General features: G+C 47.2%; 5 protein-coding genes across 5 annotated transcripts; all 5 read left to right on the top strand.

Annotated features, from left to right (window-relative positions):
* The first annotated feature begins 8196 nt into the window (after nt 1-8196).
* LOC124690596 lies at nt 8197-10606 on the top strand. Its single transcript, XM_047223959.1, has 3 exons — nt 8197-9458; nt 9581-9747; nt 10064-10606. The coding sequence occupies exons 1-2, from the start codon at nt 8197-8199 to the stop codon at nt 9702-9704; spliced, it is 1386 nt and encodes a 461-aa protein (XP_047079915.1). The 3' UTR covers nt 9705-9747; nt 10064-10606.
* Nucleotides 10607-20347: 9741 nt separating this feature from the next.
* LOC124690597 lies at nt 20348-22541 on the top strand. The gene is made up of 3 exons (XM_047223960.1): nt 20348-21609; nt 21729-21895; nt 22218-22541. The coding sequence occupies exons 1-2, from the start codon at nt 20348-20350 to the stop codon at nt 21850-21852; spliced, it is 1386 nt and encodes a 461-aa protein (XP_047079916.1). The 3' UTR covers nt 21853-21895; nt 22218-22541.
* A 2253-nt stretch (nt 22542-24794) lies between these two features.
* Nucleotides 24795-28277, top strand: LOC124690598. Its single transcript, XM_047223961.1, has 5 exons — nt 24795-24822; nt 24911-24965; nt 26335-27570; nt 27693-27859; nt 28177-28277. The coding sequence occupies exons 1-4, from the start codon at nt 24795-24797 to the stop codon at nt 27814-27816; spliced, it is 1443 nt and encodes a 480-aa protein (XP_047079917.1). The 3' UTR covers nt 27817-27859; nt 28177-28277.
* An 8289-nt stretch (nt 28278-36566) lies between these two features.
* Nucleotides 36567-38949, top strand: LOC124690599. Its single transcript, XM_047223962.1, has 3 exons — nt 36567-37837; nt 37960-38126; nt 38442-38949. Exons 1-2 carry the CDS (start codon nt 36567-36569, stop codon nt 38081-38083), a joined length of 1395 nt encoding a protein of 464 aa, XP_047079918.1. The 3' UTR covers nt 38084-38126; nt 38442-38949.
* A 27844-nt stretch (nt 38950-66793) lies between these two features.
* Nucleotides 66794-68849, top strand: LOC124690600. The gene is made up of 3 exons (XM_047223963.1): nt 66794-68055; nt 68175-68341; nt 68664-68849. The coding sequence occupies exons 1-2, from the start codon at nt 66794-66796 to the stop codon at nt 68296-68298; spliced, it is 1386 nt and encodes a 461-aa protein (XP_047079919.1). The 3' UTR covers nt 68299-68341; nt 68664-68849.
* The last annotated feature ends 2226 nt before the right edge of the window (nt 68850-71075 follow it).

Here is a 71075-nt window from a genome sequence, read left to right on the forward strand (position 1 = left end):
TTTGGGAGGCGCGATCTTGAAATCTGACAATTTGGCGGGTCCTCTCTGGGGTAGCCCAAAACAGAGAGCCATGATCAAGGGAAAGGTTAACAAGAAGGTTTGTCCTAGTATTTACCCTTTCCTCTTCAGCCACGGTATCAGTAAAGGAGCCTATGAACACAAAGAAATAGAAAACTTCAAGAGACGAAGAATGAAGACGGAAGATAGTGAGAACGAAACAAACATACCCGACATATCTGCACTGGCCTCATTCAGTATTTCGAGCATGAAATTTTCTCGAGTAGTTGCTTTTTCAGCCTCGGAAGCAGCAACCTCCCTGGCAGCCATGGCCTCGTGAGCTTGTTGAAGTGCAACTTTTTCGGCTTCAGATGACTTGCGAGACTTTTCCATCATCACAAGTGTTTGCTTCTTCGCATACTGAAGTTGTTGCCGAAGTTCATCCAATTCTTGCGGTAAAGAATCTTCGGCAGGTGTAGTACCAGCAAAAGCTCTCGTTGAGTGAGAAGAAGGTGAGATATTGGAAGGACCAGGAGCTGGAGCTGGCGTATAATTGTCAAAAATCAACTGGAAAAAAGAAAATATTTCGACATCAATCACTGAGTAAAGATAGGTTTCCATTCATTCCATAATATATACATGTCTATTACAAAAGAAGGACCTCCTACAGACCTACGGAAGCAGTTATCGCCAAAGAACACTACGGCGACAACGCCAAAAGGAAGAAGTACGCTAAAAAGAAAAAGCAAAGAGGCATTCAACTAGACCTCCGGCCTTGATGAGCTAGGAGTCGAAGACGGCTTGATCCCGAGATAGGCCAGGATTTTCTTCGTATTGGGCTTAGCTGCCTTGATCAGCGACTTCCACTTCGATTGCTCTATCTGCTCAGTGTCGCCAACTTTTGCCCAGTCGATAGTTTGTTGGCTATCGGCAACCAAAGCAACAGTATTTTCAACGGCGACCTTCATATTCTCATGACGCAGCTTTAGCACAAGATCTTCTGGAGGATCAAAGCATTTGGCCAGATTAAGGAAAGTTGCGGGTTCCTCTTTCTTTGGGAAGAAATAGGGAAAAAGCCGCGACAGCCCTGCTTTAGCGCGATCAATGCCTTCGCGTGCTTCTGACCCATGAAACTCGAGAAAAGAAAGGGCGTCGAGAAGAGGATCATCGTCGGGATCTTCAAGTTCAAACTCTTGACCCGTTCTATCTGTCAAAAAAGAAACTTCTTGAGCAACAAACGAGTGCAAAAAAGAAAACACAAAGGATATGAAATGGTTCAGATACTTACTGAGAAAGCGGCGACTTTGTGTCTTTATACGCTTAAGGATCGCTTCCTCGCGAGCAGATTGTGCAGTTATATGCTCGCTCAGCGAAGTCTCGGCAGCGTGAAGCCTCTTCCTAAGATCTTCGACACTAGCAGCTTCAGTCTTGGCCTTGTCAGCTTCTGCTCTAGCATTAACAGCATCTAATTCGGCTTTCTTACGAGCCTCTTCACTTTGCTCTAGTTTTTGAGCAAGTGTGTTAGCACGCTCGTTAATAGCCGCCATTTTTTCTGCCAAGAGAGACAAAACTTCGTTCAAATATCGACAACAACGAAGTGACAGAGTAATGGTAAAAGCAGCAAGGCATCACCTTCAGTTTTGTTGGCATTATCACGATACCCAATGAATTGAGCACCGATGCGAAGAAGTTCTTTGATCATGGGCTGTTAAGAAGAGAGAGGGACAAAGCAAGAAAATTTCGGTATAAGAGAAATATAATGGCATTCAGAAGCTAGCAGCGGAAGTATAGACAGTGACAAAAGTATGAAGAACTTACATCATCCAAAAAAGGGTTAGAAGAGCTACTCAATTGGAGACTCGGCTCCGGAATCGCTTCAGTCCTTGCCCTTTTTGGCGAAGGGACAAGGGGGCTCGAAGGAGGAGTAGACACGCCGACGTTTTGTTGAGGAGGCGAGGATTCTTCTCCTTCAACTCGCGGCTCTGAAATAACTAGGGTACGTGACGTACTCGTTCGAGCAGCCACATCCAAAGTTGGTGTTTCTTCGTCATCATCACTGTAGAAAAAGAGGTGGCAGCATAAAAAGCAAGGCAAAGAAAATTCTTCGAACAGAAAAATAAAAAAGAAAAAGAAAAAGACAGGGAACTCACGAACTGATGAGACTCTCGAGATATGGGTCATATGCTGCCTTTCGCGGTGAAGGAGCAACTTCTTCGGGTTGGGAGGTCCCGGAATCTTCGACATTACTCCTTTTCCTTTTGTTCTTCGGAGAAACAGCAGGAGGAGGAGATTGTGCTGAAGTAGTACCTTCAGAAGCAGCATCCTTTTTAATAGATCCCGCAGATTTTCGAGAATCTGCGGGCTCATTCACAAAAGAGGGGGCCTCCTGGTTGTCATCGGTGACAACGGCCCTTTCCTCGACATCTCCACCTTCAGGAAGAGGAGGAAGAGAATCCATAGTAGGATGGTTCTGCAGAAATATAACGACAAAAGAAATATAAGATAGATATCAAAACAATGAAATGCAGGAAAAGTTCGGAACAAGATAAAAATTCGAGAAGACAAAATACCTTGGGGAGAGGATTGGTGGAGCTGTATGGTTCCACGCGGCAAGAGGACGGAATAGGATCCCTCTTGCTCAGCGAGGAAATTCTTCGAATAAGCTTTTCCAAGTCCTTCACAGACAAGATCTTTCGACAACCTATTGGCGTCATTTTCACCAAAGATACGTCCAAAGGGGATTTTTGCGAGCCCGAAGAGGCTGTACTCTAATCCGAAGAAAGTAGGCAGTGATTTGAACACCGTAAAGCTCTTTGCCTCGAGTATTTTGAAGCTCACGAATACGAGACATAAGCGCTTCGTCGCCTTTTCTCTTCTTCGGAAGCTTCAGCATCCCAAGAGCGGCGGCGTTGAATTTTGGCGTTTCCGTCAAAAGGGACTATGTTGTGCTCTACAGAGTTGGCACTTTCTTCGTGTATGTAGAGCCACCTTTTGCGCCATCCTTGGACAGAATCAGGAAATTTGACGTCGAAGTAATCAACGTCAGTTCGGACACAAATAACAACACCACCTATGTTATAAGTGGCGTTGTGGGAGCCATTGCGGCGGAGGCAGAAAATGCGTTTCCAAAGAACCCAATTTGGAGTGATTCCAAGGAAGCATTCGCACAGGGTGATGAAAATAGAAATATGAAGGATGGAATTGGGGGTCAGCTGGTGCAGCTGAATCCCGTAGACAAAGAGAAGGCCGCGGAGGAAATCGTGAATTGGGGGAGAAAGGCCGCGAATGAGATGATCAACAAAACTAACCCGGTACTCCATTGGAGGGTTGGGGTAGCTTTCTTCGCTGGGAAAACGAATGGCGTCTTCCTTCTTCATCAACCCAAGCCTCTTCAGCATGTTGACGTCTTGGTTGGAGATTTTAGATCTCTCCCACTCAAGATCTTCAGCGGCCATCTTGGATTCTGGAGTACTGTGACGAGTGAGTCGAGTGCGCGGTGGCATCAACAGCACTGGGAAAAGCAATGCTCGTGCGTGCGGAAGATCACACAGAGTTGGGCGCAAGGGAAGTTTTTGCAGAGGGGAGCAGATGTGCGGCGCAAGCGAAGGAGAGAACCGAGGTTGAAGAAAGGTTTATATAGGCTTCGGGAGAAGTAATGAACCGTTGGATGAAGAAATCATGTGGTGGAAAAAGATCTAGTAGATAGGAGGGTAAAAAGGTATTTTTACTAAGGTGGAACAGCACAGGCGTTACCGTACGTGCGCCAGGAAAAGCGGAGGACGTGTGTCCCCCACTTGCACGACGTGTCAACGTGGTGGGAACAATGGACCCACAAGGCAGAAAAATCCAGACTATTAATAGAGCTGAAGTGAATTTGACGAAGGAAAGTATGTCGACAAGAAAAATAAAAGGAGAATGGCGACAGGAGAAGTTATTTGAATACTTCGGGAGCCTTTGGTCAGAAACAAGTTTTTGCCCAAATGCTCGGGGGCTACTTTGATAAAAGTAAAATTTCGACTATGGCAATATAGAAATTGCGGGAGCCTACAACCAAGCACAAGTTCTTGGCTGTAGCCTCGGGGGCTACTCCCATCGGGAGCGCTGTTCGCGCACCCGAGAGAAAAAAAAAAGAGAAAAGAGAGAATATCGGGAAATAATGGCAATATAGCGACAAGGCGGACTAAAATGTTGAGCCTACAAGCAAGCACAAGTTCTTGGCTGTAGCCTCGGGGGCTACTCCCATCGGGAACGCTGTTCGCGTGCCCGATGAAATTTAAAAAGGAAAAGAAAGAAAGATAGAAAAGCAAGAGAGTATATTTCGAGTTATAATTAACTCTACATATACTCCCATCGGGAGATTAATATAAGTCATATTTGACTCGATAAAATGTGCCATTCCAACAGCCGGAAAAGCACTCGACAATATATTCTCGGAACGCCAAAGTTGCGATCAATTTCCGAATGCCGCAAATTTGCGAAGGTAAGACCCCAGATCCGTTCTGCTGGGCGTGGCATCGCCGAAGACTGCGCTCTGCTACTTTTATCCGTATCAACAGATACGAAGAAAAATCCTAACGGACGCGTTAGGTACTCGATAAAATTGACTGGGACTCGACAGAATGGTAAGACCTTAAGCGGCACCTGTCGAAGTTTGCACCAGTATCCCGAGATCATGTCCAGGGACGTGATCTTGAAGTAGGTTTTTGCGGATTGCCACTAGAGCAGTTAACTAGTACCTGATCCGTCAGATGAACTAGCCCCAACTACCAATATCCCTGTACAAAATAAGAAATTTATATAAAGAAATATAGAAAAGTTTAAATTGTCGAATAAAAATAAACAGTGGAGATTTTCCCTGACTCTACGATTCAAGCAAAATCTCGGGGGCTATTGACATAGGCATCCCAAATGGGCCTGCCAAAGATAGTACCCGGGGTTTAATGAAGGCCCACTACCCGAAGAATAAGAAGGTTCGAGAGCCCAAGATATATTAAGGAAAGTAGAGTTGTAATAGGAAGTGTTGTTTGTAATCCGGCGGGATGAGTTAGAAACCGTCCCGGACTCGTAACTTGTACAAAACGAAACCCTCGGCTCCACCTCTTATATAAAGGGGGAGTCGAGGGACGAGGAGATCATCGAATCATTGTTCACAAACCCTAGTTTTCATAATCGTCGAGTACTTTTCGGCTGAAACCTTCAAGATCTACTTGCCCTCTACTTCTAACTAAACCCTAGCCTATAACCCGTAGGCATTGACAAGTTGATACCTTGTCATAGCTCCCTAGTGAGATTGTCCCATTCAACCGTCTCGGCGAGGGAAAAAGGACGCCTAAACCGCAAGCGCCAACCCGGGCCATCCCTAGCCCCCAACACCGTAATGAACGGTGAGTCACAACAGCTGAAAAGCACCGGGTACCTGTCCCTGAGCGGAGCGGTGCCCAGCCACCAATCCAGCCAGAAGAACGTCTGTTTCCCATTACGAACGCAATGCTTCGCGCCAAGCTTAAAATACCACTTGACTCTCTGGATGGAGTTCCAGAATTGCGATCCCTTGGTAGGCACCAACGGCGAGAAGAGGTCATGCTCCCCGAGGTACTTAGCTCTAATCAGATCAGTCCAAAGCCCATCTGCATTGTGGTAGAGCTTCCAAACCCATTTGAGCATAAGCGCAATTTTCATATGCCTAGTGTTGAGGATACCCAAACCCCCAACCTCCTTAGGCCGGCACACCGTTGCACAATCAACCATGTGGTACTTACGCTTATCCCCCACCCCTTCCCAAAAGAAGCGGGAGCGAACCTTGTCAAAAGACGCATGCGTTGAGTCAAAGAGCATGAACAAGCTCATTGCAAACAACGGAAGGCTTGACAAGCAAGAATTCGTCAGCTCCAGACGCCCCGCTGAAGCCAAAAAGATACTCTGCCAAGGATCAACCCGTTTGGCCACTTTCGACGTCAGGAAATCCCAGTCCGAGGCGCGAAGCTTTTTGTTGCTCAAAGGCAAACCCAGGTACTTGATGGGGAATTTCCCCAAGCGGCAGTTAAGGAGCCGAGCCACCCGCTCCTGCTCCAGAGGCGTGGTCCCAACCACGACAACCTCACTTTTAGCAAGATTGATCTTAAGGCCGGACATCAGCTCAAAACTAATCAAAACGAGCTTTAGATTGGCAATACCCTCATCTGACGGCTCAATCATCACCATAGTGTCGTCTGCATACTGCAGGTGAGTGACTCCCCCAGGAATCAAGTGCCGCACCAGCCCCAAAATGTGTCCAGCCTCCTTAGCTCGCGACAGCATGGCCGCCAAGGCGTCGACCATGAAGTCAAAGAGGATGGGAGACAGCGGGTCTCCCTGCCTGACCCCTCGCGCGTTCTGGAAGAAAGGGCCGATTTCCCCATTGACGTTCACCGCCATTTGGCCACCCGAGACCAGCTGCATCAAGCGGTGAACCATAGTGGCGGAGAACCCTTTCCGACCTAGAACTTCGCGCAGAAAATCCCAGTCCACCCGGTCAAAAGCCTTCTCAAAATCAAGCTTCAGGAAGAGGCCCCCTAGCCTTTTAACCCGCAACTCGTGAGCAATCTCGTGCAACGCCAACACTCCCTCGTGAAGGGCCCTGCCCCTGATAAAAGCAGTCTGTGAGCGGTCAATCGTCCTATGTGCTAACGGCGGGCGAGACGCATAAGCCTTAGAGACAAACTTAAAAATAACATTAATAAGGGCGATCGGGCGGAATTGCTTAATAGAGTCAGCCCCTTTAACTTTGGGAATCAAGGACAGGATCTCAAAATTCAACCGTGAGATATCCACCCTACCTAGGGCAAAATCATTCAGAATCTGGAAAACAAGGGGTTGCAGGGTTCCTAGGCTAGTCATACTGACATCATCAGAGTTCGCTGGTCAGGGAGGCAACGATGATGATGATGGGCGACCAAGGCGGCAAGGGTGGCAGGGGCGGGAGCCTCTCGTGAAGAGGAGGAACGTCCGGGAGCGCCCCTTGCGCTGTGGCATAGGACATCGGCAACCTCTAGCGGGCTCGTGGCGTCATGGCAGGGCAAGCCAGTGATGTCACGGTGGTAGGGGCGGAGCGGAGCGGCGCGGGACGTGATGGCAGGGTGCACTGGTAGGGGATGTGGGCATCAACGACGAGAGGAGTGCGACGGCGGGAGGGTTAGGCAGGCGATGGAGATGTTCATGAGACTAAATCCCTAGGGGGAGAATAAGTGATTAAGGCTCATGTGATTTGGTGCAAGATCATGGCTAACGAGAGAAGGATATGGAAGATTTGGTGGCAAGATCAAAGCCAACAAGAAAGAAGAGCAATTAGTTGGTTGCATGCGGGAGAGAGGATATCTTTTCTAATAAATTTTGTATTGATTACGGGGATTGATGATTGATAGACTGCCATGATTAGCGCTAACACCAGGAGGGGTACTTACCGTGAAAACAGAAGGGTCCATTGTACGTCAAATGGAGACTCTTCGATTAGATGGAAGGATTCAGATCGTCCCAATCTTCACCATCGGCGGAAGATATTTTGCTCTGTCTTGATCGGAGGAAACAGAGATAGGGAGAATAGATTAGAGGGTCCGGATTGTTTTAATGACGACCACCAACTAAGTGCGTTAAGTGTCAAACGACCAACTCCCATTTAATAGTAAAGATTTGAGACGTGGTATATATGCAGCTGATAAGCTTTGATGCAATAAAGTATGTACTGCGGTGTGCGGAGGCTTCAGTTATCGCGAAGTATAGGAAAATGCATCCATTTTCCGTCAACGTCCTGCTGGCTGAGCTGGAAGGCGTCACGCCCAACTACGTCTTCTTCATTTCAAAACAAGAAAACACCGTCTTCTCCACTGTTCCACTTCCACCCGTGCACAGAAGGGCGAGTGGTCGGCGGCTTATCCGCGGCGGCCTGTGCTTCCATCTCCTCACCCAACTCCGGCGAAATCGTCAGTTTGTTCCCTGGTTCCCCCTAAATCTTAACCCTCTCCTCTCTCATTTTGCCTTTCGGATACACGGCGTGATTTGTAGTAGGAATCGGTGCCGATCTCAGGTTAGAGCAGGAGATTGATTTTCACCCAATCCGACCCGAGCTCAGGGTCCGAGCAGTGGCCTGTATAAAATAGCTTAGGGGCGGGACGGAAAAGAACCAATCAAGCCCAAGCTGTGATTTGAAGAAGGAATCCGCGAGCGATGGGGAAGAAACTGCCCACTTTTGCCCCGGCGGCGGGAAGGAAGAGAAAAGGTGCCACCTTGGCGGCGCTCACCGCGTGCAAGCGCCCTGTGCCGACGCGAGCAACCGGCGGCTGGGCGTCCCTGCCCACTGACATAGTTGGCCTCATCACCCGCCGGCTCCTGGCCGGCGACGGTGACGTGGTTGATTACATCTCCTTCCGCACCGTCTGCTCCGGCTGGCGCGCCTGCACGCCCACGCCCCGCGACCCTACTCTGCGGGATCCCCGCCTTCGCCCGCGAGGCTGGGTCGCGCTCTGTGGCGGCGACGCCGTCCGCCCAGACGATGCCGGCGAGATCGTCTTCTTCCATACGCGCACGGCCAGGCGCCTCCGAGTCCTCCTCCCGGACCTCCGGTGGCACAGGATCGTCGGCTTCACCGATGGCCTCGTCATCCTCATGGACAAGCGTACAACCGAGATCCGCGTGCTGCACCCGTTCACGCGCGTCGTGGTCGATCTCCCGCCCCTCCTCCCCTTGTACCACGAGGTGGTCAGGCAGAAGTCGTCTCTGCTTGACATGAACGCCGCGGTATGCAGCAGCGCATCCTCCGCGACCTCCATCGCCGTGGTGGTCTGGTTCCCCTACACAAACGTGGTGCTCGGTGCCGACCACCCAAATTCAGACTGGAAGGTCCTCCACCGAGGGCTTTATGTTTGGAACACCTTGCCCTTCCAAGGAAGGCTCTATGCCACCACCCTGTCGCGTTCAAGCAGGATCCTGCAGCTATACCCTCCTCCGGGAAATGAAGACTTCGAGAATTCTGTGGTGGTTGGTCATGTTCCATATTTTGCTGACCGCGTGTATTGCGATTTTCTACTCGTGGAGTCTGGTGGACGGATGCTGCTCGTCATCCGGCACCCAGCTCCTGGTACAAATGCGTTGGACTGGTCGCGACTAGTAGTCTTCAAGCTCTATGAAGTGGATGTGAACAGCCACCCCTGTAAGCTTATCCCGGTGAACAGCTTAGGTGACCGCTCGCTGTTTCTCAGCGGCGACCGATGCCTGTCTGTTTCAGCCAGGGACCTCCATTCCTTGAGCAGCAACTCCATCTACTTCAGTCTACCACATGACCCCATCGTGGTGCATTCGCTGGGGTCTGGTTTGTCCGAGCGGTTATCAGAGTCCTGCCAAATACATGACAGGAAGGATAGGATCCGCCCATCTGTGCGCCCCTTCACCGTTGCTGATCATCTTATCACCTACTGCAATCCTCGTGAGTGGTATGTTTTCCTTCTCAGTCCCCTCCCTCGCACAGTTGCACCTCATCAGTATCCACCGCAATGAAATGAATGTACTGCGTAATTCTAATTTCTAGTGTCCTTCTCTTCCTCAACATATGCAGGTCTAAAGGACTCATGTTCCACGAGTACCAATACATACCTGAATCGTTCAAGGAACTGATTGAGAACATCCGGGCACAAAACGCGCAGTTGAAGATTCGACGTGTCACTCTGCATTCGCGCTGAAGGAGCAAACGCCAAGCTTCACATTACCCAATGAGTGATGAAGGTACAAATGACGCCAGTAGAGAGACACAAAATTGCCAGTAGACAGACACAAAATTCTTACATCTGTCTCAGTTAGCATTTTTTTAGTCACACACTGTTTGCGATCTGATTTTATCATGTTGTTGCTTATTTGATTTGATTTGTGCAAATTGCAGTTAGCAGATTTCTTCCAAGCGCATTAGCAGTCTTATTTAAACATGCTACAGCTAAATATGTTAACACTAGTTGTTGCAAGCAATATATATATATGTTATCTTAGCGACTATATGAGTGAACCAATCTTATTAACCTTTTTTGTGAACACCAAATGTTTATAGGTTCTGAAAACATACAGAGAAGAAGAGAGGAGACAGGATTATGAAGAGACTTAGTTTGCTAGGCTTGCTGAGAACTTGGGGAACTATGTATCTGTCCAACTATATGATTATATTGGAAAAGGAAGATCCAACCTCAGTTTGTCACCTCATGTTAATTCCCGAATAGGTGTATTTTCTCTTGAATAACATGTTTCAGAGTTGTCTTCTAAACGAGAACCGCATTGAACTCTGACTATTGTTTGTATTTTGAGAAAGTATGGGCCTGAGGCCTTCATGTAACTGTTTATAGGTTCTGGAAAACATACGGAGAAGAAGAGTGGAGGCAGGAACATGAAGAGACTTAGTTTACTAGGCTTGCTGAGAACTTGGTGAACTATGTATCTGTCCAACTATATGATTATATAGGAAAAGGAAGATCCAACCTCAGTTTGTCACCTCATGTTAATCCCCGAATAGGTGTATTTTCTCATGTATAAAATATTTCATAGTTATCTTTTAAACGAGAACCGCAGTGAAACTCTGTCTATTTTTGTACTTTAAGAAAGTGTGCCCCTGAGGCCCTCATGTAACCGTTTTCGATAAATTACTCTCCCTATTGTATCCTGATAATGCTAACCTGGCTGGCATGTGGCATCCTTGCATCGAATTCACTGCATGACATCTTTTTCGCGAGGATTTTTATATTGTGTGTTCAGCCACTATCTTCTTATGCATTTGGTCGTAGCTCATCTTACAGATAATTTGGGATCTGCACATTGAACTTATAACAGACTCGTTTGTGAAAAAACTAAACTAAGTACTCCGTATATATTTCGCCCTCTAATGTTGGTGATTGTAGCAAGATTCCCCTGAACTCTTTTTTTGTATGATTTTAACCCTGACTTAGTCAATAATATTATTCCCTCTGATCCATAATAAGCATCATGGTTCTAGTTCATTTTTTGACAAATTTGAACTAAACCCAAGAAACTTATTATGGATCAGAGGGAGTAGTTAAATCCCCCTAAGCCAGCTATTGGGTGATTTTGGATTATATTTTTGGTGGTTTATGGCAGTTGGTTTCTGCAACGTGGCGCTGATGTGGAGCTGAAGAAGTGGAGAGAGTTACTAAAACTTCAGAACATAGTGAAGAGAAAGCAGAGGAAGATGGATTAGCAGAGTATGTAGAGGAAGTAGCATATGCAGGAAATGCAGATGACTGTGCATCATACAGTTGGCGGAGTCCTGCAAAATACATGACGTGAAGGATAGGATTCACCCATCTGTGCACCCCTTCACTGTTGCTGATCATCTTATCACCTACTGCAGTCCTCGTGAGTGGTATGCTTTCCTTTACAGTTCCCTTCCTAGCACAGTTGCACCTCATCAGTATCCATTGCAATGAATGAATCTATAATTCTAATTCTAGTTTCCTTCTCTTCCTCAACATATGTTGGTCTAAAGAACTCATGTTCCACGAGCACCAATACGTACCTGAATCTTTCAAGGAGCTGATTATGAACATCTGGGCACAAACCGCACAAATGAAGATTCCATGCCTCGCTCTGCATTTGTGCTGAAGGAACAAATGCCAGGTCCACATTACCCAGGGATTAATGAAGGTAAAAGAAAATTCAGTTGACAATAAAGGCACAAACTTCTTACAACTGTCCCAGTTGCACCTTTTTGTCACACTGTTTGTGATCTAATCTTATCATGTTGTTGCATATTTGACTTGACTGGTGTAATTTGACACTGAACAGCAGGAGCTCCGCTTTTGCATTATAGTAGGGGGAAAGATGTTCAGTTACAAGAAAGGATCCGATGCATCCAGGAACTCAAGGGGAGCTTAGACAGCTGCATGCTCAAAAGCTATCTCTAACAAATGCACATCACCTCTAATCAAATTATCTAGAAACTCGGTTTTCATACTGAAATACTGAAAGATGCGGCGCCCCCTTTCCTTCGAAAATATGCCAAATGGCATAAACAGTGAGAGTGGCCTCATGCTTCCTCTGCTCATCCTTGGTTCGATGACTGATTTTATTCCACCAAGCTTGAACAGTGGAAGAACTAGTGGCCACCTGAACAATTCTTGGGTGGGTTGAACCGCACCTCCTTTTGCCAAAGGACAATGCAACACAAGATGGCAGCATTTTCCAAAGTCTGATCGCACAAACAACATTTGTGGTCATCCTCTAGCCAGCAGCCGATACACAATCTAATTTCTACTCTGCAATATAAAGTAGGTGAAATTCTTGACCTTGCCTTCGACCCCAATGGTCCAAACTCTGTGAAGATCAGGCTAGAGGATCCTTATGAAGAATTCTTGCCATAAGCTGAGCTGGCTGAGTACTTCCCATCAGCCGTGAGCATCCACGTGATCTTGGCTTCTTTGCGCTGAAGGTTTTACCAACTAAATATGAGTCCGAAGTGTGATAAACTGATCCAGAAGTTGTTCGTTGCTAATTCCCTCAAGACCACACATCCACCTTCTCTTGGACAGTGGAAATTTTACCGTAATAGATTTTTGTCTGGTCAGAGAAAAGAGATCACATGTTGGTAATAGTCAGACGAACTTTGAAAAGTGTTTGCGGCTAAAAAAAAATTGATGCTTTGGAACAATCACATGTTGCCTATCCACGTTGACATCAAAATCAGATGCGAAGAAAGAGACTTTTCTGGTCAAATCTGGCACATGGGCTGACTCTTTGTGCCGTGGATTTATTGATTTGAATATAGCTGCACGTAAGTATCTTCACTTTGCTAATGATGATTTACCATTTTGGCCTTTTCATACCCACTAACTGAAATTTGTGCACCCATGTTAACAATGTCATAACATGTCTTCTTGTTGCAAATTAGTAAATGCAGAATGTGAGTTGTACATAGTTTCTTCCCCACAGCAACCCTTGACTTTTTCAGCCTGTTTTAGAAAATAACCAATGTAATATAGTACATGACAAGAACGTGTATGTCTTTTGCTTTTACATCATGTGCATGCTTTCTTAATTTTAACTCATGGTTGATCTACTGGTTTGTCTGCAGAAAAGAAGGTTGATCTTTGGGAGGCTGAGCGAACGTTCTGAGGTGGAAGGCCCAGCTGTTCCGTGGTACATGGAGGCGGCAATGGGCACCAGATCCGACCTTGGCAGGCCCGATTTCTCGACAGGAGTAGCTGGTGTAACCGGCTTTTTCCATCAGCAGCAGCATTTCGGAAACTTCAGGTAATCCTTGTTCATGGTATATTCTCCCTTACCATGAGTGGGCATGTTCACGCGATACTGATTGCACCTGTTCATGTTCTTCTAACATCTGAACCGACTATCCTATGCGGTGATTGATACATCTGTATCATTTGGCTTGGGCTTCTTCAGTTCTTAGGATTGTGTATGTGCCATGCATGTTCTGCTCTCCAGTTGTGTTTGTGAGTATCTGCTGTTCCATGTAGAACCAAGATCTTGGATTATTTTAGACAATTGTAATCAGACATTAAAGAGAGAAGGCCCAAGGCGGAGACGTTGTTAGAACTTTTCCTCCCGTCTCCTCTCAGCCGCCGCCTCAACCCTAGCCGCCTCTAGTTTATCCTCCTCCATAGATTGGTTCCCCCTCCTCCGGTCGGCTTCGCTGGCGTCGGGAGGAGTGGGGAACCCGATCTATGCGTAGTTTCGAATAAAAGTATTGTTTTCATTAGATTATGTTAGGATTTTGGTAGCCGCCTTCTTGTTGGTTTCCCCTCAATGGAGATGGCATCGTCTGCAATAAGTGATCTTCTTCCCGGCGTCGATGGTGGTGTTGAAGAATCACAATTTTTTAGGTATGGATCTTCAGATCTTGCTTCGCCAGATCGATTTTGGATCTTTTGTCGTTGTTGCCGCGAGGAGGATTATCCTCGCAGTTTTTGTCCCGGCTGCTACGTCCTCGACAATGGTGATTCGTACTCTCGGCTCTCCATCGACGACGACAAAGCTAGTCGGTTATTATTTCCTGATAAACTGGTGTTGGTACTCTTGCCGATGTTGTATGACTGCTTTAATGGTTGTGTGCGTGCACGCAGCCTTGGCATTGCGGCTCAAAAAATTATGGGAGAACTTTCGTCAGTATCTACAGGTATATGGTTCGTTATCTATCTTTGGCTGCCTTCGAAGAGTACAAGATTGTGTTCGGAAGAAGAAAGAAATTGAAGACCTCGAAGATTTTTTATTATCTTTTAGACTTTATTTTGTAATCGTTGGAGTCAGTTCATGTATCTCTACCATGTACTATTTGTTGCTATGAATATATGTGGTATTGATTGTCAAAAAAAAAAAGATCTTGGATTATTTTTCTCTGATAGTATGTCTGGAAGGCATGAAGATAGTACAAATTTAATTATTTTCAAGAGTATTTGCTAGCTTAGGAATACTTTTGAAGGACTTATAGCTGCTCAAATAAAAAATTCAAGACTGTTTAAAATGCGTGGTGTTTCCTTCATAAGAATTTTGTTGTTTTGGGATAACCATGATTATGTCTATTTTTGCAAGCATTGAGCTGACCCAGAGCACTGGTATTGTAAAGGCAAATCTTGCCTGCAAGATCATGCCTGCAGTTTCTTATTGAGTTTAGAACTTCAGTATTCTTCTTAAAATGATGTTTTGGCACATGGGAGCGTATGCTCCCTTTATTTTGAAATACATGTTAGACACATTTTAAAATGTCAAAAAATTTGAAACAAAAATTTCGCACGTACATCTTCATGTGCTACACGTTCACAAAGTCGTTTCATGAAAAATCGACATGTCATGTGGCGTGTGTAAAAAAGTCAAAATTCGGTGCTGAAACAAAGACTTATCACAAGTTAAATTTTCTCTTTTTCGCTCAGACTACAAAAAATATCATTTTTTCGTGAAACTTGACGAATACACATATATTATGGAGATGTACATGTAAATTTTTTTGTCAAATTTTTTTAACACTTGGAAATATGTTTTTATGGTAGAGGGATCATACGCACCCGGGAGCCGAATTGAGTTTCTGAAAGATCTTCATGTAAGTAGAATGACACTTTTACCGCTTCTGAAAAACTCAAATATGCCATCTCACTGGAGTTTTTGCTAGAGTTGTTCACAAGCGCTAGTAACACCATGATTTAGAGATCTTGGTTAGAAAGTTGTAGAAAAATAGCTCACACATCAGCCAACTAACAGAGCTTAATTCAATATGAAGATATTTTATGTCTCATCGTAGGTTTTGTAGTTCATGCATGTCTCCTAAAGCAACATCAAAAACTAGCATGAAACCAATTGGATTAGTTCTGTCCACGTAACAGCACTGTGCACCCTCGATTACAAAATCCGCTGAGTATACAGGCCTTTGCCAGACTATATGTGATGGGTTTAGCTTTGATTACTGTCATTAAATGAGGCTTTCTGGGTTGGACCTGGCCGCTGCTGGAAGAGGTCACCCCGGGGCTGGAGGCTGGCGGGGCGGACACATACGCGGTTGGAGGACGGCGCCGTGGCTGCAGCCGTGCCTGAGCTCGCCACAGCTGCTCGTCCTCGTTGCCACAAGCCAAGTGGTAACTGTCCGGCCACCAGCGCCATCCAACGGATCTCCCGTTCGTACCAACCTTCTTCTCAGATTTGGTGAGTTCTTTAATGGAGGCAATTCAATCCGTGGTTTCTCTGAATTTTGCATGCACAGAGCAACGACTATAAAAAGCAATGGACAGATATTTGACAAGCTCCGGCAAAAAAATTGCCTGGACAGAACAATGTCTGTTCATCTCCCCAGAATTGGCTCATATTTGAACAGTAGAGTCGTACCGGTGTTTTCCATTTTCTGTAATGGTTACAGATTTTTCTTACAAGTTTAATTTTTTTGCCAAGATTTGTATGCTTTGAAACTTTGGCGCTCGGGAGACTAAAAAGTGCTGCTGAAAGTTGGAAACACGAGTATTATGGTAAATACTGTAGTACACAGTCAAATACATGTATTTTTTGAATTGTTATTCTCTTAAATGAAGAAAATGGCATGAGTAGAGGTATGAAGAAGTTAGAGTGGCATATCTCCAAGTCTAGCTTTTGTAATGACATTTTTCCAGGAAAACTGCATTTGCATAAATCCAATTAACCCTATTTTTGTAAGGGCTTAGAGGATTAGTGGGAACTTGCATCCTACGTTCTGAGTGGCTGCTCGTGGGCCTACACGCATCAGTTCATAGCTGAGCTATAAGGATCTGCTATTTTTTTGCATTCCTGTTCACACACAATTAGTTGATTTGGACCTATTATATGATGGACTTCTATCTGTACGAATAGAGAAAGTAGATACAAGGGTTTTTATTATGATCAACGCTGCTATAGTTGTCTTGTAAATGAAGAAATATCATATTTTGTCGCTTTTGACATGTCATGTGTTGTCACCCCCTGTCTGATAGGTTAGATTGAGTATAAGATTGTTGAAGGTAAGGAAGTTCAATGTAGGCGTGGCCCGTGGAGGCGTAACGCAATGCAGCTTGTGCAAAGGACGGCGTCGAGGCCGCGGAAGGGGTCAGGAGTCTCCCACGCACGCACATATACCATGATGGTTGCATGCTATGGCCGTTGTATCGCCGGGAGCTGCCAACCGGTGGTGGCGACAATTATGGTTGTTAGAGATATAGAGACGGAGCACCGAAGTAGATGGTGCATCAAAAGTAGAGGGTGCACCAGAAGTAGTTGGTACATCAAGTGACTCGGGCACTACACGTGGACGGTGAGTATAGTGAAAAGGAAAAGGAGGATGAGAAGAAGAAGAAATAGGAGGAGATTGCGGCGAGGATGATGAAGACGAAGGACGCGTCGAAGAAATCGGAGGATATGGACTGACGGAGCCGGCGAAAGAGACGGAGGAGAAGAAGCCGTCGGTGATGTCGGAGGAGATGAGACAAGAGGAGAAGAAGGAGAAGATACATGCGGAACCAGGGGAGGAGAGTCGGGAAAACAAGAAAATAGATATCCTCCACAATACTGATCGAGGAGGTCGAACGTGGATGGAAAGGATGAGACTCGTCAAAAGTCACGCCCCGAGAAATGCGCATCCGATGAGCCACCAGATCCCAACAACGATAACCCTTATGGTCATCACTATATCCCAGAAAAAACACATTCAACAGACTGAGCGGAAAGTTTGATGCGTTCACGAGAAGTAAGAAGAACATAACAAACGCAAGCAAACAAATGAAGCACAGAGTAGTTAGGAGAGAAGATAGACAAGAAGAACCAGAAATCATATAAAAAGAAGCTTCAGAATCTAGAAGCCACGGGAAGTACCTGAGTGTGTAGAGGATGATGGTCGTGTAGTGCCAGAAGAATCAGTCACAGAACCAACAGACTTGTTGAGGGAGAACCTGAAGCGGCGATCAACCGCTTGGGCCACAACAATATCATGCTCAATGAAACCGACTGGAGAAGATCACAATGAGCCAGGAGGAGCACGCATCCCAGGAGAGGCACACGACCTCTGCTGACCTAGATCAAACTCCTTCGTGTAGCAGCGAGACTCGGTGTGACCATCCATGTCACAGTAGGTGCAGTGAGGGCGGGGGCGAGAGCCACAACCCTGGCCACCCTGACGACAACTCTGGCCCAAACCCTGAGGAGTGGGTAAAAGTGGTGGAGCAGCGGACCTCAAAGGAGTCGAAGAAGCATGCGACGATGGAGGGCCACGTGTAGCAAGTACGAAGGAACATTTAGCAACCCAACACCACGTAGGCGAGTCTCCTCAGCACGAAGCTCGGATAGGACCTCCGAGCGGGGAACACGACTGCGGGCAAGCAACCGAGCACGGCGGGGCTCAAACTCCGGCGGAGCCGAGACAAGAACTCGTAGACACACCGAAACTCCACATCAGCATACACAGTTTGACAACACACGCAAGTACCACGGACAACAACAAGTGCAAAGAGAGTCGAGCTGGCGTCATATTGCAACACTCTGCGTGCAACTGACCAATAGTAGAGTCCCCAGCCGAAGATTATGCTCCTCACGAACCACCAACAAACTTAGAGATAAACTGCGGTAGAACACTAGAGATGAGAACAGCCGCAGCTCGAGCATCCTTGTCCATCCCATGGGCGTAATCAATCAGATCAAGACGATATGTCTCAAGAGCGGTAGAATACTCATGGGTCTTCCGAGCATACGCGGCAACAACATCATCATCCTCAGACTTGGCGGCCTCCTTGTCAGCCTAAGTAGCAGTGGGCAGCAAGGACTGGTGGGGTCGGTGGAGTAGGAGCAAGAGGAGCAATGGGGCACGACGGACACAAGACCTCGGTGAGCACACCCCAGAGACGGAGACCACACATATGAATGAGAGAATTGCCACAATACCACTAGTGAAAACCAAAAGTTCCAAAATACCATTCTTAAAACCAATGTAGCCGAAATAGCACTACCGTTTAGGTTTTTTATGCCAAAATACCATCGCCGTGAGATGTCAAACGGTTCCCGTTAGTCAACTGCAGAATTGTTGTCAGGTTTAGTAGAACACCAAAACTACCCTCCTCTAAACCAATTATTACTCCAGTCTCCAGACCAAACCAACCAGTCAACCACCCGTCCCATCCCGCTTTCTCAGAGAGACAAGGCGGCGCGCCCGACCGCGGCATCGCCGCGCCGGCGGTGCGTCCTCCCGGCGGGCGTTTCCCTCCTCCGATTCTCTTGCTCCTCCGCTGCATGTCCCTGCTCGGCCGCCGCATCCCTGCCCAGCTCGCTCGGCCGCGACCCGCGTTTGCTCAGCCATCGCGTATCTGTCCATCGCTAGTAGCGGCGGTCCGAGTACGCGGAGCGGCGGCGGCTTAAGGGCGTGTGCTCTCGTCTGAGGGCGCGTGTGGTGGTCCGAGTGAGTGCTCAGGCGGTGCAGCTGCTCTCTGAGTCTTCCTCCCGATGTACATTGATCAGTTCAAGTCTGAGCAGGGAGCGAGGAAATTTCAAAGAAATAACACTTCATCTACTTGCTATGTCTAGTGCACTGAGTATCAGTATCCGTAGTCAATTCTGAATACATATACACGGGGATGAATTAATACAGTAGTACATGATATGGATTCCCAATTCTAACGGTGTCTTATGTACGCATGGCAGTATTACTACTATTTCTGTTAAGGTTGATGGATTCCTTAAATCTTGTCAAAATATTTCTAAAATCTAATTTAAATGTTGCTGAAATGAGATAGATGTGGTTTGTAAAGAGGCAAGGGTACAACAGTCATTTTGTTTGAGTGTTACTCTCAGTTAGTGCATAGTGGTACTTTGGCATGAAAAACTAGAACCTAGTGGTATTTTAGCAGGTTTGGTTTTTTGAGTGGTATTTTGGAACTGTCGGTTTCAACTAGTGGTATATTGGCCATTCTCTCCATATGAATGCGCATAAAGGCAACGAAATCATGATAGTTCGTGCCATCAAAGATCACCGGGCAGCGAGGGATCGCGACGTAGCTCAATGATGCAAACATTTTTTTTGGATTTTGTTTTGGACGGGACTTGTCAACCAGACCAGATCAAGAGATGCGCTCGGGAAACGGCAAGATCCAGCGATGGTGGTCCAGTGGCTCTCGGGAACCGGCAGGATCCGGCGACGGCGAGATCGGGCCACGGCGGACCTTCCTGTGGCGGCAGGGAGCAGTAGCAGCGGCGGCCGGAGAAACGGGGAGCAACAGCGGCGGCCGGCAAGACGAGGAGCTGCGACGGCCGGCTGGTGAGATGGCCGTGCGGGCCTAGAAATTAGGGGACAAGTTGCGCGTCCCAGAAAAGGTTCTGATACCATGTTAGAACAACAACTTGTATTTCACGGCGGCCAAATACCACTGAAAAAATACAATATACAAATAGCTCATATCGTCACGCTGTCGGGGAGAGAGTAATTTGCTCACCGGTTCTACGTATCATACAAGGCTCGAAGGCGTCACTCCCAACTCCGTCTTCTTCCCTCTTCTACCCTTGTAAATTGTAACCGTAGCCTGTGTTACAGAAGGGCGAGTACTCCGCGGCTGATCCGCGGCGGCGTGCTTCCATATGCTCACCCAGCATCAGCGGCCTGTCAGGTTGTCCCTATTTCCGTGAAAATCGTAATCCTCTTCTTTTTCTCATTTTCCTTTCCGGAGACACGGCGTGAGTTGAAGAAGGAACCATTTCCGACCTCAATTAGGAGCAGCAGATTGAGTTTCCCTCAATCCGAGCTGAGGTCAGGGTCAGAGCAGTAGCCTGTATAACATAGCTTGGGGGTGGGACGGAAAAGATCCAATCAAGTCCAGGCTGTGATTTGCAGAAGGAAACCCGAGCGATGGTGAGGAAACTGCCGACTTCTGCTCCGGCCAGGGCGGCGGCGGGAAGGAAGCGAAAAGGTGCCACCTTGGCAAAGCTCGCCGCGTGCAAGCGCCCTGCGTCGGCGCAAGCAATCGGCGGCTGGGCGTCCCTGCCCACGGACATAGTTGGCCTCATCTCCTGCCGTATCCTCGACCGCGACGTGGTAGATTACATCTCCTTCCGCGCCGTTTGTTCCGACTGGCGCGCCTGCACGCCCAGGCCGTGCGACCCTACTCTGCGGGATCCCCGCCTCCGCCCCCGCGACTGGGTCGCGCTCTGCGACGGCGACGCCGTCCGCCCAGACGATGCCGGCGAGATCGTCTTCTTCCATACGCGCACGGCCAGGCGCCTCCGCGTCCCCCTCCGGGAACTCCGGGGGCACAGGATCGTCGGCTTCACCGACGGCCTCGTCATCCTCATGCACAAGACCAAGACCGTGGTGCGCGTGCAAAATCCGTTCACGCGAGTTGTGGTTGATCTCCCGCCCCTCGCCCCCATCTACCATGAGGTGATCAGGATGAAGAAGTCTCTGCTCAACATGAATGCAGCGGTATGCAGCAGCGTGTCCTCGGAGAACTCCATCGCTGTGGTGGTCTGCTTCATGTGCTCAAATGTTGTGCTCGGCGCCAACCCAGGTTCAGATTGGGAGGTCCTCCACAGAGGGCTTCATGTTTTGAGAACCTTGCCCTTCCAAGGAGAACTCTATGCCACCACTTCGTGTTCAGACGAGATTGTGCGGCTATACCCTCCTCCTAGACAAGAGCCACTTGAGAATTCTGTGGTGGTTGCTCATGTTCCAAACATATTTGGTCCCCACATGTGTTGTGATTTTCTCTTGGTGGAGTCTGGTGGAAGGATGCTGCTCGTCGTCCAGCACCCGGTTCCTGAGGCAAATTCGTGGGACTGGTCACCAGGAGTAGCCTTCAGGCTCTATGCGGTGGATCTGAACAGCCAGCACCACAAGCTTATCCCGGTGAACAGCTTAGGTGACAATGTGCTGTTTCTCGGCGACGACCGATGCTTGTCTGTTTCGGCCAGGGACCTCCCTTCTTTGAGCAGTAACTCCATTTGTTTCAGTTTAGGTACGTTTCCCATCGTGATGCACTCACTGGGGACTGGTTTGTTCGAGCGTTTGGCCGAGTCTTGCCAAATACATGACGGGAAGGATAGGATCCGCCCATCTGTGCGCCCCTTCACCATTGCTGATCATCTTATCACCTACTGCAATCCTCGTGAGTGGTACGTTTTCCTTCTCAGTTCCCTCCCTAGCACAGTCGCACCTCACCAGTATCCACCGCAACGAATGAATGTATTGTGTAAATCTAATTTCTAGTGTCATTCTTCCTCAACATATGTAGGTCTAAAGGACTCATGTTCCACGAGTACCGATACATACCTGAATCGTTCACGGAACTGATTAAGAACATCCGGGCACAAAATGCGCAGTTGAAGATTCCACGTGTCAGTCTGCATTCGCGCTGAAGGAGCAAACACCAAGCTTCACATTACCCAATGAATGATGAAGGTACAAATGATGCCAGTAGACAGTAAAGACACAAATTTCTTACATTTGTCTCAGTTAGCATTTTTTATAGTCACACACTCTGTTTGTGATCTGATTTTATCATGTTGTTGCTTATTTGATTTGACTTGTGCAATTTGCAGTTAGTAGATTCCTGCCAAGCGCATTAGCCGTAGCTATATCGTTACCATTGCCATCTTATTTTAACATGCTACAGCTAAATATGTTAACAGTAGTTGTTACAAGCAATACATATATGTTACCTTAGTGACTATATGAGTGAACCAATCTTATTGTCCTTTTTGTGAACACCAATTGTTTATAGGTTCTGAAAACATACAGAGAAGAAGAGAGGAGGCAGGATTATGAAGAGAACTTGGGAAACTATGTGTCAGTCCAACTATATGATTATATTGGAAAAGGAAGATCCAACCTCAGTTTGTCACCTCATGTTAATTCCCGAATAACATGTTCCAGAGTTGTCTTCTAAACGAGAACCGCATTGAAACTCTGACTATTTTTGTATTTTGAGAAACTACGGGCCCGAGGCTTTCATGTAACTGTTTTTGATACATTACTTTCCCTCTTGAATCCTGATAATGCTAACTTGGTTGGCATGTGGTATCCTTGCATCGAAGTTACTGCATTACATCTTTTTCGCGAGGATTTTTATATTGTGTGTTCAGCCACTATCTGCTTGTGCATTTGGTCGCAGCTCATGTTACAGATTACTATTTGGGATCTGCACCTTACAGGCTCGAGTTGTTTGTGAAAAACTTAAACCTGGTCACGGGCATAGGTCTTTAAGGCCCAGAACATTCTAGAAACTCTCCGGAATGAAAGCCCAAAATGACTTGAGATTTTGTTTATTTATTGCACAGCGATTTTATTGTTGAAATAAAGATCCATAGTATATTTTCACCCATGCCTATATTAAATAGATTGATCTTGCAAATCTTCTTTACTATTAAACGGGGATGGGTGGTGTCCGTACGTAAAAAAGACGTTTTGGTACGTCATAAAAACCAGAGCGATCGGCAAAAAGCGTGAGTTAGATTTCCTCCACGACAAAAAAAAAAAAAAACCAACGTTGGGCGAGGTGGTACTAAAAGTCTGCCTCGTTTCTTCATCCCTAATTCTTGCATCATGCTGAAGTGGGCCTGCTGTTGCCTTTCCTCGATCGAGCCCATCCAATCAGCTCGATCGGGAGTCTCGTGCCACAATCCAACTCGAGTTGGAAGGCATGGATGGATACGGCAATAGCAGCTCCATGGATGGATACGGCAATAGCAGCTCCGCCAAATCCCTCCCGGACTCAGCCTCGAGTGTTGCTGGAGATGTCCAATCCAAACAAGCCGCGATCATTATCGAAGAAAAAAAATCAAGTCGCGATTTAAGTCCATGGATTAAAATCTCCATCGCGATTTGAATACGGATCGATCATCGTCGGAAGCTGGCCAGAGGATCGAGCTCGCTTTTGGCCGCCTATCAACTCCGATCTCTCACAGTTTGGTTCGTGTCAATGAGGATGAGTGGATGACGACGTCTAGGGCGTCCTTGACCGCTTGCCCATGCTCGTCCTCATCGCCAAGAAGGGATTGCTGGTCATCGCTGGAATATTTGATGATTGCAACTCAAGGACATGCCTAGGCGCGCTGGGCGTCGATTGATACGTCCGTCATGTCGCAAAACAGACGATCGACGTTCTGAGGGAAAAAAGGCATGTACAGAACATCCTGCCGTTCCTACGCAGTGCTAGGGCGACATCGACCTGGAGTATGAGTGGACGGGCGCCGGCGAAGTCCAACGTTTACGCCCTCAGCTCAACGCCGTGGTGCACGTCTCCTGCAGTGCTCGCCCAGGCCGTGGAGACAGGGCTGGAAGGAGATGGTAGTGGCGGTGCCTACTTCAGGGAGATTGTGGACGCGACAGCCAGAGAGTGACCGCTAGAGGAGGCACGGAAGGTCGCTAGCGCTATGGTGCGCCCAGAAGCGGCGCAAGGACCTGCCCGGGCTGCGCGAGCATGTTCTTCCGGCGCTGGAACGGACCAAGGACGTCGCCACGAGGGCCATTCTTGAGGAGGTAACAATGGATCATGTTGTCGACTCCGAATTCTGCTTCACATGATGCGACTCTATACGTGCACTTGGACTTGATACACATTGTTTTTAATCAAGACCGTCGTATAATTGCAACGATTAGAAATGCTAAGTTCACACTATTTTGTATGAAAGTGTTCAAGTATTCGAGATGATACTTCTTTTATTGTACTTATAGAAGGCTGTTGTGCCAAGCTGTCCGTTTTACTAATTAGATATTTTTTACATGGTTAAACCATGATTTTTTTAATACTTGAAAGCATAATCTCCTACCTACGACCCCCGCATCGCCCTCCTCTGGCGACACGAGGGAACCCTAGCCACCGCCGCACCTAGCGGCCTCCCACCACCCTCCCCCGCATCGCCGCCGCCGGATGGGTCGTCGGCAAGGCCGTGCGCGCCCCAGGGAAGGTGGCGGCGGGGCACCTCTCTCCTCCCGGCGCAAGGGAGCTCTCCAGGCGGTGTAGCTTGCGTTTCAGCAGTGGGCAGGCGCAGCCGCTGCAGGCGGCGGGCGGCGCGTTGCAGCGGTGCTGGTCCAGGTGGGCGCGGTGGCAAGGTCGGCGTCTGGTGGTGCGAGGCGGCGTGCGGCTGGAGGTGCGTGCCGACGCGGTTGGGCTGGATCTGGGCCACGAGGGCCTTCTCTGGGCTTGGTCGTGCCGGCGCGCGGAGGTGTTCTTCCCGGCTGCGCGCCGTCGCCATCTTCGTGGCGCCCAACACGGGAGCGTGGCGGTGCGCGGAAGCTCTCGCGATGGTGCATGAAGGCTGCAGGGCAGGGTGCGTGCGACAGCTCTCCGGGGGTCGCGATGCGGCGGATGCAGGTGGCAGATGCAGGTGCTGGGGTTGTGCCGGTTATTGTTGGGCGGGCGTGAGGTTTTGGGACTCTTCACTAGGCGAAAGCTTTGTCTTGGCGCTTGGCCAGGACTGACGACGGTGACGCCCGTGGGCGCCGCATCCTTCTTGAAGGGGTCGTCGAAGTGGGTATTTCTTGATCTCCGCTCGGGCACTCCGGGGGAAACCCTAGATCCCTAGCGGGATCGCGCATGGGCGGCGCTCTTGTGTCGCTTTGCCTCTTGGGGCCTCGCTTTGGACGTCCACCGGACAGAGGGACTTGTGGAGTGTTTTGGTGGTTTGGCGGAGGTGGGTTCGTCTTCGGGCAGGCGGGGTGCGGCCCTGGGGCCGGCGTGGTAGTTGGAGCGGTGGCTCCGGTGTTTCGCCTCCGCCTGTTGCGCTCGAGGTGTGGTGTCGACTTGGTTGGTCATCGACCCGTGTGGAGCGTAACCTCGGGGCTGGCGTGTGGTGTTGTGTTGTAACGGTTTTTCGACCAGTTTTTCTCATAAACGGGCCAACTCTTTTCTCCTATATCAATGAAAGGAAAAACTTTTGCCCCGTTTCAAAAAAAGAAACCAATAAAATATTTTTTAACCCTAATTTAGGGGAGACGAGGAACCCTGATAAACCATTTCTACAACATCTCATGCTACCAAAACAGCCAACTGGCATGTCAATTTTGCCCTCGCGTGTGGCAGAGGACTTTGAGTAGCTGTTATCAGGGAAGGATAGGAAGACAATCCAAAAAAAAAAAAGGAAGATGGTGTAGTTACCCATCACTTTGTATGAAATCTGACCTTTTACAAAATTAACTGCTTTATTCGTTTCGGTCAAGAGGAAGGATATGTCGAAGAACAAAAGGGTGTCACGATTGATGACCAGATTACCCGACTATGGAAATACTATATTCTTAGTGATTTTTGTTAACTGACAAAAAATTCCTTCAGTTATGATATTTTTCATGAATTTAAATTATTTTGTTACAAATTAATCCGTAGCAACGCACGGGCATTCAGCTAGTGTTCTAAAGTATTACGATATGAAGTGGTCGGTCTAGAACGGTCTTTGCTTCTCAACGGAACACTCAAATCAGAGACGGTGGTAGCAGCCGCGCCAGGATAGTCATGGTGATAAACTTTGCATCTTTCAATTATTATTAGTGGCCAACAATTATGTTACTGCATGCATACTACTGATGATTTTCTTGCCATAAAATCAGTGATGGTTTCTTTCTCATTGGAACCACCACACAGACACAGTGAATCCCGACTGTAGACACACACTTTTCAATCCGTGATAAATACATGGAAAATTAACATATGGAAAGAATGTAGAGAAAAACAATGCTTAATGCAAGCAAAATGTTTCATAATCTGAAGAAATCAAAACCCAACCCTTCAAAACTGGAAATCTCACTTGAAGCAATATGTTGAGCTGGTTAAAAAAAAGCGAAGCAAAACACAAAGCTAAAAATTATAAAAGGAAGCTAAAAATTATATGTTCTGCTCCGGCCAGGGCGGCGGCGGGAAGGAAGCGAAAAGGTCCTAACTTGAAAACGCTCGCCGCGTGCAAGCGCCCTGTGCCGACGCGAGCAACCGGCGGCTGGGCGTCCCTGCCCACTGACATAGTTGGCCTCATCACCCGCCGGCTCCTGGCCGGCGACAGTGACGTGGTTGATTACATCTCCTTCCGCACCGTCTGCTCCGGCTGGCGCGCCTGCACGCCCACGCCGCGCGACCCTACTCTGCGGGATCCCCGCCTTCGCCCGCGAGGCTGGGTCGCGCTCTGTGGCGGCGACGCCGTCCGCCCAGACGATGCCGGCGAGATCGTCTTCTTCCATACGCGCACGGCCAGGCGCTTCCGCGTCCTCCTCCCGGACCTCCGGTGGCACAGGATCGTCGGCTTCACCGATGGCCTCGTCATCCTCATGGACAAGCGTACAACCGAGATCCGCGTGCTGCACCCGTTCACGCGCGTCGTGGTCGACCTCCCGCCCCTCCTCCCCTTGTACCACGAGGTGGTCAGGCAGAAGTCGTCTCTGCTTGACATGAACGCCGCGGTATGCAGCAGCGCATCCTCCGCGACCTCCATCGCCGTGGTGGTCTGGTTCCCCTACACAAACGTGGTGCTCGGTGCCGACCACCCAAATTCAGACTGGAAGGTCCTCCACCGAGGGCTTTATGTTTGGAACACCTTGCCCTTCCAAGGAAGGCTCTATGCCACCACCCTGTCGCGTTCAAGCAGGATCCTGCAGCTATACCCTCCTCCGGGAAATGAAGACTTCGAGAATCCTGTGGTGGTTGGTCATGTTCCATATTTTGCTGACCGCGTGTATTGCGATTTTCTACTCGTGGAGTCTGGTGGACGGATGCTGCTCGTCATCCGGCACCCAGCTCCTGGTACAAATGCGTTGGACTGGTCGCGACTAGTAGTCTTCAAGCTCTATGAAGTGGATGTGAACAGCCACCCCTGTAAGCTTATCCCGGTGAACAGCTTAGGTGACCGCTCGCTGTTTCTCAGCGGCGACCGATGCCTGTCTGTTTCAGCCAGGGACCTCCATTCCTTGAGCAGCAACTCCATCTACTTCAGTCTACCACATGACCCCATCGTGGTGCATTCGCTGGGGTCTGGTTTGTCCGAGCGGTTATCAGAGTCCTGCCAAATACATGACAGGAAGGATAGGATCCGCCCATCTGTGCGCCCCTTCACCGTTGCTGATCATCTTATCACCTACTGCAATCCTCGTGAGTGGTATGTTTTCCTTCTCAGTCCCCTCCCTCGCACAGTTGCACCTCATCAGTATCCACCGCAATGAAATGAATGTACTGCGTAATTCTAATTTCTAGTGTCCTTCTCTTCCTCAACATATGCAGGTCTAAAGGACTCATGTTCCACGAGTACCAATACATACCTGAATCGTTCAAGGAACTGATTGAGAACATCCGGGCACAAAACGCGCAGTTGAAGATTCGACGTGTCACTCTGCATTCGCGCTGAAGGAGCAAACGCCAAGCTTCACATTACCCAATGAGTGATGAAGGTACAAATGACGCCAGTAGAGAGACACAAAATTGCCAGTAGACAGACACAAAATTCTTACATCTGTCTCAGTTAGCATTTTTTTAGTCACACACTGTTTGCGATCTGATTTTATCATGTTGTTGCTTATTTGATTTGATTTGTGCAAATTGCAGTTAGCAGATTTCTTCCAAGCGCATTAGCAGTCTTATTTAAACATGCTACAGCTAAATATGTTAACACTAGTTGTTGCAAGCAATATATATATATGTTATCTTAGCGACTATATGAGTGAACCAATCTTATTAACCTTTTTTTGTGAACACCAAATGTTTATAGGTTCTGAAAACATACAGAGAAGAAGAGAGGAGACATGATTATGAAGAGACTTAGTTTGCTAGGCTTGCTGAGAACTTGGGGAACTATGTATCTGTCCAACTATATGATTATATTGGAAAAGGAAGATCCAACCTCAGTTTGTCACCTCATGTTAATTCCCGAATAGGTGTATTTTCTCTTGAATAACATGTTTCAGAGTTGTCTTCTAAACGAGAACCGCATTGAACTCTGACTATTGTTTGTATTTTGAGAAAGTATGGGCCTGAGGCCTTCATGTAACTGTTTATAGGTTCTGGAAAACATACGGAGAAGAAGAGTGGAGGCAGGAACATGAAGAGACTTAGTTTACTAGGCTTGCTGAGAACTTGGTGAACTATGTATCTGTCCAACTATATGATTATATAGGAAAAGGAAGATCCAACCTCAGTTTGTCACCTCATGTTAATCCCCGAATAGGTGTATTTTCTCATGTATAAAATATTTCATAGTTATCTTTTAAACGAGAACCGCAGTGAAACTCTGTCTATTTTTGTACTTTAAGAAAGTGTGCCCCTGAGGCCCTCATGTAACCGTTTTCGATAAATTACTCTCCCTATTGTATCCTGATAATGCTAACCTGGCTGGCATGTGGCATCCTTGCATCGAATTCACTGCATGACATCTTTTTCGCGAGGATTTTTATATTGTGTGTTCAGCCACTATCTTCTTATGCATTTGGTCGTAGCTCATCTTACAGATAATTTGGGATCTGCACATTGAACTTATAACAGACTCGTTTGTGAAAAAACTAAACTAAGTACTCCGTATATATTTCGCCCTCTAATGTTGGTGATTGTAGCAAGATTCCCCTGAACTCTTTTTTTGTATGATTTTAACCCTGACTTAGTCAATAATATTATTCCCTCTGATCCATAATAAGCATCATGGTTCTAGTTCATTTTTTGACAAATTTGAACTAAACCCAAGAAACTTATTATGGATCAGAGGGAGTAGTTAAATCCCCTAAGCCAGCTATTGGGTGATTTTGGATTATATTTTTGGTGGTTTATGGCAGTTGGTTTCTGCAACGTGGCGCTGATGTGGAGCTGAAGAAGTGGAGAGAGTTACTAAAACTTCAGAACATAGTGAAGAGAAAGCAGAGGAAGATGGATTAGCAGAGTATGTAGAGGAAGTAGCATATGCAGGAAATGCAGATGACTGTGCATCATACAGTTGGCGGAGTCCTGCAAAATACATGACGTGAAGGATAGGATTCACCCATCTGTGCACCCCTTCACTGTTGCTGATCATCTTATCACCTACTGCAGTCCTCGTGAGTGGTATGCTTTCCTTTACAGTTCCCTTCCTAGCACAGTTGCACCTCATCAGTATCCATTGCAATGAATGAATCTATAATTCTAATTCTAGTTTCCTTCTCTTCCTCAACATATGTTGGTCTAAAGAACTCATGTTCCACGAGCACCAATACGTACCTGAATCTTTCAAGGAGCTGATTATGAACATCTGGGCACAAACCGCACAAATGAAGATTCCATGCCTCGCTCTGCATTTGTGCTGAAGGAACAAATGCCAGGTCCACATTACCCAGGGATTAATGAAGGTAAAAGAAAATTCAGTTGACAATAAAGGCACAAACTTCTTACAACTGTCCCAGTTGCACCTTTTTGTCACACTGTTTGTGATCTAATCTTATCATGTTGTTGCATATTTGACTTGACTGGTGTAATTTGACACTGAACAGCAGGAGCTCCGCTTTTGCATTATAGTAGGGGGAAAGATGTTCAGTTACAAGAAAGGATCCGATGCATCCAGGAACTCAAGGGGAGCTTAGACAGCTGCATGCTCAAAAGCTATCTCTAACAAATGCACATCACCTCTAATCAAATTATCTAGAAACTCGGTTTTCATACTGAAATACTGAAAGATGCGGCGCCCCTTTCCTTCGAAAATATGCCAAATGGCATAAACAGTGAGAGTGGCCTCATGCTTCCTCTGCTCATCCTTGGTTCGATGACTGATTTTATTCCACCAAGCTTGAACAGTGGAAGAACTAGTGGCCACCTGAACAATTCTTGGGTGGGTTGAACCGCACCTCCTTTTGCCAAAGGACAATGCAACACAAGATGGCAGCATTTTCCAAAGTCTGATCGCACAAACAACATTTGTGGTCATCCTCTAGCCAGCAGCCGATACACAATCTAATTTCTACTCTGCAATATAAAGTAGGTGAAATTCTTGACCTTGCCTTCGACCCCAATGGTCCAAACTCTGTGAAGATCAGGCTAGAGGATCCTTATGAAGAATTCTTGCCATAAGCTGAGCTGGCTGAGTACTTCCCATCAGCCGTGAGCATCCACGTGATCTTGGCTTCTTTGCGCTGAAGGTTTTACCAACTAAATATGAGTCCGAAGTGTGATAAACTGATCCAGAAGTTGTTCATTGCTAATTCCCTCAAGACCACACATCCACCTTCTCTTGGACAGTGGAAATTTTACCGTAATAGATTTTTGTCTGGTCAGAGAAAAGAGATCACATGTTGGTAATAGTCAGACGAACTTTGAAAAGTGTTTGCGGCTAAAAAAAAAATTGATGCTTTGGAACAATCACATGTTGCCTATCCACGTTGACATCAAAATCAGATGCGAAGAAAGAGACTTTTCTGGTCAAATCTGGCACATGGGCTGACTCTTTGTGCCGTGGATTTATTGATTTGAATATAGCTGCACGTAAGTATCTTCACTTTGCTAATGATGATTTACCATTTTGGCCTTTTCATACCCACTAACTGAAATTTGTGCACCCATGTTAACAATGTCATAACATGTCTTCTTGTTGCAAATTAGTAAATGCAGAATGTGAGTTGTACATAGTTTCTTCCCCACAGCAACCCTTGACTTTTTCAGCCTGTTTTAGAAAATAACCAATGTAATATAGTACATGACAAGAACGTGTATGTCTTTTGCTTTTACATCATGTGCATGCTTTCTTAATTTTAACTCATGGTTGATCTACTGGTTTGTCTGCAGAAAAGAAGGTTGATCTTTGGGAGGCTGAGCGAACGTTCTGAGGTGGAAGGCCCAGCTGTTCCGTGGTACATGGAGGCGGCAATGGGCACCAGATCCGACCTTGGCAGGCCCGATTTCTCGACAGGAGTAGCTGGTGTAACCGGCTTTTTCCATCAGCAGCAGCATTTCGGAAACTTCAGGTAATCCTTGTTCATGGTATATTCTCCCTTACCATGAGTGGGCATGTTCACGCGATACTGATTGCACCTGTTCATGTTCTTCTAACATCTGAACCGACTATCCTATGCGGTGATTGATACATCTGTATCATTTGGCTTGGGCTTCTTCAGTTCTTAGGATTGTGTATGTGCCATGCATGTTCTGCTCTCCAGTTGTGTTTGTGAGTATCTGCTGTTCCATGTAGAACCAAGATCTTGGATTATTTTTCTCTGATAGTATGTCTGGAAGGCATGAAGATAGTACAAATTTAATTATTTTCAAGAGTATTTGCTAGCTTAGGAATACTTTTGAAGGACTTATAGCTGCTCAAATAAAAAATTCAAGACTGTTTAAAATGCGTGGTGTTTCCTTCATAAGAATTTTGTTGTTTTGGGATAACCATGATTATGTCTATTTTTGCAAGCATTGAGCTGACCCAGAGCACTGGTATTGTAAAGGCAAATCTTGCCTGCAAGATCATGCCTGCAGTTTCTTATTGAGTTTAGAACTTCAGTATTCTTTCTTAAAATATGAAAGATCTTCATGTAAGTAGAATGACACTTTTACCGCTTCTGAAAAACTCAAATATGCCATCTCACTGGAGTTTTTGCTAGAGTTGTTCACAAGCGCTAGTAACACCATGATTTAGAGATCTTGGTTAGAATTACTGTAGAAAAATAGCTCACACATCAGCCAACTAACAGAGCTTAATTCAATATGAAGATATTTTATGTCTCATCGTAGGTTTTGTAGTTCATGCATGTCTCCTAAAGCAACATCAAAAACTAGCATGAAACCAATTGGATTAGTTCTGTCCACGTAACAGCACTGTGCACCCTCGATTACAAAATCCGCTGAGTATACAGGCCTTTGCCAGACTATATGTGATGGGTTTAGCTTTGATTACTGTCATTAAATGTTTCCTATATGCAGACACAGCTGCTTTCTGTTTGCTCATCAAATTTTCTTTGTAGACTTGTGTGGTTACGAACTTAGTGTGATTTTTCGCCGTTATTTTTGTGGGTTAATTGGATGTATACCATTGCAACTTTCACTGGTTTGAGAAATGCCATTACAAAAACGAAAGTTGGGAATATGCCACACTAACTTTTTTATACCTCTATCTATGCCATTCTCTTCAATACCAAATCATATACAGACCTTATACTCATGTAAGTATACATATACCCCGTATGTACATGTAAAGAAAAAAAAACTCGAACCGCACCAAAATTCCCCACTCGAACTCGCGTGCACGCACGAACCCTGGCGGCGGCAGCGGTCGGAGTTGGCCGGCGCTAAAGGCGCTCGGGCGACGCGGTTGCTGGAGGAGGGCGTGACTGGAGGCTTTCTGGGTTGGACCTGGCCGCTGCTGGAAGAGGTCACCCCGGGGCTGGAGGCTGGCGGGGCGGACACATACGCGGTTGGAGGACGGCGCCGTGGCTGCAGCCGTGCCTGAGCTCGCCACAGCTGCTCGTCCTCGTTGCCACAAGCCAAGTGGTAACTGTCCGGCCACCAGCGCCATCCAACGGATCTCCCGTTCGTACCAACCTTCTTCTCAGATTTGGTGAGTTCTTTAATGGAGGCAATTCAATCCGTGGTTTCTCTGAATTTTGCATGCACAGAGCAACGACTATAAAAAGCAATGGACAGATATTTGACAAGCTCCGGCAAAAAAATTGCCTGGACAGAACAATGTCTGTTCATCTCCCCAGAATTGGCTCATATTTGAACACTAGAGTCGTACCGGTGTTTTCCATTTTCTGTAATGGTTACAGATTTTTCTTACAAGTTTAATTTTTTTGCCAAGATTTGTATGCTTTGAAACTTTGGCGCTCGGGAGACTAAAAAGTGCTGCTGAAAGTTGGAAACACGAGTATTATGGTAAATACTGTAGTACACAGTCAAATACATGTATTTTTTGAATTGTTATTCTCTTAAATGAAGAAAATGGCATGAGTAGAGGTATGAAGAAGTTAGAGTGGCATATCTCCAAGTCTAGCTTTTGTAATGACATTTTTCCAGGAAAACTGCATTTGCATAAATCCAATTAACCCTATTTTTGTAAGGGCTTAGAGGATTAGTGGGAACTTGCATCCTACCTTCTGAGTGGCTGCTCGTGGGCCTACACGCATCAGTTCATAGCTGAGCTATAAGGATCTGCTATTTTTTTGCATTCCTGTTCACACACAATTAGTTGATTTGGACCTATTATATGATGGACTTCTATCTGTACGAATAGAGGAAAAGTAGATACAAGGGTTTTTATTATGATCAACGCCGCTATAGTTGTCTTGTAAATGAAGAAATATCATATTTTGTCGCTTTTGACATGTCATGTGTTGTCACCCCCTGTCTGATAGGTTAGATTGAGTATAAGATTGTTGAAGGTAAGGAAGTTCAATGTAGGCGTGGCCTGTGGAGGCGTAACGCAATGCAGCTTGTGCAAAGGACGGCGTCGAGGCCGCGGAAGGGGTCAGGAGTCTCCCACGCGCGCACATATACCATGACGGCTGCATGCTATAGCCGTTGTATCGCCAGGAGCTGCCAACCGGCGGTGGCGACAATTATGGTTGTTAGAGATATAGAGACGGAGCACCAGAAGTAGATGGTGCATCAAAAGTAGAGGGTGCACCAGAAGTAGTTGGTACATCAAGTGACTCGGGCACTACACGTGGACGGTGAGTATAATGAAAAGGAAAAGGAGGATGAGAAGAAGAAATAGGAGGAGATTGCGGCGAGGATGGTGAAGACGAAGGAGGCGTCGAAGAAATCAGAGGAGATGGACTGACGGAGCCGGCGAAAGAGACGGAGGAGAAGAAGCCGCCGGTGATGTCGGAGGAGATGAGACAAGAGGAGGAGAAGGAGAAGATACATGCGGAACCAGGGGAGGAGAGTCGGGAAAACAAGAAAAGAGATATCCTCCACAATAGAGATCGAGGAGGTCGAACGTGGATGGAAAGGATGAGACTCGTCAAAAATCACACCCCGAGAAATGCGCATCCGATGAGCCACTAGATCCCAACAACGATAACCCTTATGATCATCACTATATTCCAGAAAAAACACATTCAACAGACAGAGCGGAAAGTTTGATGCGTTCACAAGGAGTAAGAAGAACATAACAAAACACAAGAAAACAGATGAAGCACATGTAGGGGCTGCAAGGTGCAGCCCCTTCTTCAACCTCTGAACTGCTACTGAATTCACATAAGAATACAATGGACACGGGTGGCTTTTGTGTTGGCTGCCTCACACAGCTCAACCTCTTCTTTGTATTTCTCTTAACTCACGTCAATATGATCATTTACATCGCCTTAAGTAGGCACACGCAGCACCCACACCACTCGGCCACTAACCCATGACATGCACGCACTAAACCTGACCACTAACTTGACCTGGCCTACACACCCATGCATCTAACAAACTAACTGAACTATAACAACTCACTCCGAGTAACACTAGACCATGCAGATCGTCCCTCTCCTTCTCCAGCGCACCATGCCGTTTCACACGGCCTTGGCATCTCACCTCGCACACTGCATCGCACAGCTGCATCTCGGCATCTCGCCATCGACGTTGGACGAAGCTTGAGCAGCCGACAAGTCCTAGAGCTTCGACTACATACAGATGAACTAGAAAATGAAGATACAAATCAAGATTAAACTAACATCACAGAGTAGTTAGGAGAGAAGATAGACAAGAAGAACCAGAAGTCATATAAAAAGAAGCTTCAGAATCTAGAAGCCACGGGAAGTACCTGAGTGTGTAGAGGATGGTGGTCGTGTAGTGCCAGAAGAATCAGTCACAGAACCAACAGACTTGTCGAGGGAGAACCTGAAGCGGCGATCAACCGCTTGGGCCGCGACAATATCATGCTCAATGAAACCAACTGGAGAAGATCACAATAAGCCAGGAGGAGCACGCATCCCAGGAGAGGCACACGACCTCTGCTGACCTAGATCAAACTCCTTCGTGTAGCAGCGAGACTCGGTGTGACCATCCATGTGAGGGCGGGGGCGAGATCCACGACCCTGGCCACCCTGACGACAACTCTGGCCCAAACCCTGAGGAGTGGGTAAAAGTGGTGGAGCAACGGACCGCAAAGGAGTCGAAGAAGCATGCGACGATGGAGGGCCACGTGTAGCAAGTACAGAAGGAACATCTAGCAACCCAACACCACGTAGGCGAGTCTCCTCAGCACGAAGCTCAGATAGGACCTCCGAGCGGGGAACACGACTGCGGGCAAGCAACTGAGCACGGCGGGGCTCAAACTCCTGGCGGAGCCGAGACAAGAACTCGTAGACACACTGAAACTCCACATCAGCGTACACAGTTTGACAACACAAGCAAGTACCACAGACAACAACAGTGTAAAGAGAGTCGAGCTAGCGTCATATTGCAACACTCTGCGTGCAACTGACCAATAGTAGAGTCCCCTGCCGAAGATTATGCTCCTCACGAACCACCAACAAACTTAGAGACAAACTGCGGTAGAACACTAGAGGTGAGAACAACCGCAGCTCGAGCATCCTTATCCATCCAGTGGGCGTAATCAATCAGATCAAGACGACATGTCTCAAGAGCGGTAGAATACTCATGGGTCTTCCGAGCATACGCGGCAACAACATCATCATCCTCAGACTTGGCGGCCTCCTTGTCAGCGAGTGGGCAGCAAGGACTGGTGGGGTCGGTGGAGTAGGAGCAAGAGGAGCAATGGGGCACGACGGACACAAGACCTCGGTGAGCACACCCCAGAGACGGAGACCACACATATGAATGCGCATAAAGGCAACGAAATCATAATAATCCGTGCCATCAAAGATCACCGGGCAGCGAGGGATCGCGACGTAGCTCAAAGATCACCGGGCTGATCCGCGGGCGGCGTGCTTCCATATCCTCACCCAACATCAGCAGCCTGTCAGGTTGTTCCCTATTTCCGTGAAAATCGTAATCCTCTTCTCTTTCTCATTTTCCTTTCCGGAGACACGGCGTGAGTTGAAGAAGGAACCATTTCCGACCTCAATTAGGAGCAGCAGATTGAGTTTCCCTCAATCCGAGCTGAGGTCAGGGTCAGAGCAGTAGCCTGTATAACATAGCTTGGGGGTGGGACGGAAAAGATCCAATCAAGTCTAGGCTGTGATTTGCAGAAGGAAACCGCGAGCGATGGTGAGGAAACTGCCGACTTCTGCTCCGGCCAGGGCGGCGGCGGGAAGGAAGCGAAAAGGTCCTAACTTGAAAACGCTCGCCGCGTGCAAGCGCCCTGTGCCGACGCGAGCAACCGGCGGCTGGGCGTCCCTGCCCACTGACATAGTTGGCCTCATCACCCGCCGGCTCCTGGCCGGCGACAGTGACGTGGTTGATTACATCTCCTTCCGCACCGTCTGCTCCGGCTGGCGCGCCTGCACGCCCACGCCGCGCGACCCTACTCTGCGGGATCCCCGCCTTCGCCCGCGAGGCTGGGTCGCGCTCTGTGGCGGCGACGCCGTCCGCCCAGACGATGCCGGCGAGATCGTCTTCTTCCATACGCGCACGGCCAGGCGCTTCCGCGTCCTCCTCCCGGACCTCCGGTGGCACAGGATCGTCGGCTTCACCGATGGCCTCGTCATCCTCATGGACAAGCGTACAACCGAGATCCGCGTGCTGCACCCGTTCACGCGCGTCGTGGTCGACCTCCCGCCCCTCCTCCCCTTGTACCACGAGGTGGTCAGGCAGAAGTCGTCTCTGCTTGACATGAACGCCGCGGTATGCAGCAGCGCATCCTCCGCGACCTCCATCGCCGTGGTGGTCTGGTTCCCCTACACAAACGTGGTGCTCGGTGCCGACCACCCAAATTCAGACTGGAAGGTCCTCCACCGAGGGCTTTATGTTTGGAACACCTTGCCCTTCCAAGGAAGGCTCTATGCCACCACCCTGTCGCGTTCAAGCAGGATCCTGCAGCTATACCCTCCTCCGGGAAATGAAGACTTCGAGAATCCTGTGGTGGTTGGTCATGTTCCATATTTTGCTGACCGCGTGTATTGCGATTTTCTACTCGTGGAGTCTGGTGGACGGATGCTGCTCGTCATCCGGCACCCAGCTCCTGGTACAAATGCGTTGGACTGGTCGCGACTAGTAGTCTTCAAGCTCTATGAAGTGGATGTGAACAGCCACCCCTGTAAGCTTATCCCGGTGAACAGCTTAGGTGACCGCTCGCTGTTTCTCAGCGGCGACCGATGCCTGTCTGTTTCAGCCAGGGACCTCCATTCCTTGAGCAGCAACTCCATCTACTTCAGTCTACCACATGACCCCATCGTGGTGCATTCGCTGGGGTCTGGTTTGTCCGAGCGGTTATCAGAGTCCTGCCAAATACATGACAGGAAGGATAGGATCCGCCCATCTGTGCGCCCCTTCACCGTTGCTGATCATCTTATCACCTACTGCAATCCTCGTGAGTGGTATGTTTTCCTTCTCAGTCCCCTCCCTCGCACAGTTGCACCTCATCAGTATCCACCGCAATGAAATGAATGTACTGCGTAATTCTAATTTCTAGTGTCCTTCTCTTCCTCAACATATGCAGGTCTAAAGGACTCATGTTCCACGAGTACCAATACATACCTGAATCGTTCAAGGAACTGATTGAGAACATCCGGGCACAAAACGCGCAGTTGAAGATTCGACGTGTCACTCTGCATTCGCGCTGAAGGAGCAAACGCCAAGCTTCACATTACCCAATGAATGATGAAGGTACAAATGATGCCAGTAGACAGACACAAAATTCTTACATCTGTCTCAGTTAGCATTTTTTTAGTCACACACTGTTTGCGATCTGATTTCATCATGTTGTTGCTTATTTGATTTGACTTGTGCAAATTGCAGTTAGCAGATTCCTGCCAAGCGCATTAGCAGTAGTTATATTATTAGCATTGCCATCTTATTTAAACATGCTACAGCTAAATATGTTAACACTAGTTGTTACAAGCAATACATATATGTTATCTTAGCGACTATATGAGTGAACCAATCTTATTATCCTTTTTTGTGAACACCAAATGTTTATAGGTTCTGAAAACATACAGAGAAGAAGAGAGGAGGCAGGATTATGAAGAGACTTAGTTTGCTAGGCTTGCTGAGAACTTGGGCAACTATGTATCTGTCCAACTATATGATTATATTGGAAAAGGAAGATCCAACCTCAGTTTGTCACCTCATGTTAATTCCCGAATAGGTGTATTTTCTCTTGAATAACATGTTTCAGAGTTGTCTTCTAAACAAGAACCGCATTGAACTCTGACTATTGTTTGTATTTTGAGAAAGTATGGGCCTGAGGCCTTCATGTAACTGTTTATAGGTTCTGGAAAACATACGGAGAAGAAGAGTGGAGGCAGGAACATGAAGAGACTTAGTTTACTAGGCTTGCTGAGAACTTGGTGAACTATGTATCTGTCCAACTATATGATTATATAGGAAAAGGAAGATCCAACCTCAGTTTGTCACCTCATGTTAATTCCCGAATAGGTGTATTTTCTCATGTATAAAATATTTCATAGTTGTCTTTTAAACGAGAACCGCAGTGAAACTCTGTCTATTTTTGTACTTTAAGAAAGTGTGCCCCTGAGGCCCTCATGTAACCGTTTTCAATAAATTACTCTCCCTATTGAATCCTGATAATGCTAACCTGGCTGGCATGTGGCATCCTTGCATCGAATTCACTGCATGACATCTTTTTCGCGAGGATTTTTATATTGTGTGTTCAGCCACTTTTGGTCGTAGCTCATCTTACAGATAATTTGGGATCTGCACATTGAACTTATAACAGACTCGTTTGTGAAAAAATTAAACTAAGTATATATTTCGCCCTCTAATGTTGGTGATTGTAGCAAGATTCCCCTGAACTCTTTTTTTGTATGATTTTAACCCTGACTTAGTCAATAATATTATTCCCTCTGATCCATAATAAGCATCATGGTTCTAGTTCATTTTTTGACAAATTTGAACTAAACCCAAGAAACTTATTATGGATCAGAGGGAGTAGTTAAATCCCCCCCTAAGCCAGCTATTGGGTGATTTTGGATATATTTTTGGTGGTTTATGGCAGTTGGTTTCTGCAACGTGGCGCTGATGTGGAGCTGAAGAAGTGGAGAGAGTTACTAAAACTTCAGAACATAGTGCAGAGAAAGCAGAGGAAGATGGATTTGCAGAGTATGTAGAGGAAGCAGCATATGCAGGAAATGCAGATGACTGTGCATCATACAGTTGACGGAGTCCTGCAAAATACATGACGTGAAGGATAGGGTTCACCCATCTGTGCACCCCTTCACCGTTGCTGATCATCTTATCACCTACTGCAGTCCTCGTGAGTGGTATGCTTTCCTTTACAGTTGCCTTCCTAGCACAGTTGCACCTCATCAGTATCCATTGCAATGAATGAATCTATAATTCTAATTCTAGTTTCCTTCTCTTCCTCAACATATGTTGGTCTAAAGAACTCATGTTCCACGAGCACCAATACATACCTGAATCTTTCAAGGAGCTGATTATGTGTTGAAATATTGGGCCTACACTTAATGGCCCATACTAGATTTCAGATTTTCCCTATAAATCTCAAAGCCCACTTAGTGGCAGCCTTGTGAGTTTGAGCCCAAGTTGGTGGCAGCTCACTAGGGAGTGGCAAGAGGTGGGAAGTTTAGTCCCACATGGAAAGTTGGGAGGAAGTTAGACCACCTTATAAGGTGGGTTGTTCCACCACTAGTAAGTGAGTGAGAAAAGGAGTGCTACACGCGCGCGCTCCTCCTCCTCCTCGCTCGCTCGTCACGTCACGTCACGTCACGTCACGTCACGACACGACACGACGCGCGCGCCGCGCTCGTGGTGAGTGGATTGAGCCTCGAGCCGAGACTTTCCTTACATCGTGGGCTATCTGTAACCGACTCGAAACGTTCGTGCGACGTGGGCGTGGCCCACGTAATCTCCTGCCCGGCTACCGCATAAACACATCAAATACACGAGTTAGGGTTTCCACCTCTCTCTGCTTGCGTCGCCATCGTAGCCTACTCCATCTCGCGCGCCGACGTGCATCGGCGAACGGGAGAGCAGGTCTCCGGAACCACTCGTCCTTGCGATCCTGTACGGGAGAGGGCGAATTAGGTTTTTGGGAAGCGCTCTGCGCGACCGCTCAAGCTCTTCATCACGGGTCGCCTTCCGTTCAAGTCGGGCGGTGCTGCCTACCGTCGTCTTCAACACCGTCTACTTCGACCCGTCGTCCCCGTCGTCAACAACGTTGTCATCAACAACGTTACTGCTGCGACATCATCTCGCTACGCCTCCACCGCCACCACCACCGGATCGGTACGTGCGACATATCTCGATCCGTTTAGCGATGGATGCTTTACTCGTTTGTGCTGCTGCTACTCATGTTGATTAATGCATCTAGTATGTTCGAGTTTCACATGTTAGCAGTTGTTGTCATCATATTTTATATTCTGGAATTTATTATGGAAATTGTGCCTAATTATCCAACATTCCAAAAACCTAATTGTAGGCAATTTCCTGAGTTAACAATGGCTGGTTTTTCCGATGCACTGAGGCCGGATAAGTTTACCGGTGTGCACTTTAAGAGGTGGCAGTATAAGGCCATGCTCTGGCTTACTCATCTGAAAGTGTTCGAAGTTACTGATGGTTTACCTAAAGGAACTATATCTGACCAAGATCAGAACAAGTTCAAGGAAAACAATACTCTCTTCGTCGGATGCGTTCTAAGTATTCTTGCTGATCGTTTGTGTGATGTGTACATGCACTTAACAGATGGTAAAGAGCTCTGGGATGCACTGAATGCTAAATTCGGTGCAACCGATGCAGGCAGTGAACTGTACATCATGGAGAGCTTCCATGACATCAGGATGGTTAACAACCGTTCGTAGTCGAACAAGCTCATGAGATACGATGCATTGCGAAAGAGCTTGAACTCCTTAAGTGTGCCTTACCCGACAAGTTTGTGGCTGGATGCATCATCGCTAAGTTGCCCCCTTCATGGAGGAACTTTGCCACAACTCTCAAACACAAGAGACAAGGAGATATCGCTTGAAAATCTGATAGCATCTCTTGATGTTGAGGAGAAAGCTCGGGCTAAGGATAATACCGAGAAAGGAGAGGGTCGGCCTAGCGCCAACATGGTGCGAAGAAACCCTACAACAAGAACAAAGGGAATAACAAGCCCTCCTTCAATAAGCCTATGAAGACTACAACCTTCAAGAAGAAGAAGATGATAAACAAAGCAGATCTGAGCTGCTTTACGTGTGGAGAGACTGGCCACTTTTCTAAGGACTGTCCAGAGAGGGCAGACCGCAAGAAAAAGGCAAGGCAAGTCAACACGGTGACCGCTAGCAATGCTGATGGGTACGGTAATCTCTTTACTGTTCTTTCGGTATTTCAATCTCCATGTTGGTGGATTGATACAGGTGCTAATGTTCATGTGTGTGCTGACATCTCCATGTTCACTTCTTACCAGGTCGCCCGGGATTCTTCCGTCTTGATGGGGAATGGGTCACATGCTTCTGTTCGTGGTGTTGGCACGGTAGATCCGAAGTTCACTTCGGGAAGATCGTGCAGCCGAGGAACGTGCAAGCATGTCCCTACTATGAACAAGAATCTCGTTAGCGGCTCCCTTCTATGCAGAGATGGGTTTAAGGTTGTTTTAGAGTCGAATAAAGTAGTTGTTTCCAAGTTTGGACAATTTATTGGTAAAGGCTATGAGTGCGGAGGCTTGTTCCGCTTTTCGCTTTCGATTTCAGTAATAAGTCTCGTGAACCATATTTGTGGCAATGTTAGTGATGATACCAGTTGTTTGGCATTCTCGTTTATGTCACATTAATTTTGGTTTAATGTCTCGGCTATCCAGCTTTAAGTTTAATTCCGAATTTCACCATTGCCAAAGGTTCAAAGTGCCATAGTTGTGTGCAATCAAAGCAACCTCGGAAGCCTCACAAGGCGGCCGAGGAGAGAAACTTGGCACCTCTAGAACTCATACATTCCGATCTATGCGAGATGAATGGTGTGTTGACAAAAGGTGGAAAGAGATATTTCATGACATTGATTGATGATGCGACTAGATTTTGCTATGTTTATTTGTTGCGAACTAAAGATGAAGCTTTAGACTACTTTAAAATTTATAAGGCCGAAGTTGAAAATCAACTAGAGAGAAAGATCAAGCGTCTTAGGTCGGATCGTGGTGGTGAATATTTTTCTAAAATCTTTGATGAATTCCGTGAGGAACATGGCATTATTCATGAGAGGACGCCTCCCTATTCGCCCCAATCAAACGGGGTTGCCGAGAGGAAAAACCGCACGCCGACCGACTTGGTGAATTCCATGTTAGCCACCGCTGGTTTATCCAAGGCATGGTGGGGGAGGCTTTATTGACTTCATGTCATGTCCTCGAATAGAGTTCCTAACAAGAATAAAGATAAAACCCCTTACGAGGAGTGGTCCGGAAGAAAACCATCACTTTCGTATTTGCGCATATGGGGATGTTTGGCGAAAGTCAATATTCCAATCACTAAGAAGCGCAAACTCGGACCAAAGACAAGTGGATTGTATCTTTCTAGGTTATGCTCCGCGGAGTGTAGGATATAGATTTTTAGTAGTTCAATCCGAGGTACCTGATATGCATGTTGATACTATTATGGAATCTCGTGATGCAACATTTTTTGAGAATATGTTTCCTATGAAAGATATGCATAGCATTGCTAGAATTTCTACCGAGATAATTCCCGAGTCTAGTACATCTAATGAGTACTTTGAACAATCACATGAGATTGTTACTGAGAAGGACGACAATGAAGCTCCTAAACGGAGCAAGAGACGAAGGATTGAAAAATCCTTTGGTGATGATTTCATTGTGTACCTTGTGGATGATACTCCCACGTCCATTGCAGAGGCATATGCATCTCCGGATGCAGATGACCGGAAAGAAGCTGTCCATAACGAGATGGACTCGATTCTTTCTAATGGAACTTGGGAGCTATCGAACGACCCCATGGATGCAAGCCTCGTGGGCTGCAAATGGGTGTTCAAGAAGAAGCTAAGACCTGATGGTACTATTGAGAAGTACAAGGCGCGGCTTGTAGCTAAAGGCTACACACGAGAGAAGGCGAAGATTACTTCGACACCTATTCACCTGTCGCTAGACTTACCACCATTCGAGTACTACCGTCCATGGCTGCCTCCTATGGTCTTATCGTTCATCAAATGGACGTAAAGACAGCTTTTCTTAATGGAGAGTTGGAAGAGGAAATCTATATGGATCAGCCTCGATGGGTTCGTAGTAAAAGGTGAAGAAAGAAAGGTGTGCAAGTTGCTGAAATCTTTATATGGCCTGAAACAAGCACCTAAGCAATGGCATGAGAAGTTTGACAGAACTTTGACTTCTGTAGGCTTTGTTGTCAATGAGGCTGACAAGTGTGTTTACTATCGCCATGGTGGGGGCGAAGGCGTTATACTATGTTTGTATGTGGATGATTGACATAGGCATCCCAAATGGGCCTGCCGAATATAGTACCCGGGGTTTATTGAAGGCTCACTACCCGAAGAATAAGAAGACTCGAGAGCCCAAGATGTATTTAAGGAAAAGATAGAGTTGTAATAGGAAGTGTTATTTGTAATCTGGCGGGATGAGTTAGAAACCATCCCGGACTCTGTAATCCTTGTATAGCACGAATCCCTCGGCTCCACCTATATAAAGGGGGGTCGAGGGACGAGAAGATCATCGAATCATTGTCTGCAAACCCTAGTTTTCATATTCGTCGAGTACTTTTCGGCCGAAACCTTCGAGATCTACTTGCCCTCTACTTCTAACTAAACCCTAGCCTACAATCCATAGGCATTGACAAGTTAATCCCTTGTCAATTGGCGCCGTCTCGTGGGAATTAGAGGCGTAAGGAGCTGATCTCGATGGCACGTTCAAGATCTTCGACATCGTCAACCGGAAGCAACACCATGGATCGAGGTAAACAGATCGCTGCTGGTCTTGTTGATTTTGTTCCTCACCCACCCTCCCGTTTGGATGCATATGCATATCTGGCGGAGCCCTTGGAGATGACGTTCGGAAGGTTCCACTTTCGCGTCGAGAAGGAAGGATCGTATCGTATCGAAATTCCGATTTCGTCGGGATCGTCGGCGGTCGATTCTGATTTTTCAAGCTATGCATCGTCAACCGAGTCAGAAGAAGAAACTTCGACAACACGTTACGTCAGCATCAGAGCAAGAGAGAAACTCGCCAAGACCTTCAGCAACGCATCGTTTGAGTCATCCGCGGACTCATATATAAGCGATGGCTCAAGCGATGTCGACAGTTACGACTTCATCGACAAATCTCTCACAATGGGCAAGGTCTTCATCAATCTCAACAATGATGTCACCGAACCCAACATAGATCTGAGTACAAAATATCATCGATTTATGCTATCGAAGATCAAGAGGAAACATCGGAGGCCTTCGACGAGTTGGGAAATCCTTTTGTCGATCCCTCGTATCTAAGGAGAGGTATGGGCACTAAATATGTCGGGCCCACACCACGCGTCGAGTCCAACTTCCACGAGCAGCCTGGGATAGAGCGGCAAAAGCCATAGATGGTTCGGAACCAATGACGACAACAGCTACAGCTCAAGAACCGCAGGCTTATCAATATATGCTCGCACGAACCGCCCGAGAAATAGAAAAACAGACAAGCTGAGTTGAACAGGAGAAAGGAGGCAGCTTCTGCATCCAGCAGGAGAAGGGCAGATCTAAGTGGACAATCTAGAGTTTCGGGTGATAGCCACAGGGAGGCTCGGAACAGAGGAAGATCAAGGTTACAACACATACCCGAAGCAGAAAGAGAGTTCTTGGTTCAAAACCTCGACATGTCTTTTATGTCGATAGACACAAGGGGAAATATTATCCCTAAGACACCAGAAGCTGGGTATATGGCGACACAAGCTTACATCCTCGCATCCAGGCCACCCCCAGGAGATCCAAGGGAAACATTATACAACATGGCATTGGCAGGAGTTGGAGCTATGGGGACAGCTGTTCGTAGCAACGCCTCCCGAAGGAGCAAGCAAGGCAAAATAGTCCACGACCTGCGGCAAGCAACGGCGGCAGCTCCGGAAGGACCAAGTGGAGCAAGAGACACAGGAGTACAAGCGAGGGTCGATAGAGCAAGGCAAAGCAGAAGAGATCATCGGCAGTCCCGGAGCTTAATGATGAGGATATGTGCGGTCTACCGTGCTTCACGAGAAGAGTCCGAAAAACTCGAGTCCCCTCAGGATTCAAGTTACCCGATCACTTCAAAAAGTTCGACGGCCTGCAAGATCCGGAGGACTGGTTAATTGATTACCTCGAAACGGTGAAGCTAACTAGAGGAACTAGAGCAACTGCGATGCAAAGTATTCAGGTGCACTTAAGTGGAGCTGCACGATCTTGGATCAAAAAACTCCCGCCAGGATCCATCGACAGCTGGGAAAGTTTCGAGGACGTATTCGTCAAGAACTTCAGGTCCACATGCAAGAAGCCTGCCATCGTTGGAAGAGCTGAGGGCGTGTCGACAAAAGCCGGATGAGTCAATGAGAAAATACATCCAAAGGTGGAACATCATAAAAAACTCGGCAGAAAATATATCCGACGAGAGAGCAATAGATGCGTTTGTCGCAGGAATCAGGCGCGGAGATTTTGTTGAGGATTTGGGGAGGACCAATCCAAAAACAGTATCCGCATTGATGGAGATAGCAAACAGATGGGCAGACGGAGAAGACGCTGTCCACAATAAACGACACAGGTCGCCAGAGGAGGACCGTGGTCGAAATTATCAGACGAGGCGACGATTTCCTCGGCAGTATCCGAATTATGACGCCCCAGGGCAAATTTCGGCAGGATTTCGGTCAAATACAGGAGGAAGCAATAGAGACGATTATCAGAGAAGCAATGAGCAGCGAGGCGATAATAGGGACGACTCCCGCAACAGGCAAAATAGTGGGCCAAGGTTTCCACGACCTTTTGTGTCTCCCGAAGAAATGCTGAACGGACCGTGCCAGATGCACTTCTTCCTCGACAGCAATGGGAAAAGACAGTCAGGACACCTGCAGAAAGATTGTCGAAATTTTCAAGCAATGTTCAGATGTGCAGAAAACGCTCACGCACGAGCAGCACAGAGAAACCCTCGGGAGCCTAGGAGCGAAGTTCATCTACCACCACCTCCCGCGATCACAGAAGGCAATCAACACCAGCTCAGAATAGCGGCAGCACCTGCACCACCACCCTATGTTGATCCTAACTCCAACGGAGCAAGTGTCGATGATTCAGAAGGGAAGGCCATCTAATAGAGCTCAAAAAGTAATCTCACGACAGGTGTTTATGGCAGAGAAAATGCCTCCACCAACAGTTGAGTACCTTAATTGGTCAGGACAAGATATCGGTTTCACAATAGCAGATCATCCGCAGCAAGTTCCTCGACCAGGGCAGTCAGCACTTATTCTGCCAGCAGTTATTGCGGGCTTTGATGTTTCTCGAGTATTCATAGATGGTGGCAGCAGCTTAAACCTTATGTATGCAGATACATTGAGGAAGATGAACATATCCTTAGCAAATCTAAAGCCAACAGACACAAGGTTCCACGGCATCACACCAGACAAACCAAGTTACCCATTGGGAAAGATCAACCTCGACGTTCAGTTTGGAACCCGAGAAAATTATAGAATCGAGAAGCTGGAGTTTGAAGTCGTGGATTTTCCATCGCAGTACCACGCTTTGTTGGGACGACCAACATATGCTAGATTTATGGCAGTACCGCACTATACATACCTGTTATGGAGATTGCCTGGACCCAAGGGACCAATCACGGTCAAAGGGAGTTTCGCCTTAGCTGATAAGTGCGACAAGGATTTCCATCGGTTATCAGAAACCTTCGGGATGCAAGCTGAATACTTGGCGTCGAAAAGCATGACCGATTACGACGTACCGCCGTACGTCGGAAGGCCAAACAAAGAATCAACTTTCAACGCAGAGAAAAATTCTAAGGAGGTGCAGATTCACCCGACAGATCCAAAAAAGACGACATCTATTGCAAACAACATGGATATCGCATAGGAAAGCGCGCTCGTCGAGTTCCTCCGTGAGAACTGGAAAATCTTCGCATGGTGTCCAGCTGACATGCCAGGAGTACCCATGGAACTTGCCGAGCACCACCTAAATTTGGATCCAACAAATGAAACCAATCGGACAACCTTTGCGGCGTTTTTCGGAACCAAACCGCAAATCCATGCTATCGAAATAAATCGACTAGAGGAAGCTGGTTTTATCGTAGAGATATCTACGAAGCCACATGGGTAGCTAACCCAGTGATGGTGCCAAAGAAAAACACGACAGTCCTTCGCATGTGCGTCGACTTCACGTGTCTCAACAAACATTGCCCTAAGGATCACTTTCCCCTCCCAAGGATCGATCAAATCATCGACTCCACGGCAGGCTGTGAACGTCTTTCCTTTTTGGATGCATACTCGGTTATAACCAGATCAGATTAAAAGAAGAGGATGAAGCCAAAACAGCGTTTATTACACCTTACGGCGTGTTTTGTTACAAGACAATGCCCTTTGGTCTAACAAATGCGGGAGCAACATATCAGAGGATGATGCAGAAGTGTTTAGCAACACAGATCGGGAAAAACGTGCAAGTGTACATTGATGATGTCGTCATAACATCAAAAAAGGGGACAACACTGATCGAGGATCTCAAAGAAACTTTTGACAACCTCGACAAATTCTGCCTCAAGCTGAACCCGACGAAGTGTTCTTTTGGCGTCCCAGCAGGAGAACTTCTGGGGTTTCTAGTTTCAGCAAGAGGGATTGAAGCAAATCCCGACAAAATACAAGCCATAGTAACTATGAGGAAGCCAACGAAGTTGAAAGAAATACAGCAGCTAACTGGGCGAGTCGCAGCTTTGAGCAGATTCGTTGCCAGGTTAGGAGAAAAAGCGTTACCATTTTATGCGCTGATCAAACAAGGAGATAAATTCCAGTGGAACGAAGAGGCCGATAGAGCTTTCGAGGATCTGAAGCGAAAAATATCGACACCACCAATCCTGGTGGCTCCAAAGGAAAAGGAACCTCTCCCGCCGTATATTGCAGCCACACCCCAAGTGGTTAGCACGGTGTTAGTTGTCGAAAGAGAAGAAGAAGGGAAAATCCATGGAGTACAGCGACCAGTATACTTCGTGAGCGAAGTCTTGTCTCCCTCAAAACAAAGGTACCCTCAGTACCAAAAGCTAGCATATGGAGTGTTCACGACAGCACGAAAATTGCCACTATTTTTCGGCACACCCGATCATAGTGGTCAATGAAGCTCCTTTATCAAATATACTGAACAACCCAGAAGCTACGGGCCGTGTCTCCCTTTGGGGAATAGAACTTTCCCCTCGGGACATCACGTATGAAAAAAGAAAAGCAATAAAGTCGCAAATACTACCGGACTTCATCGCAGAGTGGATGGAGTTGCAAAATACAGGACCCCCAGATTTATCGAGAACCTGGACTATGAATTTTGATGGGTCCAAGAGACTAGAAGGAGCTGGCGCAGGAGTAGTACTCATATCACCTGAAGGCGACAAGCTGAAGTACATCCTTCGGATGACGTTCCCTAACGCGTCTAACAATGAAGCAGAATATGAGGCTCTCATACACGGGATGAAGATGGCGAAAGCCTGTGGAGCAACTCGATTAAAAATCTTTGGCGATTCACAGTTGGTAGCTCAGCAAGTTATGAACCAATGTGACGCAGTCAATGATAGCATGATGGCGTACAAGGAGGTGTACAATGAGCTCGAGAAGTTGTTCGATGGATGCGAAGTAAATCATATTAGTAGATTGAGCAACGACGAAGCCGACGTTCTGGCAAACATCGGGTCGCAGTGCCTTGCAGTCCCGCCAGGTGTATTTTGGGAAGAGATAACAGAGAGATCCACCGAGTCGACAAAATCAAAAAAGAAGGAGAAGAAACCCTCGGGGCTACCAAGGAGAAGCAAGAGGAAGAAGAAGAAGAGCAAGACCTGGTCATGGTAATACAGATACCATGGATGCAGCCGTACATATCATATATACTCAAGAAAGAAATACCCGACGATCCAGTCGAGGCAAGGCGAGTAATTCGACGCTCCAAAGCTTTCACAGTGGTTAAGGGAGAATTATATAAGAGAAGTATCTCAGGCGTCTTGCAAAGGTGCGTCACACCTGAAGAAGGAAGAATAATTCTGAAGGATGTACACGAAGGAGTATGTGGCCACCACGCAAGTAGTCGAGCTATCGCAGCCAAGGTTTTTCGGGCAGGATTCTACTGGTTAACAGCAATTGAGGATGCTAAGGATATAGTACGAACTTGCGATGCGTGTCAAAGGTTCGCCGCAAAACCTCACTCTCCAGCAGCAGAGCTAGCACCAATACCTTTGTCGTGGCCCTTTGCACAATGGGGACTCGATATGGTGGGCAAGTTACACAAATCATGGCCAGGAGGAAAGGAGTACATGCTGGTAGCTGTCGACAAATTTACAAAGTGGATAGAAGCGAAGCCGATAAATTCACCAGACGGAGCATCTGCAGTAAAATTCATACAAGGCCTCATCTTCAGGTTTGGAGTGCCCCACAGCATCGTCACAGACAACGGCAGCAACTTCACATCCAATGAATTCAAAGACTATTGCAAAGAGGTGGGTATCAAGCTGAATTTTGCGTCAGTTGCACACCCTCAAACCAATGGGCAAGTCGAGAAAGCCAATGGCATCATCCGCAATGGCATCAAGAAACGACTCGTTGGGACCTTTAGAAAAACTCGACATACCCGGCCCGAAGAATTACCAAGTGTGTTGTGGAGCATCCGAACAACACCAAATACGGCGACACAGAAACCCCGTTTTTCTCGGTCCATGGCGCGGAGGCAGTACTTCCAATAGAAATAGAGCACGACTCTCCTAGAGTGACAGCATATGATGAAGAAGCTTCAAAGATAGCATTGGAAGACGATATGGACGCACTCGACGAAGCTCGAGACGAAGTACTATCTCGCGTAACCAAATATCAACAGGACTTGAAGAATTACCACAGTCGACGTCTGCGGCCAAGATCTTTTCAGGTGGGCGACCTAGTTCTTCGGCTCACGCAAAAAAGTCATGAAAAACTCGAGTCACCATGGCTTGGTCCTTACATCGTCACGGAAGTAATCGGAGGAGGAACATACAGGATAAAGGACAAGAAGACAGGGGTGGAGGAGCCAAACCCCTGGAACGTGGCGCAACTCAGGCGGTTCTACGCCTAGAGTCGAAATATAGTCCTTGTAAAACTTCAATGTACCGAAACGCCCACGAGTTTTCAGACGCACTCTTTTCCTTTTTCGGGGCACCGAGTGGGGCCGGGAAAGGTTTTTAATGAGGCGGGCTCGTGGTGCTACAATATAATAAAGATAGTGGAGATATACTTCTTATTTTTCGACACGCTCGGGGGCTCAAACGCCCAAGCCTCAAAATACATACAATATAGATTCACCGAAATATTTTGCCTTGGTACATTAATACCTCGCCAAATATAAAAAAAAAAAAAAAATCGGGAGACAGCAATCATAAATATAGTGTACACATCAAAAACTATAAGTGCCTTGGTTTAAAAACCTCGCCATGCAAACATAGAACTTCGACATCAACGATACTCAACAATGGGCAATCTACCCAAAGAACAAACAAAGAGGTCTTATTCCAACAGGAAAAATAGATTTCAAGGAAGGAAAAATAGTGTAATCTTCAGAGCTCGGGGCTTCAACAACATAGAGAACCTCAGCAACACACAATGAGTTCCTTCGGAAATATGAGATACAAGATGTCTAACATGATACAAGTCAATGAAATCCCAAGATAGTATCTACCGATAAACCCCTGGTTGTTTTGTGTTCAGCATAAGAACCCTTGGTAAAGAATTCGGAGTCCATCCGAAGGAGTTCATCTATCATCGACTCGGCCACAGGAGCTACCATGGCATCGATTGAGTCAATATCATTCTTTCGACGCGTCTTCTTGGCTAGACAACCAGCAACAATCTTCGTCGAGTCCAACTTTGGGTAACAAATGTTTATCATAATCATGGCAAATCTCGCTCCAGCAGTGAGTTGAGCCCGCACGAAGTTATGGATGCGAGGAGCATCTCTGAATACCTCCAATAATTCGGGAAGAGTTTTTGGAACCTCGTTTCTTGGAAACAGATTCCTATAGACAAGGGTCAATGTTGACGTGCAAAAGCTGAGAAAATCGCGCACCCGGCAAGCACGATCTTGGAACCTAACAATTTGTTGGGTTCGTTCGAGAGTGGCCCGTAACAAACACCCATGGTTAAGGGAGAGATTAACAAGAAGATTTGTCCTCTCATTCACTCTCTGATCTTCGGCCGCAGAATCAAGAACTGAGCCTGTTAAAAGCGACAGGGCAAGAAATTGGAAGAAAGGCACAGCAGGATAAAGAAGAGGCATCAAAAGAAGGCAAAAACGCACCTAGCATATCTGAGCTAGCCTCTAGCATCAGCTCAAGCATACTATTCTCTCGGGTTGTGGCTCCCTTTGCTTCCAGTACAGCAGCATCCCTAGCAGCCACGACTTCTTCGGCTTGTCGAAGAGCAAGTTTTTCCCCTTCAGAGGCTTTTCGAGATTGTTCCATCATGGCCAAAGTTTGTTTCTTCATAGACTGAAGTTGTTGTCGAAGTTCTTGTAAATCTTCCGACAAATGTCCGCTTGATGAACTCTTGAGGAGACCAGGGTCGACTAACATTTTCTTCGAGAAGGAAGATGCAGGTGAAGCAGCGGCAGAGCAAGGAGGAGTCGAGTAGTTATCAAATATTAACTGGAAAAGAAAGGCCCAGGATCAATGAAAAGCACGAAGGGAAATTTCATTACTTGCTAGAATATTTACATGGGTATTACAAACGAAAGTTCTCCAGGAGGACTAAGTGAATAATTGTCGCCAAGGCTAAAATGGCGACAAGAGCAAAAGAAATAGAAAAAGAAACAAGGAGGCATGCAACTAGACCTCCGGCCTCGAGGAGCTGGGAGTCGAAGTTGGCTTAATCCCGAGATACGCCAAGATTTTCTTTGTATTGGGCTTGGCCGCCTTCATCAGTGATTTCCACCTCGATCGCTCTATCCGATCGGTGTCGCCAACCTTCATCCGAGTCGAGAGTCCGCTGGCTGTCGGCAACCGAGCAACGAGTATTTTCAACAGACCACCTTCATATTTTCATGGCGCATCTTCAGCCCAAGATCTTCCGATGTATTGAAAAGCTTGGCAAGGTCAAGGAAAGTCGAAGGTTCCTCTTTCTTCGGGAAGAAGTAGGGGAACAACGCCGACAAAGCCCCACTGGCATTGGCCACGCCTTCACGAATTTCGCGTCCATGGAACTCTAGAAGAGAAAGTGCGTCAAGGAGAGGGTCATTGACAGGCTTCTCCAGATCAAAATCTTGGTTGGTTTGGGCTGCCACATAAGACAGAACATTAGTCGAAAACCAAGAAACAAGAAGTACAAACAAAACAGAAGGGACAAGTGATATTACTCAGCGTACGTCGACTTTGCGAATTCAAACGCTTGATGATCCCTTGTTCTCGTGCAACCTGTGCAGATTTTTGCTCGTGCAAGGCAGATTCAGCATCTTTGAGCCTTTGCTGCAATTCTTCGACACTAGCAGCCTTTGCTTTGGCATCATCAGCTTCAGCTCTGGCTTCGCTAGCGGCAAGCTCAGCTTTCTTGCGAGCCGTTTCACTTTTCTCAAGATTCCGAGAAAGTGTCTCGGCACGTTCGTTAGCTTCTGCAAGTTTTTCTGTCGAGATGCGGAAAAGAAAAAGAAGAAAGATCAGAAATAGCGACAAGCAGTTGGCGTAAAATACCAAGGAAAAACAGGCAAGTGAAAAAGTCGTACCTTCGGCTCTGCTGGCATACTCGCGGTACCCAATAAATTGGGACCCGATGCGGATAAGATCCTTGATCATAGGCTGTCAAAGAAGAAGAAAAGAAGGGGAAAAACTTCGGCATTACAAAAAGTAAGGGTCCATAAAAGCAAAATAAAGGAAAGATAGATCTCAATAAACTTACATCATCCAAGAGCTGCGACGAAGAGCTGCTCAATTGAGGAGGAGGCTCAACGATCATTTCAACCCTTGCCCTTTTTGGCGAAGGGACAAGGGGGCTCGATGGTGGAGTAGTGGTGACGACGTTTTGTTGGGGAGACGATGTTTCATCTCCTTCAACTAACGTGTCTGAAACGAGCACAGTACGTGACGTGCTGGTCCGAGGAGCTACGTCGAGAATCGGTACTTCTTCTTCCTCATCACTAGTGAACAAAAATCGACAGTACAAAAAGCAAGACAAGATAAATCTTTCGAGCACATAAAAAAAGGGGAGGAGAGATAAAAGTCGACTTACGAGCTGATGAGGGATTCAACATAAGGATCATAAGCTGCCTTCGGATGAGAAGGAACAACTTCTTCAGCCTTAGAAATGCCAGAATCCTCGGCTTCAGTCCTTTTCCTTTTGTTCTTTGGAGAAACAGCAGGAGGAAGGGATTCAGTCGATTCACTGGCTTCAGACTCAGCTTCTTTCTCATGAGAAGCCGCAGATTTGTGAGAACCCGCGACTTCACTTTCAGGAACAGAAGAGCCTTGAGCATCTTCGGCAACTATACCCATTTCTTCGACTTCTCCATCCTCAGGAAGAGGAGGAAGGGAAGCCATAGTAGGGTGATCCTATAAAAAATAGCGACAAAGGGAAAAAATAGCGAGATATTAATACAATGAGATGCAGGAAAAACTCGGAACAAGATAAAAATTCGAGAAGACAAAATACCTCGGGAAGAGGATTGGTGGAGTTGTAGGGTGCCACGCGACAGGAGGAAGGAATAGGATCCTTCTTACTCAGCGAGGTAATTCTTCGGATAAGCTTCTCCAAGTCCTTCACAGAAAGATCACCGGAGAGCCTATTGGCGTCATTGGCACCAGAGTATGTCCAAAGGGGATTTTTGCGAGCCCGAAGAGGCTGCACTCTAATTCTAAGAAAATAGGCTGTGATTTGGACACCGGATAATTCTTTGCCTCGAGTATTTTGGAGCTGATGGATACGAGACATAAGAGCTTCGTCGCCTTCTTCTCTTCTTCGGAAACTTCGGCGTCCCAGAGTGGCGGCGTTGAATCTTCGCGTTTCCGTCGAAGGGAACTATGTTATGTTCCACGGAATTGGCGCTTTCTTCGTGTATATAGAGCCATCTCTTGCGCCATCCTTGGACAGAGTCGGGAAATTTGACGTCGAAATAATCGACATCGGTTCGGACACGGATAACTACGCCACCTATGTTGTAGGTGGCGTTGTGCGCGCCATTGCGGCGAAGGCAGAAAATGCGCTTCCAAAGAGCCCAATTGGGAGCGACTCCAAGGAAGCATTCACAAAGAGTGATAAAAATAGAAATATGGAGGATCGAATTGGGAGTCAGCGGGTGCAACTGAATCCCGTAAACAAAGAGAAGACCGCGGAGGAAATCATGGATTGGGGGAGATAGGCCACGGATGAGATGATCAACAAAACTAACCCGATACTCCATTGGAGGGTTGGGATAGCTTTCTTCGCTGGGAAAGCGGATGGCGTCTTCCTTCTTCATAAGGCCAAGCCTTTTCATCGAGGTTGGCGTCTTGATTGGAGATTTTAGATCTCTCCCACTCAAGATCTTCAGCAGCCATCGCGGACTCTGGAGTGCTGTGGCGAGTCAGGCGCGCGCGCGGTGGCATCAACGGCAATGGGCAGAGCAATGTATGCGAGTGCGGAAAATCAGAGAGAGTTGGGTGCGGGGAAAGTTTTGTGAAGAGGAACAGGTGAGCGGCGCAAGCGAGGGGATGAACGGAGGTTGAAGACAGGTTTATATAGGAATTGGGTGAAGCAGTGTGCCGTTGGATGAGGAGATCGTGTGGTGATAATAGATCTTCTAGACACAAGGGCAAAAAAGTATTTTTACTGGGATAGGCGTTACAGTACGTGCGCCAGAAAAAGCGGAGGACGTGTGTCCCCCACTTACACGACGTGTCAACGTGGTGGAAACGATGGACCCACAAAACAGAAAAATCTCGGCCATTGATGGAGTTGAAGAAAATTTGTCAAGGAAAAATGTGTCGACAAGAAAAATAAAAGGAGAATGGCGACAGGATGACTTATTTGCATACTTCGGGAGCCTTTGGTCAGAAACAAGATTTTGCCCAAATGCTCGGGGGCTACTTCGAAAAAAGTAAAATTTCGACCATGGCAAATATAGAAAATGTTGAGCCTACAGTCAAGCACAAGTTCTTGGCTGTAGCCTCGGGGGCTACTCCCATCGGGAGCGCTGTTCGCGCACCCGAGAAATATAAAAAAAAAAAAAAAAAAAGAGAAAAAGAAAGAGAGAAGAAGAAGGAGGAGAGAATATCAGGAGATAATGGCAATATAGCGACAAGGTGGACTAAAATGTTGAGCCTACAACCAAGCACAAGTTCTTGGCTGTAGCCTCGGGGGCTACTCCCATCGGGAACGCTGTTCGCGTGCCCGATGAAGTTAACAAAGGAAAAATAAAACAGCAAGAGAGTATATTTCGAGTTATAATTAACTCTACATATACTCCCATCGGGAGAGCAATATAAGTCATATTTGACTCGATAAAATGTGCCATTCCAACAGCCGGAAAAGCACTCGACAATATATTCTCAGAACGCGAAAGTTGCGATCAATTTCTGAATGCCGCAAATTTGCGAAGTTAGACCCCAGAACTATTCTGCTGGGCGTGGCATCGCCAAAGACTGCGCTCTGCTACTTTTATCCGTATCAACAGATGCGAAGAAAAATCCTAACGGACGCGTTAGGTACTCGATAAATTCGACTGGGACTCGACAGAATGGTAAGACCTTAAGCGGCACCTGTCGAAGTTTACACCAGTATCCCGAGATCATGTCCAGGGACGTGATTTTGAAGTAGGTTGTTGCGGATTGCCACTAGAGCAGTTAACTAGTACCTGATCCGTCAGATGAACTAGCCCCAACTACCAATATCCCTGTACAATATAGAATTTTATGAGAAAAAGTATGAAAGTTAGAGCTTTCGAGTAAAAATAAACAGTAGAGATTTTCCCTGACTCTATGATTCAAGCAAAATCTCGGGGGCTACTGACATAGGCATCCCAAATGGGCCTGCCGAATATAGTACCCGGGGTTTATTGAAGGCTCACTACCCGAAGAATAAGAAGACTCGAGAGCCCAAGATGTATTTAAGGAAAAGATAGAGTTGTAATAGGAAGTGTTATTTGTAATCTGGCGGGATGAGTTAGAAACCATCCCGGACTCCGTAATCCTTGTATAGCACGAATCCCTCGGCTCCACCTATATAAAGGGGGGTCGAGGGACGAGAAGATCATCGAATCATTGTCTGCAAACCCTAGTTTTCATATTCGTCGAGTACTTTTCGGCTGAAACCTTCGAGATCTACTTGCCCTCTACTTCTAACTAAACCCTAGCCTACAATCCATAGGCATTGACAAGTTAATCCCTTGTCAATGATATTCTGATATTTGGTACAAACATGAAAGTAATACACGAGGTCAAGTCTTTCTTGTCAAAGTGCTTTGATATGAAAGATCTGGGAGAAGCTGATGTAATTCTGAACATCAAGCTTATTAAGAATGAGAGTGGGATTACTCTAACGCAATCCCATTATGTTGAAAAGATCTTGAGCCGGTTCGGCTATATTGATAGCAAGTCTTCTCCAACACCTTATGATCCCAGTGTGACATTACGCAAGAACCGGAGGATTGCCATAGATCAACTGAGATACTCTCAGATTGTTGGCTCACTCATGTACTTAGCGAGCGCGACTAGACCGGACATCTCTTTTGCTGTTAGCAAGTTGAGTAGGTTCATGTCAAACCCGGGTACTGATCATTGGCATGCACTTGATAGGGTCATGCGCTACCTATGTGGTACAATGAGTTATGGGATTCACTATTCAGGGCACCCAGCTGTGCTTGAAGGATATAGTGATTCGAATTGGATCTCGGATGTAGCTGATCTGTACGCCACAAGTGGGTATGTATTTACCTTTGGAGGTGGCGCAGTATCATGGAGATCTTGCAAGCAAACCATATTGACGAGGTCAACTATGGAAGCAGAACTTACTGCTTTGGATACAACCACTGTTGAATCAGAATGGTTGCGTGAGCTCTTGATGGACTTGCCTGTGGTTGAAAAACCTGTTCCGGCAATCCTTTTGAATTGTGACAATCAAACTGTAATTGTCAAAGTGAACAATTCTAAGGATAACGCGAAGTCATCAAGACACGTCAAGAGACGTTTGAAGTCCGTCGGAAATTGCGAAACTCCGGAGTAATAACTGTTACATATATTCAAACAGACAAAAACCTGGCAGATCCCTTTACAAAGGGACTATCACGTAATGTGATAGAAAGTGCATCGAGGGAGATGGGTTTGAGACCCGTTGATGTTACACCATAGTGGTAATCCAACCTTTGTGATCGGAGATCCCGTGAATTAGGACCTGGGAAGAACAAACTAGTGGTTTAATTGAGGAGAGTATTATGTAACCCTCTCTATGTGAAGATGCACAACTCTCAATTGCTGTAAGGCAGGTTGGCAAAAGCCTTAATGTGTTTATATTGGCTATTTTAGCAAAGATGCTGTCCTACAGAGCATTCTTGAAATAACACACCTATATGAGTCCGATTGTTAAACGTCGCAATCTATGAGATTTGGGTGATCTCTAGTAAACTCATGAAGAGACCACGAAGTATGACGCATATGCTTCACCCGCGGGGTAGGCTACCGGCAGCCATGTACTGGTCATGACTTTGAGTGAAACCCTGTTCACGCAAAACTTGCAATTCAAGGCTTAGTCCATTGTTCAAGTGTGAATGGATGTAGCTTAAGGTTCTAGGCGGAAGTTCAACTTAACAGTCTCCGCTGAAACACTGGTATATAAACAAGCAGTGAGTATTGGTAAATCTCTAAATGGGGATTTGAGATCTGGTGGGGGATTGTTGAAATATTGGGCCTACACTTAATGGCCCATACTAGATTTCAGATTTTCCCTATAAATCTCAAAGCCCACTTAGTGGCAGCCTTGTGAGTTTGAGCCCAAGTTGGTGGCAGCTCACTAGGGAGTGGCAAGAGGTGGGAAGTTTAGTCCCACATGGAAAGTTGGGAGGAAGTTAGACCACCTTATAAGGTGGGTTGTTCCACCACTAGTAAGTGAGTGAGAAAAGGAGTGCTACACGCGCGCGCTCCTCCTCCTCCTCGCTCGCTCGTCACGTCACGTCACGACGCGCGCGCCGCGCTCGTGGTGAGTGGTGAGTGGTGAGTGGATTGAGCCTCGAGCCGAGACTTTCCTTACTTTTTGCAGCTCAGGAAAACGAACCGAGTCCTAGACGGACGCGTCGCAGTTAGTCGGTTCGGGTCGCTCCCGGATCGTGGGCTATCTGTAACCGACTCGAAACGTTCGTGCGACGTGGGCGTGGCCCACGTTGCCTAGGGTTTCCCGAGCCTATATAATCTCCTGCCCGGCTACCGCATAAACACATCAAATACACGAGTTAGGGTTTCCACCTCTCTCTGCTTGCGCCGCCATCGTAGCCTACTCCATCCCGCGCGCCGACGTGCATCGGCGAACGGGAGAGCAGGTCTCCGGAACCACTCGTCCTTGCGATCCTGTACGGGAGAGGGCGAATTAGGTTTTGGGAAGCGCTGCGCGCGACTTGCTCAAGCTCTTCATCACGGGTCGCCTTCCGTCCAAGTCGGGCGGTGCTGCCTACCGTCGTCTTCAACGCCGTCTACTTCGACCCGTCGTCCCCGTCGTCAACAACGTTGTCATCAACAACGTTACTGCTGCGACATCATCTGCTACGCCTCCACCGCCACCACCACCAGATCGGTACGTGCGACATATCTCGATCTGTTTAGCGATGGATGCTTTACTGTTTGTGCTGCTGCTACTCATGTTGATTAATGCATCTAGTATGTTCGAGTTTCACATGTTAGCAGTTGTTGTCATCATGTTTTATATTCTGGAATTTATTATGGAAATTGTGCCTAATTATCCAACATTATGAACATCTGGGCACAAACCGCACAAATGAAGATTCCATGCCTCGCTCTGCATTTGTGCTGAAGGAACAAATGCCAGGTCCACATTACCCAGGGATTAATGAAGGTAAAAGAAAATTCAGTTGACAATAAAGGCACAAACTTCTTACAACTGTCCCAGTTAGCACCTTTTTGTCACACTGTTTGTGATCTAATCTTATCATGTTGTTGCATATTTGACTTGACTGGTGTAATTTGACAGTGAACAGCAGGAGCTCCGCTTTTGCATTATAGTAGGGGGAAAGATGTTCATTACAAGAAAGGATGCGATGCATCCAGGAACTCAAGGGGAGCTTAAACAGCTGCATGCCCAAAAGCTATCTCTAACAAATGCACATCACCTCTAATCAAATTGTCTAGAAACTCGGTTTTCATACTGAAACACTGAAAGATGCGGCGCCCCCTTTCCTTCGAAAATATGCCAAATGGCATAAACAGTGAGAGTGGCCTCATGCTTCCTCTGCACATCCTTGGTTCGACGACTGATTTTATTCCACCAAGCTTGAACAGTGGAAGAACTAGGGGCCACCTGAACAATTCTGTGGTGGGTTGAACCGCACCTCCTTTTGCCAAAGGACAATGCAACACAAGATGGCAGCATTTTCCAAAGTCTGATCGCACAAATAACATTTGTGGTCATCCTCTAGCCAGCAGCCGATACACAATCTAATTTCTACTCTGCAATATAAACTAGGTGAAATTCTTGACCTTGCCTTCGACCCCAATGGTCCAAACTCGGTGAAGATCAGGCTAGAGGATCCTTATGAAGAATTCTTGCCATAAGCTGAGCTGGCTGAGTACTTCCCATCAGCCGTGAGCTTCCACGTGATCTTGGCTTCTTTGCGCTGAAGGTTTTACCAACTAAATATGAGTCCGAAGTGTGATAAACTGATCCAGAAGTTGTTCGTTGCTAATTCCCTCAAGACCACACATCCACCTTCTCTTGGACAGTGGAAATTTCACCGTTATAGATTTTTGTCTGGTCAGAGAAAAGAGATCACATGTTGGTAATAGTCAGACGAACTTTGAAAAGTGTTTGCGGCTAAAAAAAAGTTGATGCTTTGGAACAATCACATGTTGCCTATCCACGTTGACATCAAAATCAGATGCGAAGAAAGAGACTTTTCTGGTCAAATCTGGCACATGGGCTGACTCTTTGTGCCGTGGATTTATTGATTTGAATATAGCTGCACGTAAGTATCTTCACTTTGCTAATGATGATTTACCATTTTGGCCTTTTCATACCCACTAACTGAAATTTGTGCACCCATGTTAACAATGTCATAACATGTCTTCTTGTTGCAAATTAGTAAATGCAGAATGTGAGTTGTACATAGTTTCTTCCCCACAGCAACCCTTGACTTTTTCAGCCTGTTTTAGAAAATAACCAATGTAATATAGTACATGACAAGAACGTGTATGTCTTTTGCTTTTACATCATGTGCATGCTTTCTTAATTTTAACTCATGGTTGATCTACTGGTTTGTCTGCAGAAAAGAAGGTTGATCTTTGGGAGGCTGAGCGAACGTTCTGAGGTGGAAGGCCCAGCTGTTCCGTGGTACATGGAGGCGGCAATGGGCACCAGATCCGACCTTGGCAGGCCCGATTTCTCGACAGGAGTAGCTGGTGTAACCGGCTTTTTCCATCAGCAGCAGCATTTCGGAAACTTCAGGTAATCCTTGTTCATGGTATATTCTCCCTTACCATGAGTGGGCATGTTCACGCGATACTGATTGCACCTGTTCATGTTCTTCTAACATCTGAACCGACTATCCTATGCGGTGATTGATACATCTGTATCATTTGGCTTGGGCTTCTTCAGTTCTTAGGATTGTGTATGTGCCATGCATGTTCTGCTCTCCAGTTGTGTTTTATGGTAGAGGGATCATACGCACCCGGGAGCCGAATTGAGTTTCTGAAAGATCTTCATGTAAGTAGAATGACACTTTTACCGCTTCTGAAAAACTCAAATATGCCATCTCACTGGAGTTTTTGCTAGAGTTGTTCACAAGCGCTAGTAACACCATGATTTAGAGATCTTGGTTAGAAAGTTGTAGAAAAATAGCTCACACATCAGCCAACTAACAGAGCTTAATTCAATATGAAGATATTTTATGTCTCATCGTAGGTTTTGTAGTTCATGCATGTCTCCTAAAGCAACATCAAAAACTAGCATGAAACCAATTGGATTAGTTCTGTCCACGTAACAGCACTGTGCACCCTCGATTACAAAATCCGCTGAGTATACAGGCCTTTGCCAGACTATATGTGATGGGTTTAGCTTTGATTACTGTCATTAAATGAGGCTTTCTGGGTTGGACCTGGCCGCTGCTGGAAGAGGTCACCCCGGGGCTGGAGGCTGGCGGGGCGGACACATACGCGGTTGGAGGACGGCGCCGTGGCTGCAGCCGTGCCTGAGCTCGCCACAGCTGCTCGTCCTCGTTGCCACAAGCCAAGTGGTAACTGTCCGGCCACCAGCGCCATCCAACGGATCTCCCGTTCGTACCAACCTTCTTCTCAGATTTGGTGAGTTCTTTAATGGAGGCAATTCAATCCGTGGTTTCTCTGAATTTTGCATGCACAGAGCAACGACTATAAAAAGCAATGGACAGATATTTGACAAGCTCCGGCAAAAAAATTGCCTGGACAGAACAATGTCTGTTCATCTCCCCAGAATTGGCTCATATTTGAACAGTAGAGTCGTACCGGTGTTTTCCATTTTCTGTAATGGTTACAGATTTTTCTTACAAGTTTAATTTTTTTGCCAAGATTTGTATGCTTTGAAACTTTGGCGCTCGGGAGACTAAAAAGTGCTGCTGAAAGTTGGAAACACGAGTATTATGGTAAATACTGTAGTACACAGTCAAATACATGTATTTTTTGAATTGTTATTCTCTTAAATGAAGAAAATGGCATGAGTAGAGGTATGAAGAAGTTAGAGTGGCATATCTCCAAGTCTAGCTTTTGTAATGACATTTTTCCAGGAAAACTGCATTTGCATAAATCCAATTAACCCTATTTTTGTAAGGGCTTAGAGGATTAGTGGGAACTTGCATCCTACGTTCTGAGTGGCTGCTCGTGGGCCTACACGCATCAGTTCATAGCTGAGCTATAAGGATCTGCTATTTTTTTGCATTCCTGTTCACACACAATTAGTTGATTTGGACCTATTATATGATGGACTTCTATCTGTACGAATAGAGAAAGTAGATACAAGGGTTTTTATTATGATCAACGCTGCTATAGTTGTCTTGTAAATGAAGAAATATCATATTTTGTCGCTTTTGACATGTCATGTGTTGTCACCCCCTGTCTGATAGGTTAGATTGAGTATAAGATTGTTGAAGGTAAGGAAGTTCAATGTAGGCGTGGCCCGTGGAGGCGTAACGCAATGCAGCTTGTGCAAAGGACGGCGTCGAGGCCGCGGAAGGGGTCAGGAGTCTCCCACGCACGCACATATACCATGATGGTTGCATGCTATGGCCGTTGTATCGCCAGGAGCTGCCAACCGGTGGTGGCGACAATTATGGTTGTTAGAGATATAGAGACGGAGCACCAGAAGTAGATGGTGCATCAAAAGTAGAGGGTGCACCAGAAGTAGTTGGTACATCAAGTGACTCGGGCACTACACGTGGACGGTGAGTATAGTGAAAAGGAAAAGGAGGATGAGAAGAAGAAGAAATAGGAGGAGATTGCGGCGAGGATGATGAAGACGAAGGACGCGTCGAAGAAATCAGAGGATATGGACTGACGGAGCCGGCGAAAGAGACGGAGGAGAAGAAGCCGTCGGTGATGTCGGAGGAGATGAGACAAGAGGAGAAGAAGGAGAAGATACATGCGGAACCAGGGGAGGAGAGTCGGGAAAACAAGAAAATAGATATCCTCCACAATACTGATCGAGGAGGTCGAACGTGGATGGAAAGGATGAGACTCGTCAAAAGTCACGCCCGAGAAATGCGCATCCGATGAGCCACCAGATCCCAACAACGATAACCCTTATGGTCATCACTATATCCCGGAAAAAACACATTCAACGGATCGAGCGGAAAGTTTGATGCGTTCACGAGAAGTAAGAAGAACATAACAAACGCAAGCAAACAAATGAAGCACAGAGTAGTTAGGAGAGAAGATAGACAAGAAGAACCAGAAATCATATAAAAAGAAGCTTCGGAATCTAGAAGCCACGGGAAGTACCCGAGTGTGTAGAGGATGATGGTCGTGTAGTGCCGGAAGAATCGGTCACAGAACCAACGAGACTTGTTGAGGGAGAACCTGAAGCGGCGATCAACCGCTTGGGCCACAACAATATCATGCTCAATGAAACCGACTGGAGAAGATCACAATGAGCCAGGAGGAGCACGCATCCCAGGAGAGGCACACGACCTCTGCTGACCTAGATCAAACTCCTTCGTGTAGCAGCGAGACTCGGTGTGACCATCCATGTCACAGTAGGTGCGGTGAGGGCGGGGGCGAGAGCCACAACCCTGGCCACCCTGACGACAACTCTGGCCCAAACCCTGAGGAGTGGGTAAAAGTGGTGGAGCAGCGGACCTCAAAGGAGTCGAAGAAGCATGCGACGATGGAGGGCCACGTGTAGCAAGTACAGAAGGAACATTTAGCAACCCAACACCACGTAGGCGAGTCTCCTCAGCACGAAGCTCGGATAGGACCTCCGAGCGGGGAACACGACTGCGGGCAAGCAACTGAGCACGGCGGGGCTCAAACTCCTGGCGGAGCCGAGACAAGAACTCGTAGACACACTGAAACTCCACATCAGCATACACAGTTTGACAACACACGCAAGTACCACAGACAACAACAGTGCAAAGAGAGTCGAGCTGGCGTCATATTGCAACACTCTGCGTGCAACTGACCAATAGTAGAGTCCCCAGCCGAAGATTATGCTCCTCACGAACCACCAACAAACTTAGAGATAAACTGCGGTAGAACACTAGAGATGAGAACAGCCGCAACTCGAGCATCCTTGTCCATCCCATGGGCGTAATCAATCAGATCAAGACGATATGTCTCAAGAGCGGTAGAATACTCATGGGTCTTCCGAGCATACGCGGCAACAACATCATCATCCTCAGACTTGGCGGCCTCCTTGTCAGCCTAAGTAGCAGTGGGCAGCAAGGACTGGTGGGGTCGGTGGAGTAGGAGCAAGAGGAGCAATGGGGCACGACGGACACAAGACCTCGGTGAGCACACCCCAGAGACGGAGACCACACATATGAATGAGAGAATTGCCACAATACCACTAGTGAAAACCAAAAGTTCCAAAATACCATTCTTAAAACCAATGTAGCCGAAATAGCACTACCGTTTAGGTTTTTTATGCCAAAATACCATCGCCGTGAGATGTCAAACGGTTCCCGTTAGTCAACTGCAGAATTGTTGTCAGGTTTAGTAGAACACCAAAACTACCCTCCTCTAAACCAATTATTACTCCAGTCTCCAGACCAAACCAACCAGTCAACCACCCGTCCCATCCCGCTTTCTCAGAGAGACAAGGCGGCGCGCCCGACCGCGGCATCGCCGCGCCGGCGGTGCGTCCTCCCGGCGGGCGTTTCCCTCCTCCGATTCTCTTGCTCCTCCGCTGCATGTCCCTGCTCGGCCGCCGCATCCCTGCCCAGCTCGCTCGGCCGCGACCCGCGTTTGCTCAGCCATCGCGTATCTGTCCATCGCTAGTAGCGGCGGTCCGAGTACGCGGAGCGGCGGCGGCTTAAGGGCGTGTGCTCTCGTCTGAGGGCGCGTGTGGTGGTCCGAGTGAGTGCTCAGGCGGTGCAGCTGCTCTCTGAGTCTTCCTCCCGATGTACATTGATCAGTTCAAGTCTGAGCAGGGAGCGAGGAAATTTCAAAGAAATAACACTTCATCTACTTGCTATGTCTAGTGCACTGAGTATCAGTATCCGTAGTCAATTCTGAATACATATACACGGGGATGAATTAATACAGTAGTACATGATATGGATTCCCAATTCTAACGGTGTCTTATGTACGCATGGCAGTATTACTACTATTTCTGTTAAGGTTGATGGATTCCTTAAATCTTGTCAAAATATTTCTAAAATCTAATTTAAATGTTGCTGAAATGAGATAGATGTGGTTTGTAAAGAGGCAAGGGTACAACAGTCATTTTGTTTGAGTGTTACTCTCAGTTAGTGCATAGTGGTACTTTGGCATGAAAAACTAGAACCTAGTGGTATTTTAGCAGGTTTGGTTTTTTGAGTGGTATTTTGGAACTGTCGGTTTCAACTAGTGGTATATTGGCCATTCTCTCCATATGAATGCGCATAAAGGCAACGAAATCATGATAGTTCGTGCCATCAAAGATCACCGGGCAGCGAGGGATCGCGACGTAGCTCAATGATGCAAACATTTTTTTTGGATTTTGTTTTGGACGGGACTTGTCAACCAGACCAGATCAAGAGATGCGCTCGGGAAACGGCAAGATCCAGCGATGGTGGTCCAGGTGGCTCTCGGGAACCGGCAGGATCCGGCGACGGCGAGATCGGGCCACGGCGGACCTTCCTGTGGCGGCAGGGAGCAGTAGCAGCGGCGGCCGGAGAAACGGGGAGCAACAGCGGCGGCCGGCAAGACGAGGAGCTGCGACGGCCGGCTGGTGAGATGGCCGTGCGGGCCTAGAAATTAGGGGACAAGTTGCGCGTCCCAGAAAAGGTCTCGATACCATGTTAGAACAACAACTTGTATTTCACGGCGGCCAAATACCACTGAAAAAATACAATATACAAATAGCTCATATCGTCACGCTGTCGGGGAGAGAGTAATTTGCTCACCGGTTCTACGTATCATACAAGGCTCGAAGGCGTCACTCCCAACTCCGTCTTCTTCCCTCTTCTACCCTTGTAAATTGTAACCGTAGCCTGTGTTACAGAAGGGCGAGTACTCCGCGGCTGATCCGCGGCGGCGTGCTTCCATATGCTCACCCAGCATCAGCGGCCTGTCAGGTTGTCCCTATTTCCGTGAAAATCGTAATCCTCTTCTTTTTCTCATTTTCCTTTCCGGAGACACGGCGTGAGTTGAAGAAGGAACCATTTCCGACCTCAATTAGGAGCAGCAGATTGAGTTTCCCTCAATCCGAGCTGAGGTCAGGGTCAGAGCAGTAGCCTGTATAACATAGCTTGGGGGTGGGACGGAAAAGATCCAATCAAGTCCAGGCTGTGATTTGCAGAAGGAAACCCGAGCGATGGTGAGGAAACTGCCGACTTCTGCTCCGGCCAGGGCGGCGGCGGGAAGGAAGCGAAAAGGTGCCACCTTGGCAAAGCTCGCCGCGTGCAAGCGCCCTGCGTCGGCGCAAGCAATCGGCGGCTGGGCGTCCCTGCCCACGGACATAGTTGGCCTCATCTCCTGCCGTATCCTCGACCGCGACGTGGTAGATTACATCTCCTTCCGCGCCGTTTGTTCCGACTGGCGCGCCTGCACGCCCAGGCCGTGCGACCCTACTCTGCGGGATCCCCGCCTCCGCCCCCGCGACTGGGTCGCGCTCTGCGACGGCGACGCCGTCCGCCCAGACGATGCCGGCGAGATCGTCTTCTTCCATACGCGCACGGCCAGGCGCCTCCGCGTCCCCCTCCGGGAACTCCGGGGGCACAGGATCGTCGGCTTCACCGACGGCCTCGTCATCCTCATGCACAAGACCAAGACCGTGGTGCGCGTGCAAAATCCGTTCACGCGAGTTGTGGTTGATCTCCCGCCCCTCGCCCCCATCTACCATGAGGTGATCAGGATGAAGAAGTCTCTGCTCAACATGAATGCAGCGGTATGCAGCAGCGTGTCCTCGGAGAACTCCATCGCTGTGGTGGTCTGCTTCATGTGCTCAAATGTTGTGCTCGGCGCCAACCCAGGTTCAGATTGGGAGGTCCTCCACAGAGGGCTTCATGTTTTGAGAACCTTGCCCTTCCAAGGAGAACTCTATGCCACCACTTCGTGTTCAGACGAGATTGTGCGGCTATACCCTCCTCCTAGACAAGAGCCACTTGAGAATTCTGTGGTGGTTGCTCATGTTCCAAACATATTTGGTCCCCACATGTGTTGTGATTTTCTCTTGGTGGAGTCTGGTGGAAGGATGCTGCTCGTCGTCCAGCACCCGGTTCCTGAGGCAAATTCGTGGGACTGGTCACCAGGAGTAGCCTTCAGGCTCTATGCGGTGGATCTGAACAGCCAGCACCACAAGCTTATCCCGGTGAACAGCTTAGGTGACAATGTGCTGTTTCTCGGCGACGACCGATGCTTGTCTGTTTCGGCCAGGGACCTCCCTTCTTTGAGCAGTAACTCCATTTGTTTCAGTTTAGGTACGTTTCCCATCGTGATGCACTCACTGGGGACTGGTTTGTTCGAGCGTTTGGCCGAGTCTTGCCAAATACATGACGGGAAGGATAGGATCCGCCCATCTGTGCGCCCCTTCACCATTGCTGATCATCTTATCACCTACTGCAATCCTCGTGAGTGGTACGTTTTCCTTCTCAGTTCCCTCCCTAGCACAGTCGCACCTCACCAGTATCCACCGCAACGAATGAATGTATTGTGTAAATCTAATTTCTAGTGTCATTCTTCCTCAACATATGTAGGTCTAAAGGACTCATGTTCCACGAGTACCGATACATACCTGAATCGTTCACGGAACTGATTAAGAACATCCGGGCACAAAATGCGCAGTTGAAGATTCCACGTGTCAGTCTGCATTCGCGCTGAAGGAGCAAACACCAAGCTTCACATTACCCAATGAATGATGAAGGTACAAATGATGCCAGTAGACAGTAAAGACACAAAATTCTTACATTTGTCTCAGTTAGCATTTTTTATAGTCACACACTCTGTTTGTGATCTGATTTTATCATGTTGTTTCTTATTTGATTTGACTTGTGCAATTTGCAGTTAGTAGATTCCTGCCAAGCGCATTAGCCGTAGCTATATCGTTACCATTGCCATCTTATTTTAACATGCTACAGCTAAATATGTTAACAGTAGTTGTTACAAGCAATACATATATGTTACCTTAGTGACTATATGAGTGAACCAATCTTATTGTCCTTTTTGTGAACACCAATTGTTTATAGGTTCTGAAAACATACAGAGAAGAAGAGAGGAGGCAGGATTATGAAGAGAACTTGGGAAACTATGTATCTGTGTCCAACTATATGATTATATTGGAAAAGGAAGATCCAACCTCAGTTTGTCACCTCATGTTAATTCCCGAATAACATGTTCCAGATTTGTCTTCTAAACGAGAACCGCATTGAAACTCTGACTATTTTTGTATTTTGAGAAACTACGGGCCCGAGGCTTTTTTTTTTTCGAGAGCACGCGAAAAGCGTGCCTTATCTTTATAGAAGAAGAAGCATAACAAGTACAAGAGAGCACTCCAGTGCTACGACACACGCACACACTCCACTCTCCGCCTAGGCCTACTCTCTCGCTAGACTTGGCCTCCCTCCTCTCTTCGCTCTCTCCCAAAGAAGAAACGCCTCTCTAATCTCCCCTAACATTTGATCTACCGTTTTCTGCTCCCTCACATTTCCAAAAGCTCTAGCGTTCCTTTGCTTCCAGAGCGTCCATGCTGTGCTAATGACCATCGAGTCGAAACGCTTCCTGTCGATCCTCCGCACTCGTTTGCGGGCCTCCGTCCACCAACGCTGCAAATTCCCTGTGTACCCTGGATCCGCTATCCGAAGGTTCGCGCTTCGTAAGACCTTGCACCACACCTGTCTTGCATAGGGGCAAAAGACTAGGATGTGATCGACGTTGTCCTCCTCCTGCAAACAGGTATAGCACGCGTCCGGGTGCTCCTGGAGCCCATGTCTCGCCCTCCTGTCTGAAGTCCAAAGTCTATACTTCAGAGCCAGCCAAGCAAACATCTTGCACTTCATGGGAGAGAAGGAGCCCCACACCGGCTCGCTCATACTCCACCGGATACTCCCATGACAGAGCATCTTATAGGTGCCCTTCGCCGTATACACTCCCGACTCCACCCCTTTCCAAGTGATGCGGTCTGGCCTCGTATCATCTCTCTCCACCGTCTCCACGGCCTCCCACAGGTCAGGCATTGCCTCCATAACTCAGCAGTCATCTCCCCCTGTATGTCATCGATCCACCCATCCTCGTGTAGCGCTTCCGCCACTAGACGGGTGTTCTTCCTCCTGGTGGGCACCAAGGCAAAAACCTCCGGCGCCAGCTCCTCCGCTGTGAACCCACTAATCCATCTGTCCCTCCAAAAATAGGTCAAACGTCCGTCTCCCACAGTGAATTTTGCGAGGCTCTGGAACACTCCTGCAGCTTCTGGATCATTCAGCCCAGGTAACCCTTGCCATGGCCTCTCCGGGTCTGTGCGTTTAAGCCAAAACCACCGCACTCTAAGGGCAAGGCCCTGCAAACTGAGGTCCTTGACCCCCAAACCACCAAACCTCTTTGGCTTACAGATGCTCCTCCAAGCAACCAAACACTGACCACCCTGCACTTCATCCTTGCCCGCCCAGAAGAACGCCCTCATCCATTTGTTTATCTCCTCCAACATCCAAACTGGAGCCTCTGCGACCACCATTTGGTGCACCACTCTTGCCGCCACTACTGAGTTAACCAGAACAAGCCTCCCCTCTCTCCTCACCAGCCCCCTCTGCCAGGCTGGTACACTCTTGGTGATCTGATCTAGCATCGGCTGCCACTCTGCCTTGGTGAGAGGTCGGAGTGCAAGCTGAAGCCCCAAGTATCGTATCGGGAAGGCTGCCAGCTCACATCCCAGGATCCTAGCCGTCCTCTCCTCCTCCTCTCTAGCACCCCGAATCAGAGTGGCGGTAGTTTTTCGAAAGTTCACATGCAGACCTGAAGCTTCTCCAAACAGACTCAAGATGTGTCTCACAGCCCACAACTCCCTGGACCCGAGGCTTTCATGTAACTTTTTTTGATACATTACTTTCCCTCTTGAATCCTGATAATGCTAACTTGGTTGGCATGTGGTATCCTTGCATCGAAGTTACTGCATTACATCTTTTTCGCGAGGATTTTTATATTGTGTGTTCAGCCACTATCTGCTTGTGCATTTGGTCGCAGCTCATGTTACAGATTACTATTTGGGATCTGCACCTTACAGACTCGAGTTGTTTGTGAAAAACTTAAACCTGGTCAAGGGCATAGGTCTTTAAGGCCCAGAACATTCTAGAAACTCTCCGGAATGAAAGCCCAAAATGACTTGAGATTTTGTTTATTTATTGCACAGCGATTTTATTGTTGAAATAAAGATCCATAGTATATTTTCACCCATGCCTATATTAAATAGATTGATCTTGCAAATGTTCTAAAGTATTACGATATGAAGTGGTCGGTCTAGAACGGTCTTTGCTTCTCAACGGAACACTCAAATCAGAGACGGTGGTAGCAGCCGCGCCAGGATAGTCATGGTGATAAACTTTGCATCTTTCAATTATTATTAGTGGCCAACAATTATGTTACTGCATGCATACTACTGATGATTTTCT

The sequence above is a fragment of the Lolium rigidum genome, chromosome 2, assembly GCF_022539505.1.
Source record: "Lolium rigidum isolate FL_2022 chromosome 2, APGP_CSIRO_Lrig_0.1, whole genome shotgun sequence".
Lineage (NCBI taxonomy): Eukaryota > Viridiplantae > Streptophyta > Magnoliopsida > Poales > Poaceae > Lolium > Lolium rigidum.

Excerpts from the sequence above, each read along its gene's own strand:
- LOC124690600 (XM_047223963.1), top strand. The coding sequence starts at position 66,794 with ATGGTGAGGAAACTGCCGACTTCTGCTCCGGCCAGGGCGGCGGCGGGA. Across the intron at positions 68,056-68,174 it reads TACTGCAATCCTCGTGAGTG|GTCTAAAGGACTCATGTTCC; the intron begins GTACGTTTTCCT and ends CAACATATGTAG.
- LOC124690596 (XM_047223959.1), top strand. The coding sequence starts at position 8,197 with ATGGGGAAGAAACTGCCCACTTTTGCCCCGGCGGCGGGAAGGAAGAGA. Across the intron at positions 9,459-9,580 it reads TACTGCAATCCTCGTGAGTG|GTCTAAAGGACTCATGTTCC; the intron begins GTATGTTTTCCT and ends CAACATATGCAG.
- LOC124690599 (XM_047223962.1), top strand. The coding sequence starts at position 36,567 with ATGGTGAGGAAACTGCCGACTTCTGCTCCGGCCAGGGCGGCGGCGGGA. Across the intron at positions 37,838-37,959 it reads TACTGCAATCCTCGTGAGTG|GTCTAAAGGACTCATGTTCC; the intron begins GTATGTTTTCCT and ends CAACATATGCAG.
- LOC124690598 (XM_047223961.1), top strand. The coding sequence starts at position 24,795 with ATGCGGCGGATGCAGGTGGCAGATGCAG. Across the intron at positions 24,823-24,910 it reads GATGCAGGTGGCAGATGCAG|GACTGACGACGGTGACGCCC; the intron begins GTGCTGGGGTTG and ends GCGCTTGGCCAG. Across the intron at positions 24,966-26,334 it reads TTCTTGAAGGGGTCGTCGAA|GGCGGCGGCGGGAAGGAAGC; the intron begins GTGGGTATTTCT and ends TGCTCCGGCCAG.
- LOC124690597 (XM_047223960.1), top strand. The coding sequence starts at position 20,348 with ATGGTGAGGAAACTGCCGACTTCTGCTCCGGCCAGGGCGGCGGCGGGA. Across the intron at positions 21,610-21,728 it reads TACTGCAATCCTCGTGAGTG|GTCTAAAGGACTCATGTTCC; the intron begins GTACGTTTTCCT and ends CAACATATGTAG.